The following is a 72,089-nucleotide window of genomic DNA, read 5'->3' as shown; positions in this document are numbered from 1 at the left end:
AGTGGAGGCTTACAGGAAAGAAGTTACATACTAATATAAACTGGAACGTCTAAGTATGACCTGAAATCAAGGATCACAATGCACTTTTTAGTTGTATTTATGTCCAATTAAAGGGACATCGGGAAATGAGATTGGTCAGTCTGCAGGTTGCTCAAAGTCTTCCCTCAGTTCACAGACTTGAACTGGACTCCTTTTGGCTCCCAGCCCCTCCAGTAGTTATTCAATGGATGCCTCTGTGATGACACAATTGGTAGCTTTCCATTACTTGAAGTGGCAATGGCGGGCCACACAGGATAGGCTGGGAACCAGCAGCACAAAAAAACTAAACCCAGTGGGATCTTCAGTGAAAGCGTATCCAACTGACCCTCTCTGATCAACAATGCAGCCACAGATTCAGCTCTTCCAAGAGTACCAACACAGATGTTCAATGGGAAAACTTGCAGGCTGGGTTGTAAAGTGGCACAATAGCACAGCAGGTATTACAGTGTAAAGCCACCACAGCATCAGTAACCTGGGTGCAATTCCAAAGCTGACTTAAGGAGATCACCTGTTCCCTCTGTGACCTTGTGGGTTTCATCTTGGTCCTCTGGTTTCCTCTCAAAGATATGCTGATTATTAAGGATTAGTAAATTGTGAGCATGCTATGTTGGTGCTGAAAACATGGTAACACCTGTGGGCTGCCCCCAGCACATCCTCAGACTGTGTTGGTCGTTGATGTAAGTGTCACTTTTCACTGTATATTTTAATGTTTCATGCGGTAACTAAAGCTTATCTCTTTAGTAAAGAAGGTAACATTATGCTAGCATTAATTTTGACTAGAACATAAAAGTAAGGATGTACTGTTAAAGCCTTATTAGACCACACTTGGAATATTGTGAGCAATTTTGGGCCTTGTATCTAAGGAGAGCGTCCAGAGAAGGTTCACAAAAATGATCCTGGGAATGAAAGGTGAAATGTGTTACATTTGACCGTTCTGGGCTGTATTCGATGGAATTCAGAGAGTTGATGGGTGGGGCGCGGGCGGGCAGATCTTATTGAAACCTTCTGACTACTAAAAAAGCTGGATAGAATGAACAGGGAGAGAATGTTTCCACTAGTCATAGTCATACTTTATTGATCCATGGAAGTCTAGGATACAAAGGTACAACCTTGGAATAAAAGGGCGTCCCCTTTAAACTAAGATGGGGAAGAATTTCTTCAGCCAGAGGGTGGTGAGTCTGTGGAATTCATTGTTTGCTGTTGTCACAGAAATCAAAGTAAAGGAGCTCACCTCCATGCAAATAAGGTGCCTGGAAGACACTGTGCAAATAAAGTGCCTTGGCTGTGGAGGCCAAATCATTGGGTTCATTTAAAGCAGATTGGTAAAGGGGGTAAGGGTTACTGGATAAATGCAGGAGAATGGCATTTGAAAAAATCAGCCATGTTGATGTGCTGGCCCAAATGGTCTAATTCTGCTCCTATATCTTATGGTACTAAAACTTTCTGCTTTAAGAGAAGTTTGGATGAAATCATGGATGGGACGGGTATATGGGGCAATGGTCTAGGTGCGAGTTGGTGGGAATGGGTAGAATTACAACTTGGTACAGACTAGATGGACCAATAGGCCTGCTTCTAGTGTGTAAGGTATGGATCTATTTTTTTTAGAGCAATGACTCTCCCCTTAGCACTGTTTATTGATCTGTTGTCTTTGCATGCACCTTGCCACTGTCGCTCTCACTGCAATGTGAATACACCAGTTGAAGCCAGCTTCTGCGTGTGTGCTTTTATTTAATCAAGATGTAGCTGTGCACAGATACAACAAATTGGCAACGAGTGTCCTGAATGTCAGAAAATATCACCAACTGCACAGACAGTTACTGGACGAAACAGCAAGAGTTAATCAGTACTGAGAAGGCCATCATGGATGCTAACAAAGGCATGAGCCACAGTGAAAGACCATAGACCATAAGACATAGGAGCAGAATTATGCCACTCAGCCCGTTGAGTCTGTTCTAGCATTACATCATGGCTGATCACTGATCCCATTTAACCACATACACCTGCCCTGTCACCATATTTCTTGATGCCCTGACCGATCAGGAAACTATCAACTTCGCTTTCAATGTGGACTTAGCCTCCACCGCAGTCTGTGGCAGAACATTCCACAGATCACTACTCCATGGCTAAAAAAATTCCTCCTTACTTCTGTTCTAAAATGTCACCTCTCAATTTTGAGGCTGTGCCCCATAGTTCTGGATACCCTCATCAGAGGAAAGGTCCTCTTCACATCCACCTTATCTAGTCCTTTCAACATTCGGTAGGTTTGAATGAGATTCCTATGCATTTTTCTAAATTCCAGTGAATACAGGCCCAAAGCTGCCAAATGCTCCTCATATGTTAACCCCTTCATTCCTGGAATCATCTTCATGAACCTCCTCTGGACTCTTTCCGCTGACAACACATCCTTTCTGAGATATGGGGTCAAAAACTATTGACAATCCTCCAAGTACGGCCTGACTAGTATCTTATAAAGCTTTGGCATTATCTTCTTGTTTTTATATTCTATTCCTCTGGAAATAAATGCCAATATTGCATTTTCCTTCTTTATCACGGACCCATTCTGTGAATTAACCTTCTGCGAGTCCTGCATGAGGACTCCTAGTGCCTCCGCACCTTTGATGTTCAATTTTCTCCCCATTTAGATAATAGTCCGCACTATTGCTCCTTTTACCAAAATGCATTATCATACATTTCCCAACACTGTGTTCCATCTGCCACTTTTTTGCCCATTCTTCCAATTTGTCTTAGTCTTGCTATAATTTTATTGGTTCCTCAGCACTACATACCCTTCCACCTACCTTCGTATCATCTGCAAACTTTGCCACAAAGCCATCAATTCCATTATCTAAATCACTGACAAACAATGTGAAAAGAAGCGGTCCCAATGCTGACCCCAAGGAAGACCACTAGTCACCGGCAGCCAACCAGAAAAGGTTCCCTTTATTCCAACTCGCTGCCTCCTGCCTGTCAGCCATTCCTTTATCTATGCCAGTACCTTTCCTGTAACGCCATAGGATTTTATCTCGAGCAGCCTCATGTGAGGCACCTTATCAGATGCCTTCTGAAAATCAAAGTAAATGACATCCACTGCCTTTCCTTTGTCCAAGCTGCTTGTTACTTCCTCAAAGAATTTCATCAGATTTGTCAGGCAAGATCTCCCTTTACAGAAACCATGCTGACTTTCACTTATTTTATCATTATTTCCCAAGTAACCCAAAACCTCATCCTTAATAATGAACTCCAACACTTTCCCAACCACTGAGGTTAGGCTAACTGGCATATACGTAATTTCCTCTCTTTTGCCTTGCTGCCTTCTTAAAGAGTGGAGTGACATTTGCAATATTTCAGTCCTCAGGGACTATGCCAGAATCAAGTGATTCTTGAAAGATCTTGACCAAACCTCTCTCAGGATTCTGGGATGTAGCCCAGCAGTTCCAGGTGACTTATCACCTTACGACCTTCCAGTTTCCCTTGCACTTTTCTTTTGTAATAGCAATGGCACTCACTCTTGCTCTCTGACACTCGCGGACCTCTGGCATACAACTAGTATCTTCCACAGTAAAGGCTGAAGCAAAGTATTCATTAAGTCCACCTACCATTTCTGAGACCCCATTACTATCTCACCAGCATCATTTTCCAGTGGTCCAATATTAAGTCGCACCTCCCTTTTATTCTTTATATATCTGAAAAAAACTTTTAGTATCCTGCTTTATATTATTGGCTAGTTTGCCCTCATAGTTAATCTTTTCCCCTCATATAGCTCTTTTAGTTGTCTTTTGTTGGATTTATAAAATTTCCCAATCCAAATTCCCATTCATTTTTGCAACCCTTACCTCGGCTTTTATGCAGCCCTTAACTTCCCTTGTCAGCCATGGTTACCTGTTCTGCCATTTGAGAACTTCTTCTGTGGGGCATATCTATTCTGCACTTTGTGAACTATTCCCAGAAACTTCAGCCACCTCTATTCTGCCATCATCTCCACCAGTATCCCCCTCCAATCCACTTAGGCAAGCTCCTCTCTCCTGTCTCTGTAAGTCTCTTTATTCCATTGTGATACAGATACATGTGACTAATGCTTCTCCCTCTCAAATTGCAGGATGAATTCAATCATATTATGATTACAGCCTCCTAAGGGTTCCTTTATGTTAAGCTAAGTAATAAAATCTAGGTTATTATGCAACACCCAATCAAAGATAGCCTTACCCTGAGTAGGCTCAAACACAAGCTGGTCTAAAAAGTCATCTTGCTGGCATGCAGCAAATTCCCCCTCTTCCGATTTGACACCAACCTGATTTTCCGAATTTCCTTGCATATTGAAATCCACCATTACAATAGAAGCATGTGTGCTTCTATTTAATGGATATGTAGTTTTGCACAGGCACAACATAGTGTTCTATAACTCTTTTGCTTATTGCCATGCTATGACTGCATTCTCTTGGAAGTCATGGTCACCTTGAATCTTATCACAGCTTCTTTCCAAACAGCCGTGGTAGTACTATGCCATGTTTCCCACTTTGCTGCTTAACCTTGCTTTCTCGGCATTGGATGTGCACCTAACAATGTCACTATACACTACGTGTTGTCCTCTTTAATAATATAAATTGGAACTTCTTAGTATAACCTGTGACAATCAAGTACCCCAACCTTTATCAACAAATAACTTTCTCTTCCTTTCTGTCTTTCTGCCAAGGAGTACGTGAAGTGAAATATTAACTCAGCTTCACTTTCTGAAGTTGCTGGCTGCCAGAATGGGGAATAGAAAATGAGAAAAGGAGAGAGGTGGGAGAGAAATTATTGAAAACTGGACGAATTTATGTTACCATTCTAGCTACCTTCTCACCTCTCCTTGTCTTCTCCTTCTTTTTCTACTATGGTCCACTGTCCTCGCCAATCAAATTTGTTCTTCTTCAGCCTTTACCTCTTCCACCTATCCTTTCCCAGTTACTTAAATCAACCTCCTCCACCAAACACCCACCCATTTTCCTCCTCATCTGGTCTCACCTATCACATACCAGCTTCTACACTTTCTTCTCTCCGGACCTTCAGACTTCTGATGCCTTCCTTTTCAGTCCTGATAAAAGGTTGCACCCTACAATGTCAACTGTTCATTTCCCTCCATGGATACTGCCTGACTTGTTGTGTTCCTGTATTTTGAGATTGTAGCTCTCTTGGCCATTTACTAAGGTGCTAAAAACATATGTGTTCTCCTGCATTCTTCTTGTGCCCTTTCTGGAGAATAGGAACAGATATAGGCAATAAGCACAAGAGATTCTGCAGATGCCAGAAATCCAGAGTAACACACAAAAAATGCTGGAGAAACTCTGCAGGTCGGGCGGCATCAATGGAAATGAATAAATAATCGACATTTCAGGCTGAGACTCTTCATCAGACCCTTCAAGGGAAAGGGGAGTATGGCAGAATTAAAAAGGTAGAGAGAGGGGAAGGAGGATAGCTCAAAGGTCATGGGTAAAGCCAAGTGGTTGGGGTAGGGGAATGAAGTAAGAAGCTGAGAGGTGATAGGTGGAAATGGCAAAGGGTTGGTTGGAGAAGAAGTAATGTGATAGGAGAGCAGAGTAGACAATGGACAAAGGGGAGAAGGAGAGGCATGAGGAGGGGGCGCGATAGGCAAATGAGGAGAAGAGGTACAGTGGAAGGCCAATTGAAGAAGAGTGAAAGGAGAGGGAGAAAAATACTGGGAGAAACACCTGTTTACTGAAAAGGAACGTAAAATATAGAAATAGAAGTCATTCAGGTGAATCTGATTGATTGAACGATATTTTGAGACAATTTATAATGTATAAATTTGTTGAACGACTGAATAAATCTGCAATGGTTTGGTAAACTGCTAAATTCTTCTTTGAGAAGGACTTGTTCATCTTCATGAACGAAACACCTGGACTTGGGACAATAGAGATTCATGGAAACAAAGTGAAAATATAGCTGTACGAAGTGTGTTCGAAATGTGACACAATTTTTTTTAGATTAGATTAGATTATGAGACCACTCAGTCCTCGTTTATTGTCATTTAGAAATGCATGCATGCATTAAGAAATGATACAATGTTCCTTCAGAGTGATATCACAGAAAAACAGGACAAACCAAAGACTGACACTGATAGAACCACATAGTTGTAACATATAGTTACAGCAGTGCAAAACAATACCATAAATTGATCTGCTTTCAGTAGATTGCTGAGCATCGTTTGGCCAAAGCCAATTTTTTACCATTATCTGTGCCACTTTCATAGCCACAATCTTGCACTCAGACTAAAGAACTGATGATGGATTTCAGAATGGGTAACACGAGGGAACACACACCTGTCCTCATAGAGGGATCAGAAGTGGACAGAGTGAGTAATTTCAAGTTCCTTGGCATCAATATCTCTGAGGACCTAACCTGGCCCCAACATATCAATGCAGTTATAAAGAAGGCAAGACAGTGGCTATACTTCATTTGGAATTTGAGGAAATTTGGTATGTCACCTAAAATACTTGCAAATTTCTACAGAAGTACCATGGAGAATATTCTAATTGGCTGCATCACTGTCAGGCATGGGGGGGGGGGCGCGGATGAGGGCTACTGCACGGAATTGTAGTAAGCTGTGGAAAGTTCTAAAATTAGTCAGCTCCATCACGGGCACTGTCCAGGATATCTTCAAGGAGTGGTACCTCAAAATGGCGGTGTCCATCATTAAAGACCCCCACCACCCTGGACATGTCTTCTTCTCATTGTTACCATCAGGAAGGAAATACAGAAGCCTGAAGGCACACACTCAATGATTCAGGAACAACTTCTTCCCCTCTGCCATCCAATTTCTGAATAGACATTGAACCCATGAACACTACCTCACTATTTTTTCTTTCTATACTGTTTGCATTAATTATTTATTTTAACTATTATATGGATATAATTCACAGTTTCTTTCTCTCTATTCTCCTGTATTGCATTGTACTGCTGCCACAAAGTAAACAAATTTCACTTCACATTCCAGTGATATTAAACCTGATTCTGATTTGCTTGCTTTCAACATTTGCTGTTGAATGATATTTGGCTGCACCTCATTGGGCTAAGAGAATCAGCAACACCTCAACCATGAAGAATAAGACTTTAGAATCTCAGAGTTGTACAGAAATGGGCTCCTTGTCCCATTGCATCCATGCGAACTTTTCTATCCGTTTGCACTAATCTCTATCCTTCAATGCCTGGCCTATTTAAGTACCTGTCTAAATGTCGCTTATACATTTGTGATTATATGTGATTTCACACTCTTCTCTGGCAACAAATTCCAGATACGAACCATTTTCTGTGTGAAAAACACCATCCCCTCATAATCTCTTTAAAACTCCTCCCTCCTCTATAAACCAATTCCCTCCTGTTTTGGATAACCCCACCATGGGGAAAATAAAATCTGCAAGACTAGCTTTTCCATGCCTCTTAATTTTATAAACTTCTGTCAAATCACTCCTCAACCTCCACTCTAGGGAAACAAATTGAGCCTATCCAGCCTCTCACCATAACTAAAGTTCTCCAGAACAGGCAACATCCTGCTGAATTTCCTCTGCATTGTTTCCATTTGTACACAACAGTCAAAGTGCCACCTAATCTGTGTTTTGTAAAATTGCAATATAACATTGCAATGCTTATATCTATGCCCCAGCCTATTAAGACAGGAATGTTATGTACCTTCTTCACCATCTTATCTGCTTACATTGCCACTTTCACAGGTCAATGGACTTGAACCCCAGTGCCCCTTTGCTCATCAGCATTCTCTCGATCCTTAGACTTCTCAAATGAATCACTTCACAATTGTTGGAATTAACTTCATTTCCCAATACTCAGCTCAACTTTTCAGTTGATCAATATCCTGCTGAAGGCTTGGATAACCATCCTTGCTAGCTACAATACCACCAATTTTTCTGTCATCTTCAAACGTACTAATCAGACTTCATTCACATCCAAATCGTTTATATCACCATCAACATAGATGCACAATTACTGTGCATAATCATCTACTTGCTCTTTATATCTGCAGAGATGTGTTAAGTAGATTGAAGGCAACAGGAAATAATATATCATATTCTGACAATAATTTTGAATGTAACTAATGTAGTCACTGTTGTTCACCGATTTAGAGAAATCACTCCTTTAAATACATTGTGTAAAGCTGGGCATGCCTAATGGTCATGTTTCTGTACATAGTAAGAATTAGAATTCACAGTACAGAAACAGGGCATTGTGCCAAACTGGACCAAGTCAGTGTTTATACTCCACAGAAGTCTCCTCTCATCTCACTTCATCTATTTACGGGAGCACTCTCACTCCAACAGAAAAATCCTTCGGCTCCTTTCCAGAGATCTGAGCACATAATCCAGGCTGCCATCTCATCACAGTTGTGGGATTTTGGATAAATACTCTAGCTGCACTTCAAAGAAAAAGTAATTTATTGCCTCAAGTTTTTGTGGATTGTTTGAGGATGTGAAAGTACTATTTAAATTCAGTCTATTTTTTTGAGATTTATGATTGCCATGTAATAAACATTATGAATTACAAATTACTTATAACAGTTAAAGCACAGCAACAGGGCATATGCCCTACAGTTGATGTTAGAACTTATAATGCCTCTTCTTCCCTTTCTGAGTCAGATCCCATGAACATTTATTTCTCCCTCTTGAGTTTATTTATCTTCACCTTAGCATCCATGTTCTTCATGCTGACTCCTCTTTGAGCAAATTATAACCATAGCACCTACACTCAGTGGCCACTTTATTAAGTACAGCTGTACACATACTCATTAATGCAGATATCATGCGGCGGCAATTCAACGCATAAAAGCATACGGACATGGTCAAGAGTTTTGATTATTGTTCAGACCACACATTCGAATTGGGAAGAAATGTGTTCTGAATAATTTTGGCCATGGAATGACTATTGGTGCCAGGTGGGGCAGGTTGGTATCTCAGAATTTGCTAATCTCCTGGGGCTTTCACACACTGACAGTCTTTGGAGTTTACAGAGAATGGAGGGAGAATCAAAAAAAAATCCAGTGAGTGGCAGTTCTGTAGGCAAAAATGCCCTGTTAATGAGAAAAATTAGAGGAGAATAGCCAGGCTGATTCATGGAGGATGAATAATAACTCCATTTTACAACAGTAGTGTGCAGAAGAACATCTCTGAACAACACATCAAACCTTGAAGTGAGTGGGCTACAGCAGCAGGCGACCACAAACATGTATTCAGTGGCTTTACAGTAGTACCTAGTAAGATGGCCACTGAGCGTACTTGTGAACTCCTTAAAAGTGAGTTGAAGTTAAAGACTGTCCCGAGCCTTATAGGCTCATTAGGCCAGTGCTTATGCTGGTTTCCATGGTGTGAAGCAACTGAGAGTATGAGACTCCCCCTGCTACCCCCGGATAGGACGCCAGTCTGTCAGGAGGTTAACCCCCAGCATTTTGCCAGTACCCATTTTCACCACTTTCAGATGGGTGGACTGGAGCATTGTGTGGTTAAGTGCCTTGCTTAAGGACACAACATGCTGCCTCAGCTGGGGTTCGAACTCACGACCTTCAGATCACTAGTCCACTGCCTTAACCACTTGGCCCCATGCCACACTCCTAAAAAGTGAACATGTTTTTAATTTGCCCTATCAAACCCTTTCATCTTACATCACTGCTCAGCTATCTCTTCTAAAGGAAAGAGGCTACGCCTGTTCAGCGTTTTCTGAAAATGATAACCTTTGAACACTTGCACCCCTGCAGGCCTTGTTTTCTTTTAGTAATATAGACGTTGGAACCAGGTATTACCAATAAAGATCCCTTTGTTCAGGACTGGACAATTGTGCCAGTTATGATTTACAAGTGATGAAAATGAGTAGAATGCTGTAATTCTCAGGGCTTTAGTAAGTCTTGTTACCCTTGTCTATACTTCAGTCAGGGTTTGTTTTGACTGGAGTTGCTAGTTCCAGATGACATGGGTTTATCCTATCACATTACCCTGTTTGGTCTTTTTTAATTGTGTTATTACAAAGACACTACTTTCTATTCTCCGTTTACACAGTACCCTACTTGTAAGTTACTCAAGTGTGCAGTGATTCCTTTCATGTTCAGAACAGGATATCTCCGATTATGAATATGCATCTTAAACTTTGCAGCATGATATCTAATCTCAGCTCTCCTTTTAAAAATTGAAGTGAAATGACCACATACTAAGGATTATGTCTGTTATGCCATTTCTTTATAATTGCACTAATAAGACACTGAACGCTTTATGCGTTCATTTAAATATAATGTTTTAAGTAGTAACTCTTTGGAACAGTTTATTTTTTTCACTCAAAGGTAAAAACTTTTATTGTACCTAGTTCATCTGCTTAGGCGTATTTCCACTTCACTCAGTCTTTCATTCTAAGGTCCACAATCACAATATGTGGAAGTGGAGCGCCTTCCCAAAGCATCTACCAATTACTGTACACCCTTGGTCAGCTACCCAGTGTGACCAGTTGTTTCAGTGTCTCCACTGCCATCTCCTCCATGATTTCAAGGTTCAAGCTGATCCAAGGATCAATTCTCCACCCTGTGGAAATGCTTTTTGGAGCTTAATTGCTCCATAATGATGCTTTGCTATAGCATCATTAACCATTTGAATGGAGAAGGACAGTTCTCTTCATGCATTTTGCTCCCAATCATGTATTTTACCTTCTTCTCAGTTTAGTAGATAGAATTACTTTATACCAAAGCAAGATACACAAAATGCAGGAGGAACTCAGCAGGTTAGGCAGCATCAATGCTAAATTTGCAGTGTCACATCTCTCTTCATCCATGATCTGTTAACATTATTTATGCTCACGACGAGCTCCGCAAATTCCCAGACTTCCTATGTAATTGGAATTGTGCAGGGAATCCTGCACAAGGACCCCAAGTCTATCTGAAGTAGTCCAATAACATGCATTCATTACATTATTATGATTAAGCAATTACACCAATTCATTCCAAATCTCTAGAATTCACTACACTTCCCTTTCATTTGTCCAAATAGGATACTTTATTTAATGAAATTATCAAGTTAATTGTTCTACTAAATCTTGACTCAAGCAGAGAGGACTTCACTATTACCTGATTTCTTCTGAGGATTAATAATCTCTAGAATGCTGAACATTTCCTTTTTTTGTCAAAGCCGAGGCTCAGAACAGTGATTTCAAACTGCAAAGTTTCCATTAAATGTCTGAAGCTTGTTCAAATGCTGTGCAAATGATTCTCAAGAGGCATTAACTGATTTTAATTAAACCAATTAACATTTGTATCAAAACAATGCACAGGAGGATTTAACGTTCATATATTACTTAAGCTGAGAATTTTACTCTTTTATGTTAAAAACTGTTTGTGCTAATTTTACTTTAATTAAAATGCTCAAGGGATGATTGAATAATCATAATATAAACATTAGGAAATTGTTGTTAACATTAGTAAAAAAAAACCTTGCCATGAGAAATATGCATTTACAAGGATTTTATACAGCATATTCAGCCTGGATGCATTTTAACCTTGCACTACCACCATGTGAGGTAGATTTCACACACTGATCCTGTGTAGTCAAAAAAAGTATGAACATCCCTTAACAAAAAGGGAAATGCCCTTTTGTTTTAGAAATGCTGCATTTATCAGAGGTCAATAAGTTACATTGATCATTGTGCCGATTAATAACCACAACCTCGGGTTATTAACTTCACTAATGAAGTAGAACATGGAAAAATCAGTAAGTGAGACATACGATGTTCAAGTGCAATGATCTGGCATCACTTCTGCTTAGCTGATTTGACACAATTCTGTCTTTGTCTTTAAATGGTTCACTTGCCAATTTAACCCTATTTCATTTTCCAAAAATGTCTTTGTGATTGACAATGGTTCTTCATGGTGAATTCTATTGACCTTATAAATTGCATTCTCATTTATGTTTCAAAACCACTGATGATTCTCAAGGTAGAAATCTGAAATAGAAACAACAAATACAGTAAACGGAAGAAATTCTGCAGATGCTGGAAATCCAATGCAACACAAATAAAATGCTGGGGAAACTCAGCAGGTTAGGCAGCATCCATAGAAATGAACATCTGGTGTTTTGGGCCGATTCCCTTCTTCAGGACTGGAATGGAAGGGTGAAGATGCCAGAATAAAAAGGTTGAAGGAGGGGAAGGAGGATAGCAAGAAGGTGATAGTTGAAGCCAGGATTAGGTGGGAAAGGTAAAGTGCTGGAGATGAAGGAATCTGATAGGAGAAATGAGTGGACCATAAGAGAAAAAGGAGGAGGAGGGGTACCAGAGGGAAGTGATAGGCAAGTGAGAAGATGTAAAATACTAAAGTGAGGAATAGAATAAGAGGGGAGGGGAGCAATTTTTTTACTGGAAGGAGATATCAATATCCCTGCCAGATGGAATATAAGGTGTTACTTCTCCATACTGAGGTGACCTCATCGTGGCACAATAGAAGGCCATGGACTGTCATGTTGGAACAGGAATGGGAGTTGGAATTGGAATTAAAATGTTTGGCCACTGGTATTGGGGAGCAGATATCAGGCAAGTGATTCCAAAGGAGACTGAGATTATTTATTTGGAATAGTGGGGTAATATATTTCTCTTTACCAGCAGTGCTAAGGAAAACAACTGAAAATCTATCTTTCAGGATGCAAATACTAAACACTTCCTGCCTAACCTCTGATCAATACATTTTGTTCAAGTCCTTCAGAGGGGAGATGCAGCCCTCCCACATTCTCACAATAAACAAACCATATACCTTGCAATAATATTATCTTTGACTCTAGATAGAAGAAGGGAAAACCCATAAAGTCTTACTGGTACAGAAAAGATAAACATAGAAAGTTAATTATTTTTTAACGGGATATGATGTTGACATTTTAATGCACAACAAAGGATACAACAGATTCTTCAATATCACTTTTATGGACTATTGTTTCCTGCTATTGTTTGGAGAGGTTTCTATTTGTGAGACCTGTAGGATTTCTGAGAAAACAGTTCACATCTGAAAAGCAGACATGAACAAATTGCATAATTAAAGAACCTGACTGATCAAAGAGCATTCAATTGTCATATTTTCGCTCGTATTTCATGTTTCTTCTTGTGTATTCATATGCAAATCTGCATGTATTCTGCTGTGTGGTTTTTATTCCTTCCTTAACCAAAGCTCCCGTCACTCATTAAAGTTGTTCAAATGAAAACCTCCATAGAAATGCAGTAGTCCCTACAAAGAGAGACACAGATAAATATCTCACTTGGAAAGACAATTTATTTTGCAGTTTTTATTGCAGAACAATTGTTTGATAGACATTGGCAGAATGCCATTCACAAAATAAATATATTTGAATGAAACATTTTGCTATTTATCATTTATATGCCTAGAGATTTTTATCTGTGTATGTACTTAAGCTCCTAAGAAAAGTGTCCATAGTTCAAAAATTGCAAGTCAATTTGGGTTTATTGTTATGTGCACAAGCACAGTGAAATATAGGCACAATGAAAAATTTGCTAACAGAGTAACACAGCAGATAGGTACAGAAAACACAGAGGAAATAAATTATATAGAAATTATGCAAGACATTAAAGACTGAAAGAAATTAAAAGTTTAGTGCAAAATAAAATACACAATTAGAGACAACTTCATGATAGTGCAAGAAATAGGCAATAGTGCTGATGTTGTGTTAAAATTGTACAGGCCCGGTTTAAGAATCTGATGATTGTAAGAAATTTGCTGTTCCAGAACATGGTGGTTTGGGAATTCAAGCTTCTAAACCTCCGGCCTGACAGGTTGGAGAGAGAAAAAGGCATGATCCAGCTGATGCATCTCATGTAGCCGCTGACAGAGATGGGAAGCGCTGTAATGGTAATGGATCAGGCTGTGCCCACTGCTCTCTGCAGACCTTTGAGTTGATGTGCATTGGAATTACTGTACCATGTAATTACTGAATGTCGAATATAGAGTAGTACAGCACAGTACAGGCCCTTCGGCCCACAATGTTGTGCCGACCCTCAAACCCTGTCTCCCATATGTCCCTCCACCTTAAATTCCTCCATATACCTGTCTAGTAGTCTCTTAAATTTCACTAATGTATCTGCCTCCACCACTGACTCAGGCAGTACATTCCACGCCCAACCACTCTCTGAGTAAAAAACCTTCCTCTAATATCCCCCTTGAACTTCCCACCCCTTACCTTAAAGTCATGTCCTATTGTATTGTGCAGTGGTGCCCTGGGGAAGAGGCACTGGCTATCCACTCTATCTATTCCTCTTAATATCTTGTACACCTCTATCATGTCTTCTCTCATCCCCCTTCTCTCCAAAGAGTAAAGTCCCAGCTCCCTTAATCTCTGATCATAATCCATACTCTCTAAACCAGGCAGCATCCTGGTAAATCTCCTCTGTATCTTTTCCAATGCTTCCACATCCTTCCTATAGTGAGGCGACCAGAACTGGACACAGTACGCCAAGTGTGGCCTAACCAGAGTCTTATAGAGCTGCATCATTACCTCGCGACTCCTAAACTCCAGCCCCTGACTTATGAAAGCTAGCACCCCATAAGCTTTCTTAACTACCCTATCTACCTATGAGGCAACTTTCAGAGATTTGTGGACATGTACCCTCGGATCCCTCTGCTCCTCCACACTACCAAGTATCCTGCCATTTACTTTGTACTCTGGCTTGGAGTTTGTCCTTCCAAAGTGTACCACCTCGCACTTCTCCAGGTTGAACTCCATCTGCCACTTCTCAGCCCACTTCTGCATCCTATCAATATCTCTCTGCAATCTTCGACAATCCTCTACACTATCTACAACACCACCAACCTTTGTGTCATCTGCAAACTTGCCAACCCATCCTTCTACCCCCACATCCAGGTCGTTAATAAAAATCACAAAAAGTAGAGGTCCCAGAACTGATCCTTGTGGGACGCCGCTAGTCACAACCCTCCAATCCGAATGTACTCCCTCCATCACGATCCTCTGCCTTCTGCAGGCAAGCCAATTCTGAATCCACCTGGCCAAACTGCCCTGGATCCCATGCCTTCTAACTTTCTGAATAAGCCTACTGTGTCAAATGCCTTACTAAAATCCATGTAGATCACATCCACTGCACTACCCTCATCTATATGCCTGGTCACCTCCTCAAAGAACTCTATCAGGCTTGTCAGACACAATCTGCCCTACACAAAGCCATGCTGACTGTCCCTGATCAGATTATGACACTACCATTCAGGATACTTTCAATAGGCATCTGTAGAAGCTTTTAAATATTTGGCAACATGCCAAATCTCCTTCTGTGAAAGTAGAGGCACTGGTGTGTCTTCCTCATGATTGCATCTACCTGTATGTGCTAGACCCAGGACAGTTCTTTGAATGTATTAACTCCCAGGAATCTGAAGCTACTTCCTCTCTCCACCCCTGACTCACCCATTGTTAAGCTATTTACTTTTTGGCTTTTGAGCCTGGCACTTGAGTGAATTTTACTAATATTGTAGCCTAGAGCCTCTCTCATTTCTCACACCTCATCTGAAGAGTTCTAATGAAATAGGTATTAAATTTTCACTTGTCAAGATGTGGGATCATTAAGATGTGCAGCAATAAGTTATAACTATTCCCTAATATCAACTGGGACCTTCTTAGTGCAAGAGATTTAAATGGGACAGAATTTGTCAGTTTCATCCAGGAGTGTTTCTTAAATCAATATGTTATAGTCCAACAAGAGGAGGGGTTGTACTGGAACTGATGCTGGGTAATGAGCCTGGCCAGGTGATCAACCATTCAGTGAGTGAGCAGTTATGGAACAGTGACAACAACTCCTTAAGTTTTAAAGTGGCAATAGATAAGGGTAAGTATGCACCTTGTGCTGAATTGGAACAGGGCAAATTGTGAGAGCATTAAGCAGAAACTAGGTAAAATGAATTGGGAGACAAGTCCAATTGTTCAGAATATAGAACAGGTATGATCCAGTCAGAAGAAAGAACAAGGATGGTAAGGTAAGAAAACCTTGGATGTTGAGGGAGGTGAAAAATTTAGTCAAAAAGATAAAGGAAAAATATGTAAATCTTTGGAAACTAGAATAAAATAGAGCCCTTGAGGGTTATAAAGAAGCCAGAAAATAACTCAAGAAGGAAATTAGGAAAGCCAGGAGAGATCATGAGAAGTTTCTGCCAAATAGGATTAAAGAGAACTCCAAAGGATTCCATACATCAGAAACAAGAGGATAACTAGGAAGAGGGTAGAACCATTCAAGGATAAAGTGGGAAGGATTTACTTGGATGCCATAGATATGGGTGATGTCCTCAATGAGTACTTTAAATTAGTACTTACCAATGAGAAAGAAGTGGAGGATCAGGAGATTAGTTTTCCATGCATTGATATGCCAGGGCATTTCGAAGTAAAAGAGGAGGTAGTGTTGGGTCACTTAAAAAGTGTTAAGGTGGTAAGTCCCCAAGGCTTGATGGGATAAATATCAGGTTATTGAGAGAGAACAGTGAAAAGATTGCTGTGGCTTTGATCAATATATCTGAACACAGGTAAGGTAGCTAATGTTGTTTCATTATTCAAGAAGGCAACCAGGGATAGTCTTGGAAATTATAGACTGAAGAGTCTTACATTAGTGGTAGGAAAGTTACTGGAGAGAACTCTTAGGCATAGAATTTATGAACATTTGTAAGGTTCTAAATAGGGAGATAGCATGGCTTTGTGTGGGGCAAGTCATGACTTACTAAACTAATAGAGTTTTTTGATGAGATGATGAGGCTGACTGTTGAAGGTAGAGCTGTGGATGTTGTCTACATGAATTTCATTAACATATCTGACGAGGCCCATTGTGGAAGCCTCATCCAGAAGATCGAGATGCAAGGGATCAATGGTAAATTGGTGCTTCAGGTTCAGAACAAGCTTGCCCATAGAAGACAGAGGATACTGGTTGAAGGAACATATTCTAGCTGGAGGTCTGTTCTACAGGGATCTGTACTGGCTCCTCTGCTGTTTGTGATATATCAACACTGAGGTATCTCAGGGTTGTGTGCTTAGCCCGCTGCTCTACTCGCTCTATACCCATCACTGTGTGGCTAGGCATTGCTGAAATACCATCTATAAATTTGCTGATGATACTACCATTGTTGGCAGAATTTCAGATTGTGACGAGAAGGCGTACAGGAGTGAGATATGCCAACTAGTGGAGTGGTGTCGCAGCAACAACCTGGCACTCAACGTCAGTAAGACGAAAGAGCTGATTGTGGACTTCAGGAAGGCTAAGATGAAGGAACACATACCAATCCTCATAGAGGGATCAGAAGTGGAGAGAGTGAGCAGTTTCAAGTTCCTGGGTGTCAAGATCTCTGAGGATCTAACCTGGTCCCAACATATCAATGTAGTTAAAGAGAAGGCAAGGCAGCGACTATACTTCATTGGAAGTTTGAAGAGATTTGGTATGTCAACAAGTACACTTTAAAAATTTCTATAGATGTACCATGGAGAACATTCTGACAGGCTGCATCACTGTCTGGTATGGGGGGTGGAGTTGGGGGTAACTGCACAGGACTGAAAGAAGCTGCAGAAGATTGTAAATTTAGTTGCCTCCATCTTGTGTACTAGCCTACAAAAGTACCCAGGACATCTTCAAGGAGCGGTGTCTCAGAAAGACAGCGTCCATTAATAAGGACCTCCAGCACCCAGGGCATGCCCTTCTCTCACTGTTACCATCAGGTAGGTGGTACAGAAGCCTTGAAGGCACACACTCAGTGATTCAGGAACAGCTCCTTCCCCTCTGCCATCTGATTCTTAAATGGACATTGAACTGTTGAACACTACCTCATGTTTTAAATATATATTATTTCTGTTTTTGCACGATTTTTAATCTCTTCAATATACATTTATTGTAATTTATTTATTTATTATTATTTTTTCTTCTATATTATGTATTGCATTGAACTGCTGCTGCTAAGTTAACACATTTCACGACACATGCCAGTGATAATAAACCTGATTCTGATTCTGATATATAAATAACCTGGATGAAAATGTAGATGAATGGGTTAGTAAGTTTGCAGATGATATGAAAATTGGTGGTATTGTGGCTAGCATAGGAGACTGGCAAAGAATGCAGTGGAATATAGATCAGTTGCAGATATGGGTAGAGATATAGCAAATGGAGTTTTACCTGGCCAGATGTGAAACTTTACACCTTAGTAGGTCATTTGTAAAGAGAGAGTACATTGTTAAGAATTAAAATCAGAATCAGGTTTAATATCTCTGGCATATGTTGTGAAATTTGTTGTTTTGCAGCAGCAGTACATTGCAATACATAATAATAACTACTTAGAGGTTAAAATAAAAATGAAAATTAAATTAAGTAAGCAGTGCAAAAAGAGAGGGAAAATGGTGATCTGGTGTCTATTCAAAGATCTGATGGCAGAGAGGAAGAAGCTGTTCCTGAAATGTTGAATGTGTGTCTTCAGGCTCCTGTACCTCCTCCTTGATGATAGCAATGAGAAGAGGCTGCCTTCTTGAGGTATCATCTTTTTAAGGTTTCCTCAATGCTGGGAGGCTGGTGCCCAAGATGGAGTTGGCTGAGTTTACAACCTTCTGCCGCCTACCAGATGACGATACAAGTTGTAGTGTACATCAGTAGAAATTTGCGAGTGTTTTTGGTGACATACCAATTCTCCTCAAACTCCTAAAGAGTTCTTTGTATTTGCATCAATACGTCGGGGCCAGGATAGAATCTCAGATGTTGACATCCAAGAACTTGAAACTGCTCACCTTTTCCACTGCTGATCCCTCGATGACAACTGATGTGTGTACCTTCTAATTCTCCTTCCTGAAGTCCAAAACCAATTCATTGGAATTCATGATATTGAGTGAAAAGTTGTTGCTATGACATCACTCAACCAGCTGATCTATCTCAGTCCTGCCCAGTTCTTCATCACCATCTGAAATTCTATCAATAATAGTTGTGACATTGGCAAATTTATAAATGGCATTTGAGCTGTGCCTAGCTACACAGTCGTGGGTGTAGAGAGAGTAGAGCAGTGGGTTAAGCATGCACCCTTGAGGTGGGCCGGTGTTGATTGTCAGCAAGGAGGAGATGTTGTTTCTGATCCGCACAGACTGTGGTCTCTTGGTAAGGTAGTCAAAGATTCAGTTGCAGAGGGAAGTACAGAGACCCAGGTATTGGAGCTTGTTGATTTGAACTGGGGGTACGATTATGTTGAACACCGAGCTATAGTCAATAAACAGCAACCTATTTCTGTGACTGGAGGAAATCTTGGCTCGCTGAAAATTGACATCCATATTCTTCTTCATTTCTTCCACCAAGGCCTCCAGTGAATCACTATAAAATCACGAATCTGCCTTCTACAATGCCATGTTGAATCTCAAAAGTTTCAGTCAAATTCCTCCTGATCCTACAACCACAACTGGCAGAATGACTAATGCTCGATGAGAAATAAAGGCATTAAATTGACTAGGTAGCATGAACTTCTGTGAATAAGGCTAACTGGGCAGGGCTGGATATAAGTAACAACACCGAGATTATAACTACGATTATAACACCGAGATTATAACTACGATTATAACACCGAGATTATAACTACGATAATTGGCATTCTCAATCTTATATTGAACATGCCAGCTCAAGCTAAGAACAAATTTCAAAGATTTATTTCTCTTTTGCTATCTTCAATTCTTGCTCTTTGGAGGTAGAAAAAAATCTTTTTTTCAGGTGCGCATTTGTGGGTTTGCTCAACAGCAGATATAAAGTAACCATCGTACAGCCACCAAGCCATTAATGTAATAATGACTTGTAATGCACTCAGGCGGTGGCTCTCATCACTGGCCACAACCTACCTTTAGTTCAAGGCAGAACTGGGTATGATTAGCTTTGATCAGATTCCTGCTCTGCTGCCATTATTGGATGCTGACAAAGGCAAAATTCATTAAACCATCCTGAATACAGCTTTCTCGCAAGATTAACGTGCTCACGTCTTGTGCTTGGAGTAGACTGGTAATGGTTCAATAGGTTTCGATCTTATTCTGAGTTTCACACTTTGGTTCTGTTTTCTGTTTCCACCTTTTTGTTGTTCATTTCACTTGTGGCTCTGGTAGACTGTGACAGCTGCTAGCGTGATAACATACTGGATTTTCCGATGTAATTCCAGAACAGAAGTGATGGGGGGGGGGGGGGGAGCTAGAAAACTGCTGAGTAGGGAATAAAATCCTCTTTATTAAAGCAACAACCAGCTGGAGGAAACCAATGAGCTGAGCTGCATTTGTGCGAGGGATGAAATTATTGTCATTTCGGGTCAATACCCTGCATCAAGATGATTGCTTATAGCTCCAGCTTCCAGCATCTACTGTTTCTTGTATCTCCTAGTTAGTAAAGAGTTACTGGATGGATACCATAATATGTATCACAATCAGGTGCTCACCTTCCATTTTGAAACTATCAAACACGGTGACTGTGAAGAATATTGATGAAGAGTAGCAAAGTAAATAACTTCCAATACTGTAAGACATAGAACATCTCTGATGGAGGGGGGTGGGGGATTTTGAGTTGATTGAGTAAGACAAGCAACATCTGTTGCCAAAAGACAAACTCTGCTCAAAAGAGGAAACTTTAATGATTGATTGGAAAAGATTTTATCACTCAGGACACTTTTGTGGAATATATCTGTAATGAAATGCTGGCTGGGGGGTTGTGAATGATCTCAGAGTTCAAACAACCATTATTGCAGCATAGAGTGGGAGAACATTCAGAAAACAAAGCTTAGAAAATAGATTAGGAAGTCTTTTTTATTGATAAATAGCACACAACATCTGATATTTAACAATTTGCAATGTTTGCACTAAGTTTCATGTGAAATTTCACCTATCAGGAAATTGAAGCAGTTATATTCAATCAACAGGAGCAATTCCATAAGACCTTGGAGCAGAGTTAGGCTATTTGGCCCAAGGAGTCTACTTCACTATTGCATCATGGCTGATTTATTATCCCTTATTACAACCTCTCCAGCATCATTTTCTAGTCATCCAATATCCACTCTCATCTCTCTTTTACTCCCTATATATATCTGAAAAAACTTTGTATCGACTTGGCTAGCTTACCTTTGTATTTCATCTTTTCTTTCTTTACGGCTTTTTAGTTACCTTCTGTTGGTTTTGTAAAGGTTCCCAATCTTCTACCTTCTCACTAAATTTTTCTATATTATATGCCCCCTTTTTTACTTTTATGCTGCATTTGACTTTCATTATCAGCCATAGTTGCCTCATCCTCCCTTTAGAATACTTCTTCACCTTTGGGATGCATCTTTCCTGTCCTTTCCAATCCTTTCCAAACACCAGCCATTGCTGTTCTGCTAGAGTCCCCTTCCAATCAACTTTGGTGAGCTCCTCTCTCATGCATCTGGAAATCCCTTTACTTCATTGTAATACTGATTTTAGTTTCTTCTTCTCAAACTGCAAGATGACTTCTATCACGTTATGATTGCTGTCTCCTGAGATGTTCCTTTCCTACATTTCCTGCTTTTATTTTAAATCTCTAGCACTGCAGATTTTTTTAAATGTTTAAGGAGATTGCTGCTTAGGGCTTTTATCCACTACAGTCTTTCTGGGCTGGAGCAGAAAATGTTATTGACACCTCACATAATTCACGTATGCTCTTTTAAAATGATTCCACCTCATTCTGAATTTTTTTCCAAAGAGCAAGATGTATAATTTCTCATAAATTTAAATGCATTTCTTTATTTTCCTGTAAATGTCTGTAAGAAAATGAATCTCGAGGTAGTATATAATAACATACATGTACTTTGATACTAAATTTGACTTTCACTTTAGACAAGTGGACTCTGATTTCCCACGCCATTTCCCAGAGCATAGCTCTATTGGAATATTACAGGCCCATTTTGAGATGTCCTGTAACCAAGCATCTAGCACATGTATAGCCATTGCAGCTCACTATTTGGTATCCTGATAGTAGATATCAATACTTTTGTTCTGTTGCATTCCAGTGTACCATCTACAGTCAATTCAACACTGCTAATCATAAGTTGATCGCTGGGCTTGAAGGGTACCCTTGAGATGGCGTGCAGGCCTGGTGCACAGTCCTTGAAGATTTTAGGCAGTGTAATGATAATGAATGCAAGCCTGTCACATGGAGAAGACAATTAGTGGTTGTGGCGAAGCATTTTGCAGTATTCAGCTGAACAGGTATCAAGATTTATGATGGTTGATTCAATGCTGATAAAAGTGACAGCATGAGGGCACAATCAGTACCACCAGCTGAAAGGCAAAGAACCAAGAGACAGGAGAAAGGAAACTGCAAGAAAATGAAACAGCACGCCAACTTAGAGCAGAAATAGGTCAAATATAACTTCATATTTCTGCTGACTTTTTTCTTAATTCTTACAGAAAAGGCAAAGACTTTACAAAAGATATTTTAAATCTGCATTAATTGTAGAAAATACTAAATGGTGATGGTGGAAAATCCAAGAAGCAAAAGAAAAGGAAATATAACAGAAAGTGCAACAAATTTTGTTAAAATTAAGATTAAACATTAAACAGTGGTTTTATTTGTCACATCTACTCTGCATTGAACATCAAAACTTATGTTGAAATGCATTGTTTTGAGTCAACAACCAGCAGCCTGAGGATTGTGCTAGGGGCAGTCCACAAGGGTCACCACACTTCCAGAGCCAACATAGCATGCCCGCAAATCATTAACCCAACATAGCATGCTGGCAAATCACTAACCCTAACCGCACATCTTTGGAAAGTGGGATGAAACCGCAGCACCTGGAGGAAATGCGTGTGATCTTGCAGAGAATGTGCAAACTTCTTTCAGGCGGCGGCTGGAAATGATCCCCAATCGGTGATAGCTAGTGCTGTAAAGCAATTGCGCTAACAGCTATGCTACTGTGCCAACTATGTTTTAATCAAGGAATTTAAAGTTATGAAGTGTTATGATCAAGTAAAAGAGAAAATAAGGAGAAATTATTTCCATTACTGGGATGATTTATAGAACTCTTGCCATGTTACAATATTTTTTAGATCAGTGTAGATAGCCCAAAGGATAAAAAAATTAGGACAATTAACAAAAGACCCAGAGAGAAAATGTTAGGATTTGGAATGCAATGTCTGAAATAGTGGTGGCAGCAAGTTCAATGGCAAACTTTCAAATTGGAATTGGATGTTATGTTGAAGTGTGAAAGTAAATGCAGGACATTGGAGAACGTGTAGGACAAATATTTTACATTTTTTGATGTAATCCTGTGTGCAATCAATTCGCATTCCAAGAAGAATTCGTTCTCCAGAAATTGGTTTCCAGTTGCTAATACTAAGCATACCATACTGTAGTTCCAATTGTTATACTCAGTCTCTGAAACTCTGAAATCAATGGAATCAATTTCAGAGGCAGAATACAATCTGGTACAAGACATGCTCACTGCTGCTGATCAGGGATAAATTTAGGTTGTAGTATCTGAATGTTTTTTTTTTTCTGTTGCTCTTCATAAAGAAGTAACCAAGGATAGAATGATTATCAGAATATCACAGAACAGAGAAACCTTTGGCTCACAATGTTTTGTCAACCAATAACCTTGACTGAACATGGTCAACACTTGACAAGCAGCAATATATCAGAAGCCGTGATACATGCAGTTCATGATCTAGCATGTGGAACAATTTCATTGTGTCCTCCATCTCAAACCATCACCCCCAGTCTTTTAACCCTTCTGGCTCATCTTTTTTATCATCCTCCAAAGAACTATCATATTCAGCTATGTTTGTAATCAGTGACATATTGACATATTGGGAAGTATTCTGTGATGTGCCCACAAATGGAGGCATCAGACGACAACCACAATGTGTTTCAGATCACATTGGACCAGAACACATTAATTTACATAATTGATGCTATTGCTTTTCACTACATGTCTAAGGCTTCATTTTACGCAAAAATTTATGAAGGGGATTCATTCCGTGGCCAAGTTCAGTAAAACACTCTAGCAATATTGCAACACGTTATGGAAAGAAATACATGATTGCCGAGCACCATCTATAGTTGCTCCCTTTACATGACAGGCATCTCCTCATTCAAACCAAGTGGACTACTCCAAGTGGCATGAATATACACGTTTCATTTCAACTGTGCGCTATGGTGCTGTAGCTTCCTGAGTACCTTTCCCAATCTTTTCAAATGGCAATGAGACACCCTGGGATCCTTTGAAATCTGTCATTCATTTTGGACTGAAACAGCTGAGGTAAAGGCTTAACTCCATATGGAAATTTGGTGTAAGCAGGTGATCCATTTGTTAGGTGTGTTTGTTGTCAGGTAGATCTGATTCCATGAATTCATAATTTGAGTATAGCCCACTGAAATATTCAAAACCTGTCAGCTCCTACCTGTGGCTTGTTTTCCACTCTCAGACCTCAACACTTCAATCTGGCTCAGTGCTTTACCGGCATGGAGAGGTGGGTCTAAACATATGTTTGCTCTTGGGCCTCATGTTTCAATCTAGTCCAAAGTCCACCTCAGGAATAGCTGACTTTCATCTTCAAGGTGTCGTACCTGCATCTCCAAGGTTCAAGTTTGGTAAATCCTTCAGGAGATCGTAAAATAGCAAGTTTGTTTAGAGAGTGCAAGGGTCTATTTCTTAAAGGGAAATTGCAGGCTGTAGATTGCAGTGCTTCTAGTCCAGAAGAAGTATATCTGGTAGTTTTGTGAGCTGCTCACGTAACATTGTTGTATATCACCAGTGCCATCATGCAGTAGGTGCAGCCTTGTAGCATATGAACTGTGACAGAGAAAAAAACTATTTTGTTTTCATAGCAGAGATGATGAGGGGATTGGAAAAAGATGTATTAATGAGGAGAAGATAAAGACTAGAAAGTATAACCTGTGCAAAAAGAACATGTTACACCTGAAACTGAGGGGACCAATATCATTGCTGGCAGGTTTACTGGAGCAGTTGAGGAGGGTTTAAACTTATAAGGCAGGGGATGTGAACCAGAATGATAGGGCTAAGTATTGGGCATTTAGTGTACGTGTAGATGAAGTGTGTATTGAGACTGTAAGGACAGACTTGCAGATGATAGGGCAAAATTGCAGTCAGTGGGATGAGTTGATGTGTAACATGGTGCCAAAATTGAAAAGGACTGAAGGCATTATATTTGCATGCACACAGTATACAGAATAAGGCAGATGATCTTGAGCACAGTTGGAAATTGGCAGGTACAACATTGTGGACATCACTGAATTGTGGTTGAAAGAAGATCATATTTTGGAGCTTACATTGTACTGAAAGGACAAGCAGGTAGGTGGAGGGGGTAAGTAAGCTCGGTTGGTAAAAAAAAAAATGAAATCAAATCCTTAGAAAGAGGTGACATAAGATTGGAAGATGGTAGAATCCTTGTGGGTAGAGAAAAGAGACTGCAAGTAAGAAGACCCTGATGGGAGTTATATACAGGTCTTTGAATAATAGACAGGGTGTGGGCTACAAATTTACAATGGGAGATAGAAAAGGCATGTAAAAATGGAAATGTTATGAGTGAAGGGGATTTCAATAAGTAGATAGATTGAGAATACCAGGTTGTTACTAGATTCCAAGATTGTGAATGCCTACAAGATGGTCTTTTAGAGCAGCTTGTGTTTGATCCCACTAGGGGAAAGGCAATTCTGGATTGCGTGTTGTGTAATGAACATTTAAGAGACAGATCATGTGATAGAATTCATCCTGCAGCTTGAAGGGAGAGTTAAAATCAGATGTATCAGTATTAGAGTAGAGTAAAGGGAATTAGAGGTATGAGAGAAGAGCTAACCAAGGCAACACACACAACATGCTAGAGGAGTTCGGCAGGTCAGGCAACATCTATGGAAAAGAGTAAATATATGGTCCTGATGAAGAGACTCAGCCCCAACATAGCAGTATGCCGGAATTTCAAGAGTATACAGAGTTAGAAGTTTCTATTACTAAGGAGGAGGTTCTTGGGAAGCTGAAAGGTCTGAAGGTAGATAAGTCACCTGGACCAGATGGACTACACCGCATGGTTCTGAAAGAGGTAGCTGAAGAGATTGTAGAGGTGCTAGCAATGATCTTTCAAGAATCACCTCATTCTGGAACGATTCCAGAGGACTAGAAAATTGAAAATGTCATTCCAATCTTCAAGAAGGGAGAGATACAGAGAAAGGAAACCGTACGCCATTTAACCTGACACCAGTGATTGGAAAGATGTTGAGGTCCATTATTAAGGATAAGGTTTCAGGGTTCTTGGAACCACATGACTAAATAAACCAATGTCAGCATAGTTTCCTTAAGTTGAGAGCTTGCCTGACAAATCTGTTGGAATTCTTTGAGCAAGTAACAGACAAGCTAGACAAAGGAGAGTTAGTTGATGTTTATTTGGATTTTCAGATGGCCTTTGACATGGTGCCACACATAAGTCTGCTTAACAAGATAAGAACCATGGTATTACTGTAAAGATACTAGCATGGATGGAAGATTGGCTGACTGCAGGAGGGAAAAAGAGTGTGGAAGGGGAAGGGAGCGTTTTCTGGTTGGCTGCTGGTGACTAGTGGAGTTTTGCAGGGGTCCGTGTTGGGACTGCTTCTTTTCATATTATATGACAATGATTTGGATGATGGAATTGATAAGTTTGCTGATGATATGAAAATAGGTGGAGGGGAAGACTGTCTGCAGAAGGACTTGGCAGATTGGGAGAAGGGGCAAACAAGTACCAGATCAAAAATATATACAGAAAGTGTAAGATTTGGCAGAAGGAGTAAAAATTTAGACTATTTTCTAAATGGAGAGATAATTTAAAAATCAGAGATACAAAGGGAATTGGCAATCTTTGTGCAGGTTTCCCTGAAGGTTAACTTGTAGATTGAGTCAGTGGTAAGGAAGGCAAATGCAATGTTAGCATTTAATCTAATAGTACTGGAATATAAGAGCAAGGATGTAATACTGAGTCTTTATAAGGCATTGGTCGGACTGCACGTGGAGTACTGTACATAGTTTTGCAACCCTTATCTAAGAGAAGATGTGCTGGTATTGGAAAGGGTCCAGAGGAGGCTGACATGAATAATTCCGAGAATGAAAGCATTAACAAATGAGGAGTGTTTGCTGGCTCCGAGTCTGCACTCGGAATTTAGAAGAATGAGGGAGAATCTCATTGAAATCTGTTGAATATTTAGAAGCATAGATAGCGAATGTGAAGAGGATGTGTCCTGTTGTTGAGGAGTCTAGGACCACAGGGCACAGAAACAGAATGGAGGGATGTCCATTTAGAACAGGGTTGAAGAGAAATTTCTTCAGCCAGAAGGTAGTGAATCTATGGATTTATTACCTTACACAGCTGTGAAAGCCAAGTCATTGGATATATTTGAAGGAATTGTTGAGAGTTGGGTCAGGCTGCTGCTGAAACTATTGTTTCATTTTTTTCCCAGTTCTGACAATGAGTCCACAATCTGAACTGTTAACTGATTCCTCTTTGCACATTCCTCCTTCAGTTGTAAAGTACGTCCAACATTTCCTATTTTCTGTTTCATTCCAGATTTCCAGCATCTGCCGGACTTTTTTGTTATTACCTTTGATATGTTTCACTGTCCACTGTCCTCTCCTCAGGCTTTATTGATGTTATTAACGCAAGGGTATATAACAATTTTTTCTTTGTACAGGACAAAAGAACTTTATTTCTCAGGCTCACTGACAAATCTACCACATCTACCATATGCTATAACTCCTGTGCTCCCTTCCTTGCCTATTTCTTCACCTCAGTGTATAGCCCTGCTATGGCAACATCCTGGACTATCTCCAGTGTACGGTCCATCAAGTGTACGCTTGGACAGGTAACTAAAAAATAATTACAAGAAAACAACTACATAGTATGTGCAGTATTTCAAGGTATACTCAAATGTATATGTTATTCAAAAACTAACACACATATTTTCTTTAATTGTTTAACTTCTAAGCATCTGAATTTATCAATAATACTACAACTTCCATTTGCAAATGTCAATTTTATGCTGTTCATTGTTACTGCACTGTTTTGCCTTATTTTAAATCTGATGCTCTGATATTCCCTCGTCAGCTAGCAATTTCAGGCTCTCCAACTTCCTATAACTTTCCAATTATGTAGATGTTCAACTAGGATTCATAATAGTTTTATATTTATTCCTCACTTTAGCAAGGGTTTCATGCTGATGTAATCAGTACACCTTGCTCAGTTGCTATTACCTGATGGTATATAGTCACAATGCCTTTAAATATCTAAATTGGTTGGGGATTTGATGGATCTGGTACATTTGAAGTCCTTTTATACTCTGTGTAGCTTAATCTATCTGAAATTTGTCAATTTAATCTGATCTATAATGTATTTGGTGGTCTGATAGTTATACATTTGCTTGTCTCATGTAACTACTCCAGTGCTTGCAAATGTCTGTCTGACTTCTTCATTGTCTTATTAGCTATTGATTTATTCATCCAAGTTTTCAGGTTATCATGTGGCTCCACAATGTCTGAATTACTTGACAGCCTACTGGTTTTGACGATCCAGGATTCATGCACAAGTGTGAATAATACATACCGGTAGAAGGAAAATCTGAAACCGGACATAATGTATCATGTCCAAAGAATTTTGTTCTGGGATCGGTAGACATACTTAAAGGGGAAAATATGTTGCTTTAACAAATCCCATGCACATTTCAATAATATCTTTAACAGAGAATATTTCAGTTTATGAAAGCTAGACAGTGTTTTAGAAAGTTAAGCACAAAAAAAGCAATTGTCATTTTGGGAGTTGTCCAGAATGTGGAGAATGATACGGAGATACAAAGGATTTGTGAGGATTTCATACTCCGTATCTGAAGGCACCTCACAAGGAACAAAGAAGTGTGAGGTTTACATAGAACGTAGGCATGTATTCCTGCAGAACCTTGTGGTATGTTTTATAACTCCAAAACATAAAGCTAATTGAAAGAAAAACATGGGAGTCATAGATAACTCCTGTACGTTTAGTTTTCCTTTAGTGAGGCACACACATATGACTTGGTGGTGTAATGACGTTCATGTACTTTTACATGTAACTCAAAATGCATTATTTAAACAACCAAAGAATGCTTAAATCAAACAATATAGTTACAATATTACTCAAATATTAAATATGCAACACTCTTCCCTGCTTAGCTATAAACCAACTCAATATAGACATCCACAGCATAGTAAATTTTAAATTGTCTCATTCAGGCCTAAAGATTTAGTTGCTATGGAGGATTCCTTACTCTTGTGGGATAATGTTTTCCTGACTAAGAGGTGTCAATTTGCTTGACAGGTGAGAGTTCTGGCTGGGAAACAATCTCAGGTTCTGGGGCCTCCATCATGGTGGTTGGAGGAGTTAACTCTGGGACTGCAGGAAGCGGTTCTCTCAGCTCTGGACACCTTTCTTATGGACATGTTGTCATCCTGTAGTCAAGGGCAAGTTCATCTTGGCACTGGTAAAAATGGGGAAAAATGGGACTTCTACTGCACATTCCAGACATTTTGGGTGGTCATGTAGACATGAGACATTGTGGGGCCTTTCCTTGTTTCCCTTTAGATCATCTCTGCGGTAGTAGGGAGGCTTCAAATTTAAATAGGGAGAATAAATCAAGTGGATTCCCCTCTTCTGTAAATTTTTCAGGTATTTTCTTTTCCAAGATTAAATGGGACAGTCCATCAGCATTTTCATGATTAGTCATCCTCTTGAATTCAATCTTGTAATTGTGTCCTCCAACAAAGCGAGCCATTTGGATTTGAAATGGACAATGGTGGTTGACGATCAGTAATGAGGGTAAACTCTCTCCCATACCAAGTAGAGATTGAAATGTTTTACACCCCAAACCAGGCTCAAGGCCTCTCTGTCAATCTGTGCATAATTTTTTTCTCTGCATCAGTAAGAGAACGATGCAAAGGTTTTGGGGTGTCCACTTCCATCACTCAAAACGTGGGATGTCTTTCCATATACCATCAGACAAGATAGCACCGGCGAGCTTCACTGGACTATATGTGTCATAATATGTGAGTACAGTGTCTGACATCACCGCTTCCTTTGTCTTTCGGAAAGCTACCTCACATTGCTTTGTCCATTGCCATTTCTTCCCGATCTGTAGTAAAGTTCAAGGGATGGAGCACAGTAGCCACATTTGGCAGGAGCCTGTTGTAATAACTGACAAGTCCTAAAAAGGACCACAGTCGTGACACGTCCTTTGGCCTTGGAGCATCCAGCACTACTTGAATTTTCTCAGCACACTTGTGCAATTCCTATGAGTCGATGGTATGACCACAGTAAATGACACTTGGTTTAAGTAAGTCACAATTGTTAAGTTATACTCTGACCCCATTGTCTTCCAATCTTTTTAACACTGTCTTGAGATTTTGGAGGTGTTCCTTGCCATCCTTATTGGTAACAATGATGTATGTCTTCTAGGTTACACTGAGTGCCCAGGCAGCCTTACAACACTTGGTCCATAGTTTTTTGCCAGGGTACAAGTGCAAATGCTAGTCCAAAATAAGCCTAATATAGGCTTATTGTGAGTGCTTATGGTAAGAAACACTTTGGACTCCTCTTACATCTCCATCTGTAGGTAGGCCTCAGCTAAGTCCACTTTGAAACGTTTGCAAAGATAGCATCTATCCTGGGAAGAGGGTATTGACCTACTTTCAGTACCAGGTTGATGATGATAAAACTACCACACATCCTGACAGACCCATTCTTCCTAGCTACTACAACCACTGGTGTTGCCCATGTGTTCCACTCAATCTTTGAAAGATTGCTTCAGCCTCCATGCAATCTAGCTCTCTGGCTGCTTCATCGCGAATGATGTAAAGAACTGGGTGGGCTTTGCAAGACTTTGGCAATGCATTTTCATTTAACACTATTTTACCCTTGACATGTTTGAGTTTTCCAATGCCATCCTGCTGTGGCATCATCCAATACCCTTAGTTCACTTTCAATTGACTCTATTGCAGGGGATGTGGCATGCAAATGGTGGATGGATCTCCAATAAATTTGCAGTTGTTTCAGCCAAGCACATTCCCACAATGCTGATCTCCCTGTTTTTAACACATACAAGCTCAATGTGGCTTGTTTTTTGTTGTATTTCGCTGTTACAAATATCATTGACAGAGGACTTATTTCTCCATTATAAGATTTTAGTTAGATATGTGCAATATCTTTGAAATGCCATTCAAACTCATTTTGTGGAATGACTGAAACAGCTGAGCCAGTGTTCAATGCCACTTTAATTAATTTGCCTTTGATTTCTGGTGCAAGCCATATTGTCTATTTCTTTTCACTTTTGTATCTCCAGGCTACCAGTCCTGTGTCACTCTCACCATTATCAGATTTTTCATCAACAGCATGCATATTAGTGCTCTTTTTGAAACTGCAACTTGACTTTTTATCTTTTTTCTCTGCCATTTATTTTTGTCTCCCTGACATACTCTGTGTGTGTCCTGCTTTGATGCAGTTTCTTCAGGTTTTGCCTTTAAGTCTGTGTTGGACATCTCCTGCCACAATGGTAACATGATTTGTTCAGCCAGGAGGTTTCTTTTATACTCACTTTCATTCTTGACTGCAACTCAATTGCATCTTTGTCTGCTGTTTCCAATACACAGTAATTTCAACTGCGTCTTTAAATGTCAGCTGTGCTTCAGTTAGGAGCTGTTTTTAAATGCTTTCTTGTAAGATTCCAAAAACTAAATGATCTCTCAGTGTATCAGGCCCATCACTGAACTGATAACACAACCACATAAGCTGAAATGGACTCCCTTTCCTTTTGCTTATGCTTACAAAACCTAAAGCATTCTGCAATCAACAACAGTTTTTATCCTGCATTCCTTTCATGGTATCAGAAAGCTCATTCTGGCCAGTTTGGTTGGAGCAGTCAATTATCTAAGCAAATTGTGTTTTCCCATCCAAAGCACTCAGCAAAACTGGAACTCTTTATTCATTGGCTATTTCACTTGCTTCAAAATACAGCTCAATTTGTTCTGTATACAATATCCAGTTATCTCTTGTGTAATTGAACACATCTATCTTTCCAATGTAGCCAGCCATTTCTTCTCTTTTTTCAAAAAATTTATGATAATTACCTGGTACTGTTTCTGAACCCAACAATTTCATCTGTTTTCTGCCTTTTTTTTTAACGATTTCTTCCCTTCGGAAGAACATACACTGTGACAGGTAGTCATCTCGGGTTCATTTCAAATCTTCCTCATCACCACTGTGATATTTTGTAGCTCCAAAACAAAAAAAAAACACGAATTGAAAGAAAAACGCAGGAGATATGCATCGTGGTTTTGTTTTTACTTTTAGCAAGACGGTAGTGTAATGGTGTATGCTATTCAAATACTTTTACATATAACCTGTAATTAATTATTTAAACAAATAAAACTTAAACAATACAGTTACAATATTACTCAAATATTACTGAAGTGTTAATTCCACAGCATCTTGTACTTATTTATTACAAAAGATTGATGTTTAGCATTTGACGTCAGACAAGAATATATTTTCAGAATGCATCTGCTTACTATCAGTGGGATTAGCTTTTTTTCAGAATCAGATTTATTATCACCAGCATGTGTCATGAAATTCATTTAGTAGCAGCAGCGGTTCAATGAAGCAAAAAGTATAAATAAATAAGTAAATCAATCAACAGTATATGTATATTGAATAGATTAAAAATCATGCAAGAACACAAATAATATATATCAAAAAAGTGAGGTAGTGTTCATGGGTTCAATGTCCATTTAGGAATCGGATGGCAGAGGGGAAGAAGCTGTTCCTGAATCACTGAGTGTGTGCCTTCAGGCTTCTGCACCTCCTACCTGATGGTAACAATGAGAAAAGGGCACGCCCTGGGTGCTGGGGGTCTTTAAGACCAGATGCTGCCTTTCTGAGACGCCACTCCTTGAAGTTGTCCTGGGTACTTTGTAGGTTAGTACACAAGATGGAGCTGATTAAATTTACAAACCTCCGCAGATTCTTTTGGTCCTGTGCCATAGAGCCCCCCCCTCCCCCCTGCATACCAGCCAGTGATACAGCCAGCCAGAATGTTCTTCATTGTACATCTACTGCAGTTTTTGAGTGTATTTGTTGACATACCAAATCTCTTCAAACTCCTAATGAAGTATAGCTGCTGTCTTGCCTTCTTTACAACTACATCAATATGTTTGGACCAGGTTAGGTCCTCAGAGATCTTGACACCCAGGAACTTGAAACTGCTCACTCTCTCCACTTCTGATCCCTCTAAGAGGATTGGAATGTGTTCCTTCATCTTACCCTTCCTGAAGTCCACAATCATATCTTTCGTCTTACTGACATCGAATGCAAGGTTGCTGCTGTGACACCACTCCACTAGTTGGCGTATCTCACTCCTGTACACCCTCTTGTCACAATCTGAAATTCTACCAACAATAGTTGTGTCATCAGCAAATTTATAGATGGTATTTGAGCCATGCCTAGTCACTCAGTCATAGGTATAGAGAGAGTAGAGCAGTGGGCTAAGCACACACCCCTGAGGTGCACAGGTGTTGATCGTCAGAGAGGAGGAGATATTATCACCAATCCACACAGACTGTGGTCTTCTGCTTAGGAATCTGAGGATTGAATTGCAGAGGGAGGCACAGAGGCCCAGGTTATGTAACTTCTCAATCATGATTGTGGGAATAATGGTGTTAAATGCTGAACTATATTTGATTAACAGAATCCTGATATAGGTGTTTGTGTTGTCCAGGTGGTCTAAGGCCATGTGAAGAGCTATTGAGATTGCATCTACCACTGACCTATTGTGGCGATAGGCAAATTGAAATGGGTCCAGTTCCTTGCTGAGGCAGGAGTTCAGTCTCGTCATGACCAACCTCTCAAAGCATTTCATCACTGTAGATGTGAGTGCTACCGGGTGATAGTCATTAAGGCAGCTCACATTATTCTTCTTTGGCGTTGGTATAATTGTTGCTTTTTTGAAGCAAGTGGGAACTTCTGCCTGTAGCAGTGAGAGGTTGAAAATATCCTTGAATGGTCCTGCCAATGGGTTGGCCCAAGTTTTCAGAGCCTTACCAGGTACTCCGTCGGGGCCTTCTGTCTTGCGAGGTTCACCCTCTTTAAACACAGCCTAACAATGGCCTCTGATACAGAGATCACAGGGTCACCGGGTGCAGCAGGGATCTTCACAGCTGCAGTTACATACCATCTTTCAAAGCGGGCATAAAAGACACTGAGTTCATCTGGTAGTGAGGCACCGCTGCCATTCATTCTATTGTAGGAAGTAATGTCTTGCAGATCCTGCCAGAGTTGCCGTGCATCTGATGTCGCTTCTAACCTCGTTTGAAATTGTCTCTCCACCCTTGAAATAGTGCTCTGCAAATCATACCTGGTTTCCTGGTACAGACTTGAGTCACCAGACTTGAATGCCACAGATCTAGCCTTCAGCAGACGACATTGTTCATCCACGGCTTTTGGTTTGGGAATGCACAGCAAGTCTTACTAGGCACATTCATCCACACAGGTTTTAATGAAGTCAGTAACAACTACAACATACTCATCCAGAGTTGAAGATGAATCCCTGAATACAGTCCAGACCACTGATTCAAAGCATTTTTTTCCCTTGATTTCAGTATCCAACTAGAATTTGATAAAATGCTACGAAGAAAGTAGATCTGGAAATGAAAAAAAGAGTCTGGATCACATTATTCTTTATCTTGCAGTTCTGAAGAGAACCAATAACTATTTGTAGCGTGTGTGTCATTTACTTTTGCCAGTCATTATGGCACAATATTCAGGGATAAACTTTGTGTTCTGTTATCACTGACCTTGACAGTAAAAGAAAGTACAAGTAAATGGTTTGTATATCATATGTAGATTATTTTTCTTAGTTGTGGAAAGTTACGCCTCGGAAACAGATCCTTTGTCCCACTGAGTCTGTCCTATCATCAACCATTGATTACACTAATCATATATTAATCCCATTTTATTATTCTGCCCACATTCTCATCAGCTCCATGAGATTCCACCATTCACCCACAGACTAGTGGCAGCTTGTATTGTCAAGTAACTACCACTCTGCAAGGCTTGGGGATATAGTAGGCAATCAGAGCACCTGGGGAATTCCCTCCTGGAGGCTGCAGGGAAAACATGTATACTCCATGTGGAAATCAATCCCGATGAAGGGACTTGACCCGAAACAACGATTATTTATTCCTCTCCATGGATGCTCCCTGCCTTCCTGAGTTCTTCCAGCATTTTAGATATGTTGCTCTGGATTTCCAGCATCTGCAGAATTTCTTGAGTTTATGATTTACTTCATCTTCATGTGTTTACTTAATTTCTAACATCTATGTCTTAAATGACCATATTATGTTTTAATAGATTATTCTCTTTAATTTTGTAAAAACTTTGTAACGGCCTCTGATTATTTAAAAACTTCACAGCAGAAAGCTGTGAAAGGCCAACAGGTCAGACTAGCATGTGGCTTCTGATTTGCCTACCTGGTGTCCGGTGACTTAAAGCTCACTTAAAGCAGGGTAGCTACAACAGTGAGTGTTCAGGGAGGGACTCAGTACAAAGTAATGACAGCAGCAGGAGAAGTCTGGATAGTAAGCTTGGGAACAAGTTGGATCAAGTATTGTTCAGCCCACTGAATACGAGGGACATAGAGACTGCATTTTGAACCTTTGTAAGCTTAGTATGTATATTTTGCGTAACAACTGGTATTTACTTTAATTCACTTTAATTAGAACAAATACTGTGGGAGATATTAGTACAAGTTGCCAAGTTGTTATTACTGATGGTACATCGTCTCACACAGATCTAATTCATGAAGGAACATATATCAGTCTTTTCAATGTTTGCAAAGCACAAACATTTTAAAATCTTTGTTTCAATTCACTTGGAGCCTGTCCACTCAAAGGGACAAGGGCTCCCCTTATAAAAGGCTAATAAAATTGATCATTTATCAAGGATCCCCACCATTCATGTTGTGCTCTTTTCTTGCTGCTGCCATCAGGAAGGAGGTTCAGGAGCCTGAAGTCCTAAACTATCAGGTTCAAGAGCAGTTATTACCCCTCAGCCATCAGGCTCTTTTGCACCAGAGTGGGAACTACATTCATCCCATCACTGAACTGATTCCATAACCTATGGGCTCACTTTTAAGGACGCTACAGCTCATATTCTTGAAATTTATTGCTTATTTAGCTACTCTTAGTGTTATTGCATTTTTTTTCTCTTTTGTCGTATTTGCAGTTTGTTGCCTTTTGCACTTTGGTTGTTTATCCATATCTGTTGTGTATGATTTCATTGATTCCAGTGGCATCCATGAGGTGGAGCAGTAACTGTAATGCAGACCAGCCTTGTGCATCAGATCCTGTGTTCCTACCTCTGGAACACTCGGATGGTGTCAACATCTCCTCAGTGTCAAAGAACTTTCAAAGAGCTTTTCAACATCTCTGCCTGCGGGAGGTGCTTAAAAGCTGTGCAAATTGATTGAATAATTCAGGAAAAGTAAAAATACATTAAGCATTAACTGTATGCTTTCAACTGAACATCTTAAAATTACCGTAAATGTTTTTTTAAAAGTAACAGAGTACGTAAACCTCTAAACTTCACTTCTCTTTTTCATAGGATTAGCAAATCCATTGGGCTGCACTGCTTATGCCAGCCTATTCTGGTGAAAAGCTTAATGAGCAGAGCCTCCAGCCCCTCTGCTTATCGCACCAAGGCACTTCACTTTGTAATCTATACTAGCTACAGGTAATTTCCATCCATTCTGGGCCACAATACCCCTGTAGAAGAATTGTAACTGAGAATATTCTCCTCGCCAGCTGTGGTGACCCGGTATATATGTAGCTGATACTAAAGTTATTAACTGAACTTTGTTAATGCATTTTCTTCCTTATCTATCTGGTCAATTTTATTGCTGGAATAAAATTAGTTTTGCAAATGAACCAAAGATGCGAACCCCTCTCATTTCAGGATTATTTCAGTCTGGTTTAATTAGGTAACCCTTGTGGTACAAGTACCCTAGATGACACATCTGAGAAGAAGAATTAAAATCTAGTGCAATTAAGCTCATGATATGACAGAGAAAAGAATGATTTTAAATAACTTCAAGATTCCATTTTTAAACATTTGTGATTTTTGCTTTATTAAATATCATGGAAAATATGGGAAAGGATGGAGAACAATAGTAACTTTTCAACCTAGTTACCATCATTATTTTAGTCAATTATTTAGCCCACAAACCACAAAGCTTTAGTGTATGTAACATAACTCAATAATATACAGAACCTGACAGGCCAGAAGTGGTTTTGCCATCAATACAATGTAAGCTAACCCATTTCACTAAATAGAGGCTGACGAAAATGTAAACATAATTGGATCAAACACTAGCACTAACTACACACACAAGGATGGTGGTGGAGTAAGGAAATCTACTTGTCAAGGCTTTGTGGCTCAAAGTATTAATCATGTGTCTCATTTCAAGAAAGAAGTAGAAAATCCCCTCTCCAGTCATTAAGGTACAATTTATTAAGTTACAATTTATCTGAGCGCCAGAAATAGGGACCAGTCTTTTGACATAAATCAAAGTGATAAACATAAATGTACTTAGCACTGGTAAATGTAAAATGTGTAAGAAAAACAAATTAACATTGTTTATTATGAAAATATAAGGAATGCAATACCAAACTCGAACAACCACAAGGAGCTATCATGAGATTACATGAGATTTCCCTTTCTGAAATGTCTGCAATATTGATGATAAACTATGTACCAGTTTTGGGCTCCTTCTATTCTTGACCCGGTAACATCTGGTCCCAACATACAATATCAAATGGAAAATATAAATCAGCAGAATGTCTACTCCGTCTTAATGACAGTCAAAATGTTACAGATTAAATGGGAAACTAGTTGATACATTACAAGATAAAATGTACACCTAGCATGTAAGCACAAGATTAAAAGGTACACTGTGTGTCAAAGGATTAATATTACAAATAGCTGAACTGTTGAAAGAAATGATAGCATCCAGATCACATGTGGCACTGAAGAGTAATGAGCATACAATTGCATTAGTTTAAATGATCTCATCAAATTTATGAGCTTGGACATTACTGAGAACTCCTTAAGCCTCTAATATTGACTCTAGTATTTGCCTTTGTTGGTAACTTTTAATAGTTCTGGTAGATTTACAAATTCACGTGGAAAATATTTAAGTTTTTAAAAAAGTGAAGGGTTATTAGCAGTTCATTGATCTTACTGGCCAAGTAATCTATGTATGCAGTATAACATCTTAACATTATCAGGCAGGGCAGGAAATTCCTTGAACTTCCTTGAAGAATAATAACCAATAGCTATGTATGATGAATGCCTCTCCCACCACCATACTAATTATGCAAAAAAAAGTGCTCCTGATTTTTGCATGAGCTGTACTTTTTTTTTGGTATGGATTTTCACTGGTTTGAGGCCAAGTCTTTGGGTATAATTAAAGTGGGAAGCAGATTTAAAATGTTGGATACCAAGTACAAGGATGTATATGAGGAAAATTAAGTTTTGCTCAGAGTTGGGACCTGGAATTCATTCCTACAGGAGTGAGTAGGTTCTTGATCAGTAAAGGGATTAACAGTTATGGGGAGAAGACAGGAGAATGAGGTGACAAGGGAAACTAATTCGGGCATGATCAAGTCCTGGAGCAGTCTTGATGGGACAAATAACCTCATTCTTATGGTCTATTATCTTAACCAAAAAATTGCATGCAAGTAGATGAAGTCTAGCTCAGTTGCTGGATAGCATTATGTGGACAGCATAGTTATATGTAGAATGAATAGAAATAAACTAACCACAGTAGCATATTTGTGAAAGACCATGGAACACAAATTCAAAATTTTAGGTAATACGTATAAGGATGTAAGTGAAAAAAAAACTGCTCAGATTTATGAAGTGGAATTTATTGCATAAAAGGAATGAGTGAGTGACTTCAAAAGAGAAGTGAATGGATGCAACAGAGAATAACTGGATGAATTGTGAGGAAAAAACATACAGATTAATGTGACTGGAGGAATTGCTCTACTAGGATCCAACTTAGACCAATGAACAGAATGGTTTCCTTTTGTGCTGTAGCAATGTTATGAATCTATGATTATCAGTTTGCCTGACTTATTTGCAGACACAGATATACTTATTTTGTAAAAAATGTGACAGATTTTCATCCAGCCAAGCTCCAATTTATTTCGCAATACTTAAATCGCTCCTGCTAGGTGGAAAATTTGCAATTAAGTATTAATGACAAGAAAACTAAATTGATAATGCATTATGAGACAAAAATAAAAAGTGTTGGGAACAGCAGCTGTGGTACAGTTACATTAGTTCAACAATGCATTAGTTATATTCAAAAAGGGAGGAAAAATACTTATAACGACAGTAACTAGAATCAAGAGCGGCTGCAACCTTTTTGGCAACACATTATTGTGAAAAGCTTTTTATATCAAAGAATAGAATCTCCACAACTACCGGAAGCGATTTAAATAATTAAATAAAAATTAAGATCTGTCTCCCACAATTTAGTTCTCATGGGGGATTAAAAGGTTTCAAATTGTTTCGCACAAGAACATAGTATATGAAAAAGGAAGAAGTCTGGTTAGTTGGAGTTTCTGTCTACTGCTCTGCGTTTTGTCAGAATTCTATTTTACCCCTCATCTGAGTGAAAGCCCTCCCTCTCGATACAGTAAGAGCAACTCGTGCCTTGTTAGTTCAGGGTAGAACTAGCATGTGTTATGGCAGGTACAATGAGGGATGCTCCCCTATGTCAGATAAAATAATGAATGATGACGATCTTTGTAAACAGTTGGACATTGTTTGATTGTGTGGCTGGTGGTCCCACCTTACGATAGCCCATACATATGTTTTATTTCTTTCCACCTTTCAAATGAGCCTGAAAAAAACATTCAACATCATGGAATGTGTGGATGCTTGTGAAATAAATGTGTACTTTAACTCTATTGCTTGTCATCAAAATATGCTGTGCCAAAAAAGATCAACAGTATTTTGCAATCAGAGCTGCTTTCTGCTAACTTTATGTTTGCAATAGCCATTAAAATTTATACTTATTATTTTTCATGGGGAAAATAACAAGTTATGAATTTGGAAAAATGAAGGGATTAATCCCAGGCTGAAAGCATACTTGAACTTTTGTGGCAAAGTCATGATATCAGACAGAGGGCATGCATGCAGTTGTTCCTTATTTGACTAAGGTTGGTGAGAGGTCAGCACTATTTGGATCATTTAACTTGTTACTCATTGGCCTAGCAATAAGACAAGTACGAGTGATGTTGTTTAAGATCTGCCAGGACAGGATTTTCAATATTCTTCAGGGCTTTGATTAAGTTGTCCATTAACAGTTCAGACTGCTCTAATTTTGACTGTGGGGTTTCAATACATTACCTCAAATCGCTACTGCAATGTGTTCTCACCATGTTATGCCCATAAGAGACCTGATTGAGGGAAAGACAGGAAAGGGTGCTTAATGTTCCAGGGTTTTGAAGCTTTAGAAAAGATTGAGAAAGAGGTAAGAGAGGTGGAGGTGGAGAAGTTACACTATTAATCAGGGGCATTATCATAGGTGACATTATGGAGGGCTCATTCATTGAGTCTCTAAGGATAGAACTCAAAAAACAAAGTGCAACACTCTGATGGAATTATACTTCAGACTCCTTATGAGCCACTGGGACATTGAGGAACATATATGCAGGCAGATTAAGGAAAGATGTAAAATCAATAGTGTTGTCTTGACAACAACCAACTCCATCTCATCATTTCTTCCAAATGTCTCCAAATTGGCAGATTTCTTTTCCGGGATCCAGTGCTAGAGGAGCAGAAAGTTCCTTCAAATACCTGTATTCCTCAATATATAATTTTTTGCTGTAAATCCATTGACTCTTTGGCAAGATATGTTTTGGATTTAAAAGCTTTTTCCTCTATAATAAATAGAAAATAACTTTCCATGCAGAGAAATACATTACATCAAAATTCCAATAATGCATTTTGTCTGGCCTTTTAAGTTTGTAATATTTTATTTGTTATAATATTTTTTAAGAAATGCATTCTTCTGTACATAAGGAAATGGCATACACTGCATACTCTGTTTGTTAATCCTCATCTCTCTAGCTTCCACCGGCAAATGCCTAAGGCTGAAACACTGTTCAGGACCTTTGGGCTTCATATTTTAAGCACAAAAAGCAAATAAGAGGGAAAAGACTGTTCAAAGTGATATAATTATTGCTTTCAGGTCCTCTCTTTGCAATTTTGACTCTGTAACTGAATGGTTGAGCTTGTTGCCAGTACTGTGCTGTGTGCTATTCTGGTCACCTACAGGAAATGTATCATTAAGATTGAAAAGGTACAGAGAAAATTTACAAGGATGTTTCCAGGACTTGTGGGCCTGAGTTATAGTTAAAGGCTGAATAGGTTAGCACTTCTTTCCTCTGGAGTGTAGGAGAATGAGGGGAGATTTGATCGAGGTATACAAAATTATAAGGGGATTAGATAGGGTAAATGTAAGCAGGCTTTTTCCAATGAGGTCATAGGTTAAGGGAGAAAGGCAAAATATTTAAGGGAACCTGAATGGGAACTTCTTTACTCAGAAGGTGGTGCGAATATGGAATGTGCTGCCAAATGGTGGATGTGATTTGATTTCAATAATTAAGAGAAGTTTTAAAAAATGCATAGTTGGAAGGGGTATGGAGGGTTATAGTTCCAGTGTGGGTCGATGGGACAGGGCAGAACAACAGTTTAACATGAACTAGATGGGCTGAAGGGCATGTTTCTGTGTTGTAGTGCTCTATAACTCCACTGTTCAAAGTGCGTTGAGTGTAAGGTGCTGCCTTCCTTCTAACACTGCCAGCTGAGCCCATAACCAGTGAACTCCACTGTTCTCAATTGCTAAGTTTCAGACTTCCATTGAATGAGAAAGCCAGACAGTGACCCTTTCTCTCCCATATATTAAAAGCACAAACAGAAACATTTCCAAGATATACCTACACATCAGCAAACCTGTCAATTCCTAAAGTATTGTCTTGGAATTTCACTCAGCATCTGCCAAATGTACCATTTCTGCCTCCAACATTTTCTTCCAAAGAGGAAGGATCTTTAAAAAGCAGTGTGGATAATTCCATCTCATTGAAGACTGGAAATTTTGTAGTTGTTAAGATGCACTGAACTTTCTGAGTGACTAGATATCTTAAGATGCAACAATAAAAATATATTCTTGATTTTGAGTATGACATTTAGGAGCTTGGCCTGTAGGAAATCACTGGGGAGAGCTCAGAAGTTACCATTGAGCTACACAATGGAAATGGTGGCACAATCTAAAGGTCAGCTTATTTATTTTTATTGGTTACTCTGGTACATTTATATACATGTGTTACTGTCAACAGCATCACAAGGATTAAGAAACATGATTAGATTTTATTTGCCATATGTACATTGAAACACCAAAACATACAGTGAAATGCTTCGCTTTCCCTTCAATGACCAACACAGCTTGAGTTCTGTGCTGGGAAAGTAAGTCCACAGCTGACACTACTGTGGTGTTTGCAAACTCCAAGACAGCCTGCAAGTTGATAAACTTAAAGGTGCACAGTTTGAATTTTTACAACTGTTTCAATTAAATGTCAAATCAATTATAGGCTAAACACCAACAATTTTCTGAGGTTACCTCACTCCAAAAGGTAGTTCCTTCCTGCAGAACTGCTTTGAAGAATTAACCATTTACATATGTTGTTATGTTTAACTTTGATATATAGTTTTTGGCTTCTATTTTTAAAGCAGAAACAATAGTATATTTTCAGGCTCCTAGCAAAGTAACCCAAAAAGGCATTAACTACATGGAATATGCTACTGAAAGGTTAAACCTATCTGAAGAAAACTGTTGCTTTGGAGCAAAATGGGCATTAATATAGTCCATGATTTTCACTTTCAGGACAATGCTACAGTCATTTGACCAACAGCTTCAATGAATTGTTTCCATTGATGAAAACACTTCTATTGATAAAGGTTTAAACACTATGGGTTAGTTTAGTTGCGTGGATATCGGAAGATTACAAGAGTCACAAATGGGTATACTTATTCAACAAGCTATACTGACATTTTTTTGAGTAAATTGTTATGGGTTAATCTTATCTTAGATTTAATTTTCAATTGGACGCAAAGAAAAATAGTCTGCCTATGTCCTATTACCATTTATCCATACTGCACTGGTTTCAAACAAACATTTGAGGGCATAAGAACATGGGACACAAAATTTTGTTACCCGCAGTCTTTGAATGTTCTGAAGAATTAAATGACCCCAACATTTCTTGTGTAGTTTTCCAATTCCAAATTGAAAGAAACAAATAGATAAAATAACAAATTTTCTTTTTCTTTGGAAAACTAAAGGGATGCGGAAGTAGAGGTTAGATTAGCTAGTGATAACAGCAAACTTAACCATGAAAACAGAAGGGAAATGGAGAAGAAAATGGGCTGAAAATAAAAACGAGACCTAATGCAAGACATATGATTGTAGGAATGCTTTTTATGCTTTTGTGTTACCTGTTTGGAGTTGATGTTCTCTCCATCTATTTGAAGCCCATTGAAAACATAAATAGAACATTTAATGTATATTTTAAGATTGATTACAGTCTCTTTTTATGATCTGCAATTTAATATTGGAAACTATTTTTAGAATGTAAAGTTGACAGAAAAGAAAAAAGAGAAAGATATATATGTTGGGAGAACTTAAAAGAGATAGCATACTTAAGCAACAATTCAAGACAGCTGTAGAAGAACATCTCAATGAAAACGTAATGACACCTATTTGGGACAGATCTAAATATGCTATACAGCAATCAGCAGAGGAGATAATCCCAGTACAAGAAATCCAACACACCAACAAGGGGTGGATAACCCAAGAAATTCTAGATCTGATGGAACAAAGAAGGATAGTGAAGAATAATGAAGCCCAATACAGAGATCTAGACAGACAGACCAGACAATTGTGCAATATTGCAAAGGAAGAATGGCTGAATCAAAAATGCAATGAAGTAGAAGGCCACATTAACAACAGCAAAGAAATGCACAAGAAAATTAAGGAAATTACTGGAATTAAGAAAACCTCCTCTGCAGGATGCATAAGATCAACAGATGGATCCATACTAACAAATCCAGATAAAGTATGTGAGAGATGGATGTATGTGAGCAGCTGTTTGAGGGTAATAGAGGGGAACCTCCAGATATTAAACACCCTAATTCTGGCCCACCTATTACCAAAGAAGAAATAACTAAAGCAATGAAAAGCATGAAACATGATAAAGCCACTGGACCTGATGACATTTCAGTGGAAATAATACAAGCCCTAGAAGATCTGGGCATAAATATTCTTTTTGAACTGTTTAATGGCATATATGAGTTTGGTGTATTGCCTGACGATCTCTTGAAATCAGTATTTATAACTCAGCCAAAAATTCCTGGAACTATTGACTGCGAAAATTATAGAACAATTAGTCTTATGAGTCACGTAATAAAGATTTTGTTGAGAATTGTTCTGAGTCGAATTAAAAACAAGTTAAGACCAGAAACTTCTAAACTGCAATATGGGTTTATTGAGGATAGAGGAACTAGGAATGCAATTTTCATACTACGAATGCTTTCAGAAAGGGCAATTGAATATCAAAATGATGTCTTTTTATGTTTTATTGATTTCACTAAAGCATTTGACAAAGTGCAACATGAAAAATTATTTCAAATTCTCGCTAAACTAAACATTGATGGAAGGGACCAACAACTGCTTCAAAATTTATGTCAAAGAGGAGTTAAACAGGGATGCATTGCCTTACCGGAATTATTTAATATCTATAGTGAAATGATTCTCAGAGAAATAGAAGACCTAGATGGGATAAAATCGGAGGTGTTAACATCAACAATAAAAGATATGCAAACAATACCACCCTAATAGCAAGTGCTGCAGAAGACCTACAAATCCTCCTAGACAAAGTAGTACAAACAAGTGTAGATTTTAGTCTAAACATCAACTGTAAAAACACCAAATGGATGATAATATCAAAACAGCAGGATACCCCCAACTGCCAATTGTACATCGGTAACCAAGAGATTGAACAAAAGACCAGCTTTAAATACCTTGGTAGCTTTATATCACAAGATGCTAGAAGTAAAGTAGAAATAAAAAGAAGAATGGCCATCACCAAAACCAACTTCCAAAAAATGAAACCCATTTTTACCAACAGACACATTTCTATAACAAAAAGGCTTAGGCTACTGAAATGTTACATCTGGTCAATCTTGCTGTATGCTTCCGAAACATGGACTATAACACCAGAACTCCAAAGAAACTTAGAAGCAACAGAAATGTGGTTTCTTAGAAGAATGCTGAAAATATCATACAGAGATAGGGTAACTAATGAGACAGTACTCCAACGTGCCCATACAAAATGATCTTTAATGAGAACATTAAATGAGAGGAAACTTAAATTCCTGGGCCATGTCATCAGAAGGGAGAAATAGAATGCCCTACATTACAAGGCCGTATGCCTGGGAAACACGGAAGAGGAAGGCAAAGAAGAAAATATATGGACACTGTGAAAGAAGTAACAGATCTAAGTGTGCGAGATATCATTGACGCTGTGTGGGATCGTTCGATGTGGAAAGCCATGATTGCCCAAGCGTGTAACGTGCAAGGCACATGAAGAAGAAGAAGAAGAAGAAGAAGAAAGTTGACAGTATCACACTATGACAAGGGAAAACTACTTTGGGATATTGTCATAAAGCAAGGACAGAATAACATAATTGGCAATGTAGAGAGCGTAGCATAAGTGCAAAGAGACCATGTGTTGCATATTAACAAGGTTGTGCTTAAAGCGAGGATACAGTAGCTATGTTCTCAAGATCTAATGCTATTTCTACTCTATTTTGTTGCTATTTATTCTCTACTCTAGATTCTCGTGTCTCTCATATTTATTTTGTATTTGTAATGCCACAGAAGGAGATTACTTAGACCATTGTTCCTGTGCCAGCTACCAGAGAGCAATTCCATTAGTCTCTTTCTCCCTCTGCATATTTTCTGATACCCTTGAATCACTTGTATATGCTTCGAAGCTCCCCTCTGATTCTTTTATTTTGCCTTCAACCTGCTCTAAAGGGTAATGTACAGTAGCAAAATAACCTGCCAGCACATGTCTGCAATGTGGGAGGGAACAGGAACATCCAGTGCAAAGTAACACGTTCACAAGAAGGATGAGCTGACTTTGCTCAGCCAGCTTCCAAGCTCAGCAATGCCAATTGTTCTGCCACTGTACCACCCTACGAAAGTGATTTCCATAATTACTGTGAGCTAGCTCCAACGTTGTTTATGAGTTAGTAATATGAGGTAATTCTCTTTTATCACCAGTGAGATGCTTATGCATTTTTATGATACCAGTTGAGCTATATGCGGGGAATGTAAGCACATTAAGCATCTGAATTTACACATTTGAATCTATAATGGACTACTTGCGTGATTTACATAAACACACACTATTAGGGTCATGTGGTTGTCAGAATATTTAATAAGTTCAATTATTTTCTTTTTGAGAAAATTGGTCATTTCTGCCTCTGATTTTTGTTTCTTTGCTGAAGGCTTGAATTGAAGAAATGTACAAACCGTCAACACCAATGCTAATTTTGGATTTGAATTGTATATTAGTTTATTATGGTTCTGTGTACAAAGCTAGGCACCATCCAAGGTCAGGAATCAGTCTTTGGAGCTGTAAGACAGCAATGCCAATTGATTGGCCTCTGTACCACCCTAGAACATATTCAATGGAAATGAGCTATACCAGCTAGCCAAGTGGTGTCATGTAAACCTCGCACTCAATTCAGAAAAGGTAAGATGAGCGAACACACACAAGTCCTCAGAGGGATCAGAAGTGGAAAGAGTGAACAATTTTGAGCTCCTGGGTGTCAATATCTCTGTGCACCTAATCCGGACCCAACATATCAATGCAGCTATAATTAAGAAACAACAGCGGCTATATTTCATTAGGAGTTTGTGGGGATTTGGTATGACACCAAAAACACTTGCAAATTTCTACTAATGTGCTATGGAGAGCATTCTAACTGTCTGCATCACCTGCTGGTAAGGTGGGTGGGGGCTACTGCACAGGACTGAAGTAAGTTACAGAGAGTTGTAACATTAGGTAGCTCCATCATGGGCAGTAGCCTCTATAAGATCCAGGACATCTTCAAGGAGCAGTGCCTCAAAAAGGCAGTGTCCATCATTAAGGACCCCCATCACCCAGGACATGTTCTCTTCTCATTGCTACCATCAGAAAGAAGGTACAGAAGCCTAAAGTCATACACTCGGCGATTCAGGAACAGCTTCTTCCCCTCTGCTATCCGATTCCTAAATTGACATTGAACCCATGAACACTACCTCACTACTTTTTTATTTCTGTTTTTTGCACTGCTTATTTAATTGAACTATTTAATATATACTGTACTTACTTACAGTAGTTTAGGTTTTTCTATATTTATCGTGTATTGCATTACTGCTGCTGGAAAGTTAACAAATTTTATGACATCGGCTGGTGATATTAAACCTGATTCTGAATCTGAAGATGCAGTAAAAAGCTTGAGTGAAGAGCCAATGAAATGGCATCTGCCATTGACCTGCTGTGACAGTAGGCAAACTGGAGCAGATCCAAGTTGCTCCTCAGGCAACTGTTGATATGACTCAACACCAATCTCTCCAAGCACTTCATCACAGTGGATGTCAGTGCTACTGCACCATAGTCATTAAGGCAGGTTGCCTTGACACCATCTCACTTGCAAAATGGCAATTCCAGACCAAATGGGAGTCACAGAAGGATACTCAACAGATGCGGCTGGGCTTGAATGCTATCATCCTTACAAAGTAAAACCAAGTGACATATGTGACAACAAAGTTTCACTTCAAGATGAGCCTCCTGTGCTCGTTTTTACTGGCAAAACATGGAGGTACCTTCATGAAATCCCACACTTCCAGGTGACTCTATGATTTCCATCGCTGAGCCCGATGTGAAGACATATTTCAAGAGGGTGAATCCACAGAAAGCACCTGGTCCAGACAGGGTAGCTGGCTGAGTATTGAAGACCTGTAATTCTTGCTTTGACAGTCTGAGGTACCCACCTGCTTCAAGTGGGTTTCAATCATACCAGTGTCCAAGAAGACTGTGGTAACCTGCCTCAATGATTCTCATCCAGTAATACTTGCATCCACTGTGATGAAATGCTTTGAGAGGTTGGAGATGAAACATATCAATGTTCACCCGAGAAGTGACTTGGATCCGCTCCATTTTGCGTACCGTCACAACAGATCACCAGCAGATACCATTTCATTGGCTCTTCACTCAACCCCAGAATATCTAGACCGTGATGTTGTTCATTGACTACAGCTTGGCATTCAATACCATCATCCCCTCGAAACTAATCAATAATCTCCAAGATCTAGGCCTCAAAACCACCTTGTGAAACTCGATCCTCGATTTTCTCACTTGCACACTCCAGTCAGTTCGGATTGGCAACAACATCTTCTCTACAATCACCACCAGCAAGGTTGTGTGCTTTGCCCCTGCTCTACTCCCTTTACACCTAAGACTGTGTGGCTAAACACAGCTCCAACACCATAATTAAGTTTGCCGATGACACCACTGTCGTGGGCCAAATCAAAGGTGGTGATGAATCAGCATATAGGAGAAAGATTGAAAATCTGGCTGAGTGGTACCAGAACAACAATCTCTCACTCAATATCAGCAAGACCAAGGAGCTGATTATTGAATACAGAGGGGGAAACCAGAGGTCCTTGAGCCGGTCCTCATCAGGGAATCAGAGGAGGAGAGGGTCAGAAACTTTAAATTCTTTGGCATTATTATTTCAGAGGATCTGCCCCAGGTCCAGCATGCAAGTGCCATTACAAAAAAAGAACAGCAGTGTCTCTACTTTCTTTGAAGTTTGAGAAGATTCGGCATGTCATCTAAAACTTTGCGAACTTCTGTAGATGTGCGGGGAAGAGTATATTGGTTACTTGCTTCACAGTTGTCTGGTTTGGAAACACCAATGCTCTTGAATGGAAAAGCCTAAAGAAAGTAGTAATACAGCCCCGTCCATCACGGGTAAAGTCCTTCCCACCATTGAACATATCTACAAGCAGTGCCTTTGCAGGAAAGCATCATCCATTTCTCTGCTGCCATCAGAAAGGAGGTAACTGAGCCTCAGGGCCCACACTAACAGGTTCAGGAACAATAAACTCTTCTCGGGCTTCCAGCTGGCTGCAGATATTGATTTAAACTGATGCTTCAATGACAAATTCTGCCATCTTCATCAGGGATGATGCCTGAGTGGAGTTTATTCATCATATATGCTGGGAAAGCACTAGATCCTTTTTCAGGTTTGGGAACAGTTATTACCACTCAACTGTCAGGCTTTTGAACCAGAGGGGATAGCTTAACTCAGCTTCAATCACCCCAACATTAAACTCTTCCCACAACCTATAGACTGACTTTGAAGGACTCCTTATCTCATACTCTTGATATTTTTTTGGAATAGAATAGGCATCCGTTAGTCTTGTGAGACCATGGATTTGTGCCTTGGAAGGTTTCCAGGACGCAGGCCTGGGCATGGTTGTATGGAAGACCAGCAGTTGCCCATACTGCAAGTCTCCTCTCTCCACGCCACCGATGTTGTCCAAGGGAAGGGCACTAGGACCCATACAGCTTGGCACCAGTGTCGTCACAGAGCAATGTGTGGTTAAGTGCCTTAAGGACACAACATGCTGCCTCAGCTGAGGCTCAAACTAGCGACCTTCAGATCGCTAGACCAATGCCTTAACCACTTGGCCATGCACCACACATCTGCCGATATTTATTGCTTATTTATTTATTTATTTATTTATTTATTTATTGATTTATTTATTTATTTATTTATTTATTTATGTTTTCTTAGCTCGAGCTGGTAACACTTGAGGTGTGGGCATAGGCAAGAACACTCATTTGTCAATTGCTAGGAGCTTTTGGACTATTCTAGTGGTGTTTAGTGTTGTGGTTTTCTGAAGATCTACAAAGATATTGCTGTGTAGCCCTAATTGTTTAACGCTATTGTGTAGTGCCTTTGGGATGATACCAGTTGTAGATATTACTATTGGGACAACGTATACTTTGTTCATGTCCCAAATTCTTTCAATTTCCTTTTTTAATTCAGCATATTCCTGGTGCTTTTCACTTGTTGATTTCTGTATATTACGTATGTTTGGAGTAGGGTTAATAAGCTGTTCTTGCTTGTTCATCCTGCATTATTATATCAGGAAAGTTATTACGGATTGTCCTATCTGTAATAACTGATCAGTCACAATATAATTTGTGGTATCCTGATTCTAAAACTGGACCAGGCTTGTATTTAGAATAAGTCGTGATTTCATTCATGAGTTTGTATTTTGATGAAAACTTTTGATGAATGATGTTTGCCACTTCATTGTGTCTGTGTAAATAATCAAATTGAGTTAAACTGCTGCAGGATCCTGTAATGTGTTGAATTGTTTGTTCTTTTTCTCAGCAAAAAGTACAGTGCAGGTAAACAAAAAATGAAAGATCATAACAAGTCAGATTGTGAGGTGAAGAGTCCATCGTATCATACGGGAGTCTGATAACAGCAGGACAGACGTTGTTCCTGAGGCTGGCGAAACATGCTTTCTGGTTATTGCATCTTCAGTTTGATGTGAGAGTGGAGAAGAGAAAATATCTGGGAAGTGTTGAGCTTTTGATTATGCTGGATGCTTTACTGAAGCAGTGAATGGTATAGACAAAGTCCATAGAGGGGAGGCTGGTTTCTGTGATATGTTGAGTTCTGTCCACAATTCTCTGCAGTTTCTTGTGGTCACTTGCAAGCATACTAATCAGGTACGTATCCCGAAAGAATGCTGTCAATGATGCCTCAATATAAAATTTTAAGCGTGTATGTGGATATGCCAAATTTTGTTCGCCTTTTGAGGAAGCAGAAACATTGGTGAGCTTTCTTGGCCGTGACATCAAAGTGGTTGTAACAGGACAGGCTATTGGTGATGTTCACACATATGAACGTGAAGCTCTCAATGCTCTGAACCTCAATGCTGTTGATATAGATTGTGTGCATGCACCGCCCCCACCTCCTGAAATCAACTACCTTGAATGTGCCCAGCTCATTTTTTGGAAGTTTTTTCATGTCTCCCAAGCACCTATGGCAAACATCCAGCCTCAGTGCTCAGTCCAAGGGAATTTCCTTCAACTTGTTTCTTCCCAACAGATTTGGTTTGGAGCTGCGATGGTATCTAGTTATAATGTTTTAATCTTTCCCTAGTATTTCATTGCCAGATCAACAACTCCAACCATTTCAATGCCTTCATTTGTATAGGTGTTTAGATTTCTCTGTGATGTTTGAAGTTCAAGTGCGGAGTTTTCTTGCTAATTCACTGCATATTCGATGTAGTACATCAGTGCAATATTCAACACTGTGTTAAGTTCAAATCTTATGACTATCGTTCATTAGATGATAATCAGAAGTGTTACGTCAGCCCCTTTCTCATGAAACCCCGTGAACACTTCTGCATTACAGTCTTCACTTTTTTCCTTTATGTAGAGAGAATGGTGAAAATTTCAGAATTTTTGAATGCCTGCCTTTAAATTTCTTTTTGTTTGTTTTATTTGCTTAACTTCCTGCTTGAGGAAACTGGCTGCTCTGGTAATGCGGCTGTTTGAACCATATTAATGATAATTTTCTTGCCTGAAGGAGCGTTCAGATGGCATATTTTTCCTTCTGTTGTGATCCACTTTGCTTCCAGTTTAAGATGGCGCTGGTGAATCTCAGCACCTAATACCTGGTGGCAAATAAAACAAAGGAAACAACTAAATACTTCATTAATCACACATTTTGCTGGTAAACTATGACTGCAAACAATAACTTGTAGCTTCCCTCTCGGAGTTCAGGTATTGAACTGCCTCCTCTGAGGGAGGAGGAGAGGATAGCGGCGCGACACAGCGCGCGCATCCTCTCCGGTGAAGGATATCTGTATTTGTCAAGTAGGATGCCGTGCGCAATTCTGATTTGATGGAGACAGACGTGAGAAGCACGGAGAAACATCTGGAGAAACTTCTGAAATGCCAGCTTTGCTGCCGCTGCTACCGTGCGATCAAGAATCTCTGGAAGGGAAGGCCCCGAATCCTTGGCTTTGTCTGGTGCTTGGCGGCCAGGGTCGGGGTCGAAGCGCTCAGCAGAGATGGTGCTCGGTACTCAGTGTCAGAGGGCTGGTCGGAGGCTCGAAGTTTTCGGACGGACTCAAGAGTCGGCTGTGGTCGGGTGCTTCCAGGGTTCTGCATCGGCAAGTTTGCGGCGCTGGAGGTTCATGGCAGGGAGAGTTTTCTTCCTTCTACTGTCTGCGTGAGTTGATAGCTTTTTCGAGAGACTTTGAGACTTTTTTTTTTACCGTGCCCATGGTCAAATTACGGTATTGCTTTGCCCTTTTGTAACTATATGTTATAATTATGTGTTTTTTGTCAGTATTTTTTTAGTCTTGGTCTGTCCTGTGTTCTGTGATATCATATTGGAGGAACGTTGTATCGTTTCTTAATGCATGCATTACTAAATCACAATAAACGAGGACTGCCTGTCCTCATAATCTAATCTAATCTAATCTAATCTAATCTCAATCCTGGCATTTTTGTGGTGGGAACTGAAGTCCCGAAGGTGCAGGACAGTTGTGGCGAAGTATATTCAGGCCTGGATCAAGGCGAGTGGAGGCAAGGCAGAGTTGAGGAGGATCCTGGGCCTGAGAGCAAGATATGACCTGATGTTTGGATGATTTAAGCAATGGGTCAGGATATCGAGGCCAGAGGCCAGAGGCAAGCATCAAGCCTGTGTTCATCTCACTACTTGTCTCTGCATTGACCAGCTCGCTGCTCTGGGAAGTTTACTTGTCTCTGCACTGAACTGAGGCTGTGGCCTGCAACTAACTCACTTTCGTGAACTTCAGTTCTGAATGCTATTTGCTTACTTTTACTGTTTGTATGATTTTTTTTGTCTCTATGCACATTTGTTGTTCTACAGTCTTCCTTTGTCTTAATGGGTTCTATTGCATTTCTTCTTTTGTGTCTGCCTGAAAGGAGACAAATCTCAAAGTTGTATGCATATTTTGATAATAAATGTACATTGAACTTTGAACAGATTGTGTTTATCTTTTGAAAATGATGTTTGGTTTGCTATGGAACATTACATTATAACACATCTTCACTCTGCATTATATTAAGTGAAACGTTTGGTCTCATTTGCAAGTACTACATACTTGTACATGTGATTCCATTGTTTGAACAATTTTTAAAGGGCATTTCATTAATTCATCTCATGAATCTACCCCTTAGTATCTGAAAGCATTGCAATGCTTAGATTTTTACATGTGTACCTTAAAGAGCATTCTAACTGGCTGCATCACTGTCTGGTATGGGTGGTGGGGGAGAGGTGGGGACTGCACAGGATCAAAATAAGCTGCAGAGACTTGGAAACTTAGTCAGCTCCCTGGGCACTAGCTTCCATATTATCCGGGACACCTTCAAAGAGCAATGCCTCAAAAAGGTGGCATCCCTCGTTCAGGATCCCATCATCTCAGACATGCCCTCTTCTCATTGTTACCATCAGCAAGGAGGTACAGGATTCTGAAGGCACAAACTCAATGATTCAGGAACATCTTCCTCTCATCTGCCATTTGGTTTCTGAATGGACATTGAACCCACAACCTCTACCTCACTACTTTTTATTTTTATTTTTGCACTTCTTATTTAATGTAACTATTTAATATATATACTTACTGTAACCCATATTTTTCTCTATTATTATGTATTGCATTGTACTGCTACTGCAAAGACAACATGTTTCATGACATACGCCAGTGATATTAAACCTGATTCTGAATCTCACTTTTGTGATAAATTCCTTAATTCAGAAATAAATCCAGTCACTGTTTTTCCAGAATCCTTTAGCAATAAATTAAATGTCAACCCTCACATGGTCTCTCTTGGCTTGGTTTAAAGTGATCCTTCAACAAATTCACCAAGTCCTTACTTTTAAATCACTGTGTTCTCTCGCCTCAGCAGGTTCCTCATTGAATCACACCACAGTAATTAAAATCAACCTCTGTTTATGTTTATTATCAACAATGTTGTCAACAAAGAATGTGCAACATTCTCACATTGTTGTTCTCATGTATTGGTTTGACTTTTAATGCTGCAAATGCACCTATTACATCATAATGTGAATTCCATCTATCTAAAGGCTTTGTCAAAATGAGCTTCCTCTTATGACAGCTTAAAAAATAAGGGAGTAAAAACAGATACTGTATACATCCTTTTCCAACCACACAAAACTCCAACAGTCAGCAGGGACTGTGCATACTCCCTGAACTTCATCTGCCCACAGACATCCTGCTCCATCTTATTTGGCAGGATACTTGGAAGTGTGGAGGAGCAGAGGGATCTGGGGGTACACGTCCACAGATCCCTGAAAGTTGCCTCACAGGTGGATAGGGTAGTTAAGTAAGCTTATGGAGTGTTAGCTTTCATAAGTCGAGGGATAGAGTTTACGAGTTGCGGGGTAATGATGCAGCTCTATAAAACTCTAATTAGGCCACACTTGGAGTACTGTGTCCAGTTCTGGTCGCCTCAATATAGGAAGGACATGGAAGCATTGGAAAGGGTACAGAGGAGATTTACCAAGATGCTGCCTGGTTTAGAGAGTATGAATAATGATCAGAGATTAAGGGAGTTAGGGCTTTACTCTTTGGAGAGAAGGAGGATGAGAGGAGACATGATAGAGATATACAAGATATTAAGAGGAATAGATAGAGTGGACAGCCAGCACCTCTTCCCCAGGGCACCACTGCTCAATACAAGAGGACATAGCTTTAAGGTAAGGGGTGGGAAGTTGAAGGGGGATATTAGAGGAAGGTTTTCTACTCAGAGAGTGGTTGGTGCGTGGAATGCATGTGCGAGTCAGTGGTGGAGGCAGATACACTAGTGAAATTTAGAGACTACTAGACAGGTATATGGAGGAATTTAAGGTGGGGGGGTTATATTGGAGGCAGGGTTTAAGGGTCGGCACAACATTGTGGGCCAAAGGGCCTGTACTGTGCTGTATGTTCTATCTTCCAATTGCTGCAAGATAGCATTTAACCTATATTGCTATTTCTATGCATAACCAAAGCCTTCTGCTAATCTTCCCCTACTGCACCTCACTGCCTTTTGACAAGAAAGAGTCTTTACAATTTCCTGAAAAATGGCTGACCATATCCAGACGTTGGGAGGCACCTGTCATTAAAGGTACTCTTAGCATTGATGTAGAAATTCCCTACATCCTTCAATGCACTCACAGTTTTGAGGAAACAAAAGTTTGAAGTTTATTTTCAATTCAAGTTTATTGTCATCTGACTTTGTGTGTGTCTGTTATATATACAACCAAACCAAACATTCCTCCAGACCACTGTGCACCCACAATACATATATCACCCACCGCACATAAACTAACATATTACTATAAATAAGTTATTAAAATATAATTCAAAATGCATGGATAAACAGTAAACCACTCGCTTTCCTAGTGATGTAAACTCAGTGGTAGCAGGGTATTCGATAGTCTCAGAGCATGAGGAAAGAAACTGTTATGCCAGTCTGGCAGTCTTGGTCCTGATTCTTCTGTACCTCCATCCTGATGGTACTGGGTCAAAGAGATTGAGGGATGGGTGGCAGGTATTCTCAATAATGCTTCAAGCCCTTCGTCTGCAATGCGTGTGCCTTCTTGACTAAGGAGGAATTGTGGGTCCAGGTTAGCTCATTCATTATGTGCACATCAAGGAGCTTTGTACTCTCCACAGCAGAGTGATTGATATGCAATGGAAAAATTTCGACCTGTGCCCTCCTGATGTCCACAATCATCTCTTTTGTTTTGTCCACATTGAGATTTAGATTGTTCTTCTCATACCATTTGACAGGCCTCTCTACCTCCTCTCTGTATGCCGACTCATCATTGTTGCTGATGAGGCTTGCCACTGTGGTACCATCAGGGAAGCTGATGATGTGGTTTAAGCTGGATCTGGAAGTGCAGTCATGAGTCAGCAGTGTAAACAGCAATGCGGCAATGGGCTGACTACACAGTCCTATGGGGCACCCAGTACTTAGCACAATGGAGCTTCAGATGTTGCAGCCAGCTCAGACTGACTGGACTCTTTCCATCAAGAAGGCCAAGATCCAGTAACAGAGAGAAGGGTGTTGAGTTCCAGCGAGGATAGCTGACTCACCAGCCTCTGAAGGATTGTCATTTTACACACTGAGCTGAAACTGATGAACAACATCCCGGCACCTGAGGCATTATTTTCTAAGTGGAACAGGATGAAGTGGAGGGCATGATCGGTGGACCAGTTTGAGTGGTAGGTGAACCTGAAAGTGTCCAATGTAGATAGGTGGTGGGATTTAATATGTTCCATTACCAGCACAAAACATTTAATAGTTGTTGTGGTCAGTGGCACTAGGCGGTAATTGTTTAGGGCAGTAACTGTCGCTCTCTTGGGCACTGGAATGATGGAGGCTGCCTTGAAGGGACAGTGGACGTTTTGAAGAGATATTAAAGATGTCTGTTAAGACCTCTGTGAGCTGGGCTGCATGGACCCTCAGTACACGACCGGTCATGTCATCTGGACCCGCAGTTTTGCATGGGTTTACCCTGGCTAGGATCTTCCTCACCTAGGCTGTGTCCAGACAGGGTTTTTGTTCCTTCGGGACAGAGGGGGCTTTGCTCAATGTCACGTCATTCAATGATCTTTGTCAAATCATCAATAGAAGGCATTCATCCTATCAGGAAGGGAGACATCGCTATCACTGACGTGCGGGAGGACGTGTACTTGGTTATCGTATGTTGTCCTTTGTGTCACAAAGGTATCTGTAGATTTTCAAAGTATACTCATACTTAGCCGTCCTGATGGCTTTTGAGACAAATCTCTTGCTGACCTTTGCGTTGTCCTGTCCTATGATCTGTAGGCTGCGTCCCGATCCCTAAGCTGTGCACGAACCTATGCAGTCAGCCATGGTCTCTGGTTTGCCGTGGCAATGTAGTGTTTAGACAATAGACAATAGGTGCAGTAGGCCATCCAGCCCTTCGAGTCAGCACCACCATTCACTGTGATCATGGCTGATCATCCACAATCAGTACCCTTTTCCTGCCTTCTTCCCATATCCCTTCACTCCACTATCTTTAAGAGCTCTATCTAACTTTTTCTTGAAAGAATCCAGAGAATTGACCTCCACTGCCTTCTGAGGCAGAGCATTCCACAGAACCACAACCCTCTGTGTGAAAAAGTTTTTCCTTAACTCCATTCTAAATTGTCTACCCCTTATTCTTAAACTGTGGCCTCTGGTTCTGGACTCCCCCAACATCAGGAACATGTTTCCTGCCTCTAGCGTGTCCAATCCCTTAATAATCTTATATGTTTCAATCAGATCCCCTCTCATCCTTCTAAATTCCAGTGTATACAACCCCAGTCGCCCCAATCTTTCAACATATGACAGTCCCGCCATCCCAGGAATTAACCTCGTGAACCTACGCTGCACTCCCTGAATAGCTAGAATGTCCTTGCTCAAATTTGGAGATCAAAACTGTACACAATACTCCAGGTGTGGTCTCACTTGGGCCCTGTACAACTGCAAGGAACTCTTTGCTCCTATACTCAACTCCCCTTGTTATGAAGGCCATCCTGCCATTAGCTTTCTTCACTGCCTGCTGTACCTGCATGCTACTTTCAGTGACTGATGAACAAGAACACCTAGATCTCGTTGTACTTCCCTTTTTCCTAAATTGACACCATTCAGATAGTAATTTGTCTTCCTGTTCTTGCCACCAAAGTGGATAACCTCACATTTATCCACATTAATCTGCATCTGCCATGCATCTGCCCACTTACCCAACCTGTCCAAGTCACCCTGCATTCTCATAACATCTTCCTCACATTTCACACTGTCACCCAGCTTTGTGTCTTCTGCAAATTTGCTAATGTTACTTTTAATTCCCTCATCTAGATCATTAATGTATACTGTAAATAGCTGCGGTCCCAGCAGCCTGCCATTCTGAAAAGGACCCGTTAATCCCTACTCTTTGTTTCCTGTCTGCCAACCAATTTTCTATCCATGTCAGTACCCTACCCGCAATATCATTTGCTCTAATTTTGCACACTAACCTCCTATGTGGGACCTTATCAAAGGCTTTCTGAAGGTCCAGGTACATTACAACCACTGACTTTCCCATGTCCATTTTCATAGTTACATTCTCAAAAAATTCCAGAAGATTAGTCAAGCATGATTTTCCCTTCGTAAATCCATTCTGACTCAGACCTATCCTGCCACTGCTATCCAAATATGCTGCTATTTCATCTTTTATAATTGATTCCAGCATCTTCCCCACCACTGATGTGAGACTAACTGGTCTTTAATTGCCTGTTTTCTCTTTTCCTCCTTTCTTAAAAAGTGGATAACATTAGCTACCCTCCAATCCGCAGGAACTGATCCTGAATCTATAGAACATTCGAAAATGATTACCAATGCGTCCACGATTTCTAGAGCCACCTCCTTAAGTATCCTGGGATGCAGACCATCAGGCACGTCACAGTAATGTCATAAAAGCAGCTTCCCATGTCGTCGGTCACTTATCCTGCATCTTCATCAATGTTGACATGATAATGGTAGGTAGTTGCCTCCCCGAATACACTCTCATCTTTGCTTTCAAAGCAGACCTGCAGCACTGAGGTGGCACCTTCCTGCCAGGCCCTGTTCTCCTTGTAAACTGGTTTGACTTGTTTAACCAGCAGTGTGTACGTAGGTATTAGCAAATTGGATATGCGGTCTGAATATCCGAGATGAGAGCAGAGGGCAGTCTTGTGGTCTCCACAAACATTGATGTAAAGCAGGTCTTATAAATTTTCTCCTCTGATTGTGAAGTTGACTTGCTGGAAGAACTTTGGCAGGACTGCTTTTAAGTTGGTGTGATTGAAATGACCAGCAACAATAAAGACCCCACCTTCAGGTTGAGTGGCTTCAAGGTCGCAGATGGTGTCGTGGAACTCCTGCAGTGCTTCCCCAGCAAAACACAAGGGAGGGTGTAAACAGCAATAATCCCAATTGCAGTTATTTCCCTCAGTGTGTAAAAAGGCCTGCACTTCACCATTGCATGGTATAGCATGCAGTACTCATCTTTGCTTCCCATAAGTATCAGAGAGCAGGACTACCTGCAGCTGGCATCTCAAGGTACTAGAGAAAGGCCATTAATTCTGCCCCTAATATTTAACCAAACTTGATAGAAAGAGAAATGAAATAATATCAGAATCCTCACTGTAAGCCAATATCCAGGACTTAGTTCATAGTTATTGCAACTCTACCCACTCTGCAAGCTACCTTCCCCAAAAGCACCAATGTGGAAAGCGCTATTGAGTTATTAAAATGAAAACTTCATGCCTTCTTAAAAGTTTCTGCCAGACCATTAATCTGATCAACCATTCTAGTTGGCCCATCACTGCACTGTAAATACTTTAAAACTCTATTTATAATGCTCTTTACATTACTTTCCGACAAAAGTGGAAATTGAGTACAATAAAGTTGGACTTCACCTAAAAGCTAAAAAGACAGAGTACATGGTGTTTAACTGCGACAAAGGAACTCTCAAGACCGTGAAAAATGATACCATTAAGAAAGTCTTTGACTTCAAGTACCTCAGGTCAAGAATGATAGATATAAGTATATAAAGATATGGAAGGTGCTGGCGTGGAGGGCTATGAACGACATGAAGGAAATCTGGAAGTCGAACCTGACCAGACGGCTTAAAAAGAGGATCTTCATAGCAGTCATAGAGTCCATTCTCACGTACGGATGCGAGACGTGGACACTCACCAAGACAATGCAAAAGTCTCTAGATGGTTGCTATACACGAATGCTGTGGATGGCTCTTGACGTGAGTTGGCAACAGTGCATGACGAACGTCGAGCTCTATGAAGACCTACCGATGCTCTCCACTAAAATCAAGGCGAGAAGACTGAAACTAGCAGGGCACTGTCTACGCCACTCCGAGCTACCTGCCAGCCTACTCATCATTTGGGAGCCCAAGCATAGAAGGATGAATCCTGGATGCCCTCCCAAGACTATGGTCAACACGCTCCTAGAAGACAGCGGCGCGGCTAATGTAGATGAACTGAACACACTGATGAGGGAGAAGTGGAGAGTCCATCATAGTGCCTGACGCCGGCCCCCTAGGCCTGAGTCGATGTAGTAATAGTAGTAGTACTTTACATTGTAAATAAAAGCTGGTATTCTTGGATTTATGCACATTGTATCCTTTAACCTTTATTTTTAATATGCCTGCTGAATGTTGCTTTTTGTTACATGTTTCACCTTGCCTGACACACCACAGCAAATTCCCAATCTATGTGGTGAATAAGGTTGATCTTTAATTAATACTTGATCCTTGATATATAGTCCTCTCCATTATTCACTTGTCTAACCCCAAGCTCCCAGTACACACATTACTTTGAGCTAGGTCTTGGCAGGCGGAGGTCACTGAGGAGACAGAGGATGACTATCAAGGATAAGTTGAAAACTCTTTTTAGAAATGCACCATCCTAACTGACTCCTAGGAGTCTGTGTCCTTTGACAGAACAAAATGAGAAGGAGCATTTAAGGAGAATCTGCAAATTCTAAGACCATGGTTCTGGACCACATAGAAAGCTTGCATAAATGGAAATTCTGCACCAGCTTGCCAACTGTCATCTGCCTGCCCTGTCAGCCATCACCTCCCTGATTATGGGAAGAGTCTGTAGTTCCCATGACCCTCCTCAGAACTCACATAACCAGAATGATCCATGATCCGAAAGTTGAGAAAAAGACAGAAATATCTTTTTCCACCATATTGTCCACTACTGATAAGAACTTGTATAACCCTGCCATAGTTGATTTGGCATTCTTATAGTTTATCAGAAGGGATATACTTGTTGTTGACAGATGAACTTTGATAGTTTATAATGCATGCATAAATTATACGTAAGTTTATGTTTCCAATGCTTGTATAAATAACAAAGCCCACAGCAATACACTGCTCTTGTAAACTGATTACTACTTCAGCCACAGTTTGTGTAAAATAATGTTAATTCTGTTTGAGACATTTAAAGTGTTTTCATGGACTGAAAACTCACTTTATTAGTGGCATGAGTGGTAGCTCACAAAGTGCTCTGCTGAGAATGAACTGTTTTAATATGGCATGTCTTCATTCTAATTGCAGCTTTTAGGTATTTCTATTTTTTATCTTCTAAAGAATACCCTTAGGCAAATGTAAAATTTAAGTGTGTACACCGTTTTCCTTAAAAAAAAAAATGATAGCTTTTATTTAGATAATTATAAGTCATATTAACATAAGACATGAGAGCAAACTTAGGCCATTCAGACCATGCACGAAACATGCTGGTCAACTTGTAGTTGTCATGTTACCAAGTCAGGGGTCAATTGGGTCTCAATGATATACAGCATTTTGCTTTTGGTTCCAGGCACAATTTAACTGCATTAGTGTACAATCAATACTGTGGGAATAGCGTACATGGAAACACCATCTTTTGAATGATATATTAAGATTTGTTTTAATTGATTGTGTGGATGTGAAATGATCATAGCATTATCGCACCAACAAAGATAAAGCGTATACTTCAAACCAACTCCAGGAACAGGCTGTGTCATTTTTTTTCCCATTCCTCTTTATAGGAGCTTGCTGTAAGCTAGGTTTCCTAGGTTACAACAGTAGTGCACTGCACTTCAAACATTTTTCAATGACTTCAAAGTGTTTTGGATTTGATCTGAGCTTGTACGAAGGTGTATATTATTACAGCAACTTTAAGAATTGATTTATTCATTTATTAAGATACAATGTGGAATGGGCCCTTCCAGCCCTTGGAGCTATGCAGTTTAGCAATCCCCCGATTTAATCCCGGCCTAATCACAGGATAATTTACAATGACCAATTAACCTACCAGCAAATATGTCTTTCGACTGTAGGTGGAAACCAGAGCACCTGGAGAAAACCCTTGCAGTCATGGTGAGAATGTACAAGCAGCAGTGGGAATTGAAAAGTCTTGTTGAATTGACAAGTACTGAAAAGTCTTGTGCTAACCATTGTGCCTCTGTGCTTTTGCTATAAATATTCATTTTATGTATATCTGCAAGAATTATTACCATTAATAGGTGCTGGAAGTTCTTTTCTTGTTTTACGCACTACAAGCTAGCCATTGCTAAGAGACATTTTGAAATTAAAGTCCCATCAAGTCTCTTTTTATACAGCAGGTGCCAATCAGGTACTGAAGAGAAGTCAGTATTATATGTTTCTCAACAATTGTTCATGGATTCTTTAAGAATTAAAGTAGAGCTAGAAATTTACTTGAATGGACATGTGCTTAATGAGCCATGTGGTTGAATAGCAATTATTCAAACTTCAAAGTTCAGAGTAAAATTTATTATCAAAGTGCATACATGTCACCACATACAATCCAGAGATCCTTTTTCCTGTGGGCATACTTAGCAAATCTATAGAACAGTAACTGTAAAAAGGATCATGGACAACAAACTGTGCAAATACAAGTATAAACAAATAGGGCTAAATAAGGAGAGCATTGTGAGTTCAGCTTTAACTATGCGTAGAACATAAAGAAACTTTTGATCACATGATCAAAAGTTTGGTCTCATAAGCCTCCTCAGAATCCACATAATCAGAACAGAAGCACGTAGTAAAAAGTAATAGTGCATCAGTCAGGAATGTATGTAATTATGGACAACACGGCAAAATTTTGGAGTGAGTTTCATTGGCCAGTCAGCACGTTCAGTACTTAAAATGGTTCACCATGTCTTTGCAAGTTTGAATTAAATTTAAGGGAAGTTCATTGCTTGAGCAGATCTGAGGACAGGAAGGAACTTTTGGTGAATAAGGAGTTCAATACTGGCTTTTCTTGCTACAAATATGGGGATCTTTGCAGTGTTCCTGTGGGGTCTATAGAGCAAACAGGAACAGGAGCGGATGGACACAGGACAAAGCTCTCTTGCTGAGGAAGTTAAAAGAAAAGGAGAAGAAAGATAAACACATCCTGTCTGTAGAGGAAGTGGTCATCAACATCCTGAAATCATTTTCTGTAAAACTACATTAAAACTGAAATTAAAATATAAATTGTATAATAAAAATTTAATAACACACTTACGTTGTTCTTCTGCGGTGGTGAGCATCAGTGACATCCAAAATGTTCTGAGGATTACTGTAAAATGTAACTATACCAGGAATTGCTATCTATAATGTTCCACAAGTTAAGTAGCTCGGGATGATAGTGGCTACCACTTCTACTGATGTATTAATTAAAATAAAGTGAAAGAACAAATTATTTACCTTCATTTTCATTTTCAGTGAACAGAGTTAAAATGAAAGGAACAGATCAGTGGCCAGAATAAAGCTGGGGTGTTTGATATAAAGGATATCTCACCCTCAATAGTGAGTCCAGTGGTGGTGCCATTGTAAAGAGCACTGACATCATAGAGAGTATCCTCACATCAGCCATTACTGTCTGGCCTGGTACCACACCCTCTCACAATATACGGAAACTACAGCAAACTGTCAGGTCAGCAGAAAACGTCATTGGCTGCAGTCTACCATCTCTACAGGACTTGTATATTTCCAAGACATGGAACCAGGCAGGAAAAATCATTGTGTTTACTTCCCACCCTGCACTCAACCTTTTACAACAGCTCCCTTCCGAAAAGCACTGTAGGACTATTAAAACATGAACTTCACACCATCTTAAAAACTTCTTCCCCCAGGCAGTTAATCTGATCAACTATTTTAGTTAGCCACCCCCCTATCTACCCATCTATTACTCTCATCACTGCCCTGCACAGTAGGCTCTTTAAAATTCTTTTTATAATGATGTTTACATTGTAAATATATTTTGGTATTTATGTATTTATGCAGATTTTATTCCAGATCCATACTTTCTATTTTTATATAATTCTTTATAATTGTTGAATGTTGTTTTTTGATACATATCAGATGCTGACCAACACATCACAGCACATTCCTAATACTGTACATACATGGTGAATAAACCAATACTTGTTCCTTGATCCTTAACTGTCCAGATACACCCACATTCATTCAATCCAGTGCAAACTGTTGATAGAGTGGGGCTTCTCAATTTGTCTCTTTTCATTCCACTGAATGCAACTGCTCCCTAGAACAAGACAGTTCCTTTATTCTTCTAAGCAGCACCTACCCTTTATCAAAATATTTAAAATAGATGTGATCATTTATCTCATGCCTATTTACAAAATCTTTCCATATGCATAATACCTAATGCTTTTCTTACTTTACAATCATGATAAATTATGGCACTGACAATAATTAGCACAAGGACCAGGATCAATATGAAGACATGATATGATGTCTATGAAAAAGTCAATGCAAATGCAATATCGTTTCTTTAGCTTTCTTATTGTATAATTCAAGCCTCCTACAAGAGTTTGATTTTAAGTAGTTAGCACTAACTGGGTTAATTATTTTCTGAGGAAACATACATTCATTTTCAGGATTTCAATGCTTACAATCCAGATGATGTGAGGTATTTTTGTAAGTTATCATCATCTTGTAAGAGCATGTAAAATATTAACCAGAAAAAGCAAGTTGAACTCATCTCCTCTTTAGATAAGAATGGACCCCTGCATGAGGGAAATAGCGGGAACCCACTGGCAAAGTTGGTATCAAAACCTGAAACAGGTTATTTGACAGCATTCAAGCAATCACCAGTTTTTGTCCTGAAGACAGCCCTTTGGGACTTGATCATACTGAAAACCCATAAATATTCCTACAAGAAACCATGTTGCAATTCAGCAAAGATTCGGACATTTCCTTTTTTATGCATCAGTTCCTAAAGCCATATTTACATGCATTTGTTTCACTGTGGGTTAGACCAGGCCACATTACTGAAAACATGTAAAATAAAACAATATTTATATTTGCCCAAACACATGTGGCTTCATGTCTATTTGCAATCTTTTCACTTTGTAAGTAAGCACAAAGAGCAGCAGATAACTACCTGCTTGCATCAATGCCCAGTTATGAAGCTAAAGCAAACACATCTAAAAACCATTACAGTATAGTCTACCTCATATCTTATTCTTGATTTACTAATGTGCATTTGTTCGAGCAATGTAATTTGTTCCTGTGTGGTTGTCATGATGATCTCTGTGTGTTTTATTGCAAACATTAGAGTGTAAACACTTGTTATTGGTTTTTTCATGCTAAGTAGAATCAAGTGGTAGCTTGTACTATTGGTGATCACTGTAGTATTACGCAATTCTTTGGCAAAGCAAATGATGGTGGTCAGGACTGTAAACACTGCTGAGACTGAAAAGGCAATGGCTAAAGTTGACAGCACACCTTCTGGCCCTGGCAGAGAATCCTGGGACATTTCAACTGGGAATGATTATACAGACTGAGGATGGTTTCTGGTTATCTGTGTGTGACTTGATGAAAAAATCTGGATACTTTCTTTGAGAAGTTGATTCAGGATCCACTGCTTTTGTAGAGGTATCTCCCTCACCTATCTCTAAGAGCAGGAAGCAATCAGGAATTAATTACTGCTCTAATATTAATTGCCATTCTGTTTATTTTTGTTGGAAGGACAAAGTTAAAATCAGGTCTTGTATATCTGAACAGATTTGATCTGCTTTCATTACCAATCAACTTCATTTACAAATCTTGAATGAGTTTGTTTCTTGGTGATACTAAAGTATGTACACTCCTTCTTTATTATTTGAACCTGAATTGTTCCTATCTTTAATCTGTATAGAACCAAGTGCCTTTCACCATTTTGTTGAAAATCAGTCATAAACCTTAGTGACTGTTGCACCATTCTTCACCTTTAAGTTCATTACAGAAATTAATGAGCCCAGTCATTTGGAATTCTATAGTTTTGTGTCATAGCACACATACAGCACAGAAACAGACCCTTCAGCCCATCTAGTCCATGCTAAACTATGATTCTGTCTAATCCCATTGACCTGTACCCAGACCCTAGCTCTCCCCATATCCATGCACTTATCCAAATTTCCCTTAAATGCTGAAATCGAACCCGCATCTGCCACTTCCATTGGCAATTAATTCCACATGCTCACTGCCTATGAGTGAAGAACCTTCCCCTCGTATTTCCCCCTCAATTTTGCTGAATTATTTCACAAGGGTAGGGGTATAAACGTTTCTTTCATCAGTAGGACTAAAGGCCTATGTCATATAAAAATGCGATTTGTTAATTTAGTTGCATAGTATTAACCTTCTAAGATTAGCTGGAATAAAACCCCCAATATGGGATGCATAAAGGATTTTTCATATCCAGCAACAGGAAAGAAAATGACATTGATGGTTCAGTCTCAAAGCATATTCCTTATTCTTTCATGAAAGACAGAAAAAACATGATGGATAATACACGGAGCTGAAAGAGATTTGCATTTGTATTAAAATAACATAGAATATATTAATAGGACTAAAAGGGGAGAAACCAATATAAATGAGGACGCTTCCCACCCCAGTCATTCTCTCTTTCCCACTTCCATTGGATAGAAGCTACAAAAGATTGAAAACACACACCGCAAGGTTCAAGAATAGCTTCAAGCACTGCACCTCCTCTACAACTCTAAATCTATGTTCTGCATCCTGATATATTTTTTCCTATTGTACAACCTTGATGCACTCAGGTTTGCTATGAACTGACTGCAAGGCACATAAACAAAGCTTTTCACTGCTTCTCAGTACACTGACAATAATAAAGCAGCTCCCGGTTATCTTCAGGACCTGGTGAACTGTGTAACAAGGTTTTGAAAGACAAAGCAATGGAGATAATGTTTGGATTGGTTGTCACTTTCTACAATTCCATGGAGTCAAAGGTTCCTAACCTGGGGGTCTGTGGACCCCTAGCCATGGCATAAAAAGGTTGGAAACCCCTGCGCAGAGTCAAGAATTATGTCCCATGACTGAATGGCAGCAAATGATTAGCCTGGGATCAACAGTAAGGAAGTTGCCTGAGGGGGAAAAATGCACTTCAACAGAATCAACATTGGTAAGGAAATCATGTTTTATAATTCTTTCGGTGTTGTTTTGTAAGTTGTAATCAATGGAAAAGATAAGGAGGAACTGAGGTGTATTTGGACTTGCAGGAGCCCTTCAAAAAGGTGCCAAATAGAAGGTTATTGAACTAAATTAGAGTGAACAGGACCAGGGTTATATGATGTTGATTGAGTATTAATTAATGGATGAAAAATGGAGAAGTAAGAAGCAGATTATTTTTGGGTTGGAAGGTTGTGACTCACAGGAATTATTGCTGAGGCTCTAGCTTTTAGGAATCTTGACCAATAATGTGGATGAGGGATCAAATCTACAATATATCCAGAAACAAATAAGAAAAATCAGATGTTAAAACTGTAAAGTTAAATCAGAATATTTAGCAAGTCAAGCAACTTCTGTAGAAAGAGAAGTAGAGCTAATGTTTTGCTTTGCTGATCTGTTCTGATGAGTGGATATCAACGTGAAACATTAACACAGTTTCTCTCTTCATAGATGCAGTTTGCTGGATACTATATTGTTCCTGAATCGCAAAGCTGTGAAGCACTGCTTTTCCAGTTTCTTACAGCAGTATGGTTAGTGGGTAAGTTAGTCAGTCTGCTCAATTCACTTTGCTCATGAAAGTCTGGGGGCCAAAAAAGAACATCTAATAATAGAATGTTTTTTTTTCTGATTAAATAGTTCACATTCTTGCCTCTATTACAATGAATTGGCTTAGGAAATGTATCATAGTTAGGTCATACTAAATTGAATTGTTCTTTAAAGCATTGCCTTGTTATCCATTTCTGGTTCATTCTGATCAAGAGTTCATTCATAAGTTAAAACAATGAACGTGGAAAAATGAATGAGTTTTGAATGTCCTGAGTTTGATTTTCCTTATAGACAATTTAACTGTCATGCTTCAAGACTATTAACAGGAAAATACTTTCTCAGAATTATTACAAATAAAAATATGTTATTTTCTGTTTTATGTTGATTTCATGAAACCTCTAAAGAATTCCAGCAATGTTTGAAAAGAAAATCAAAGGAGAAATCGTTGTTTTATTTGCTATTGCTAGGAATGTTTCTTTGTAGGCAGTGCACAGTAATGAAGACTATTTGTTTAAGATTTTCACTGGAAATGGTTCCTGGCATCAACAACGTATTTTAGAAACATCAGTATCTGGGAGGTTCTGTCAAAAATGTGCCTCATGTACTACTTCATTCGCAGCTTTTCAAAATCTATGTTTATTTTGTAGTACCATTTTGGAGAAAAAGCTTCCAAAGAATTATCAAACACATTGCAACATACCTTGCATTAACTTCCCCTCAATCTCAAACCCAATTCTCACACAGTATGTACTTCTACACTTCTGTTTGAGCTGCGTTTCTAAATATTTATAATTGAGTTTAGCTAACTAAAACCATGAATTATAAAGATTTGTCAAAACAATTTCTTAATAAATCTAACTTGCATTTGCCTGATCCTATATTATTTTCTCAGTGTCTTATTCCTGCTTCCTTAGCTAGCAGTAGAACTGCTCCCATCTAACTTATCTATTACTCCCTATTAACTCTTTCCTTAAGAAGTGAATTTACATCGAGTGCATTCTATTATGTGGGAGTTATTCAGAAATCTATTCTGAAAAACAACAGTATCTCAATATCCCTACCCTTCAGAATGTCACAAGGTAGGTCATCGGGTTCTGGGAAATTACCTACTGGAGAGAGAATCTAGATGCTCTTCACATCTGGTCCCTCAATATCATAATCAGGTACAGTACAATGATTGCTGCAAAATGGGTGATGAATGCAAATGCAGCAAATAATCAGTAGGTCAGGAAGCGTTTGACAAAAGATAAACAAGGAATTATTTCAAATCAAAGACTCTTCATCAGGTTGGCAGGATCTACAGATGTTGAATACAGTCAGTAGGTCTGATACAGAGTAATCCACTGCAATGGCCTACTTTGCAAGAAATTACTTGAAGAAAGCCATTCCTTTTTTGAGCCAATCATTATTGAAGGCCATCAACTTCCAAATAAATTAATATAACTATGTTACAATTGATTTAGCTACTCACAAAATGGACCATTGGCAACTTATTTTGATATGTGTATGGTCTGAAACAGAGTTTTATGACAGTGTCATTATAACATGACAAGTATTAATTGAGAAACATTTACATTGAATTGCAGTTAATAGATCTAATATACAGCCACATAACAGAACTGAAATATAATCCTTTTACTTTTTCTTCAAATATCACCTTCAGCACTGAAATTAAAAGAAAACTAAGTTAAACAAAAGAAGTTTTGTACAAATGTTTTCTATCTCTTTTGTAAATTTCAAGCTTAGTCAATAACACGGCACTGGCCCATTAATTTAAAATGAAGATGTCCAGACAAACTGAAATAGCCTGGGTAGGAGGTGATGGCAAACATTAAGGGATGCTATGAATCAACCTGCAAGACAACGTGACTGCACTTACTTAATCCATCTCAGTCAGTGTTGTGCAAGTTATGCCTTTATCTCAGTCGGCTAAATTAATACAACATAGGTAATGCGATGTCACCTGAAGTAACATTTAACTGAAAATATGAGACAGTGTATCATCTTGTCCTTTTACCTGCTTTGTAAATCACTTTGCTGAGAGTTGATAGAGGGACCGTAAAACTAGGCAGCTTCCATTGAACATGAATGAAAAGAATCACCAAAATTATGGCATCCGCAAAAGGAGCCCCAATACAAGAGGTGCAGTTGGTCAACCTGAAACTTATTAAAAACAATACCAGAACTAGCCCAGTTAATGTAGCACTTGTGTGAAACTGTAAAATTAATCAGATTATAATGAACAGAAATTGTCCTTTTTGTGTTATTATTGATGGCAGGAGACATAGAGACACAGAAAACCTATAGCGCAATACAGACCCTTCAGCCCACAAAGTTGTGGCAAACATGTCATACTTTAGAAATTACCAGGCTTACCTATAGCCCTCTATTTTTCTAAACTCCACGTACCTATCCAAAAGTCTCTTAAAAGACCCTATCTTATCCGCCTCCACCACCATTGCTGGCAGCCCATTCCACGCACTCACCAATCTCTGAGTAAAAAACTTACCCCTATCATCTCCTCTGTACCTACTCCCCAGCACCTTAAGCCTATGTCCTCTTGTGGCAACCATTTCAGCCCTGCAAAAAAGCCTCTGACTATCAACATGATCAATACCTCTCATCATCTTATACACCTCTATTAGGTCACCTCTCATCCTCCGTTGCTCCAAGGAGAAAAGGTCGAGTTCACTCAGCCTATTGTCATAAGGCATGCTCCCCAATCCAGGCAACATCCTTGTAAATTTCCTCTGCACCCTTTCTATGGCTTTCACATCCTTCCTGTAGTGAGGCGACCAGAACTGAGCACAGTACTCCAACTGGGGTCTGACCAGAGTCCTATATAGCTGCCACATTACCTCCTGGCTCCTAAATTCAATTCCACGATTGATAAAGGCCAATACACCGTATGCCTTCTTAACCACAGAGTCAACCTGCGCAGCTGCATTGAGCGTCCTATGGACTCGGACCCCAAGATCCCTCTGATCCTCCACACTGCCAAGAGTCTTACCATTAATACTATATTCTGCCATCATATTTGACCCACCAAAATGAACCACTTCACACTTATCTGGGTTGAACTCCATCTGCCACTTCTCAGCCCAGTTTTGCATCCTATCAATGTCCCGCTGCAACCTCTGACAGCCCTCCACACTATCCACAACACCCCCAACCTCTGTGTCATCAGCAAACTTACTAACCCATCCCTCCACTTCCTCATCCAGATCATTTATAAAAATCACGAAGAGCAAGGTTCTCAGAACAGATCCCTGAGGCACTCCACTGGTGACCGACCTCCATGCAGAATATGACCCATCTGCAACCACTCTTTGCCTTCTGTAGGCAAGCCAGTCCTGGATCCACAAAGCAATGTCTCCTTGGATCCCATGCCTCCTTACTTTCTCAATAAGCTTCGCATGGGGTACCTTATCATATGCCTTGCTGAAATCCATATACACTACATCTACTGCTCTTCCTTCATCGCTGTGTTTAGTCACATCCTCAAAAAATTCAATCAGGCTTGTAAGGCATGACCTGCCCTTGTCAAAGCCATGCTGACTATTCCTAATCACATTATACCACTCCAAATGTTCATAAATCCTGCCTCTCAGGATCTTCTCCATCAACTTACCAACCACTGAGATAAGACTGACTAGTCTATAATTTCCTGGGATATCTCTACTCCCTGACTTGTCACAGCATAGTTAAAAAAAAAGAATAATATTCAACATGGGAGTTTTTATAATAATGGCCTGGTTTTTCTTTATGGACCTGCTCTTGTGGAAGTTCTCACTATAACTGAAGACTTTGCCTTTGTACATCAATTTGGCTTCTGGAGATCTGTACTCGACAGTTATGGTTGGGTGCATTAGAAAATGGTGAGCACACCAACCTAATGCTTCATTGTTTGCAGATATAATTTTAAGATTAGTTTAAGGTTTGAAAATTTGCATTTGCTGACTGCCAGCATTCACAGCAGACCTCTTATAAATATCTGTACTTACCTTTTCAGGGCTCCTGAGACCAACTTGTGTTTCTTCTATTCTGAATTATTAATAAGCACAGATCTTAAAGAAAATCATCAACTAAATAACAATTATATTAAAAGTTAGGGATGTTTAAATAAACAAATGCAATTAAAAATGTAAATTGACTAAAACGAAGATTGTCCAG

The sequence above is a fragment of the Mobula birostris genome, chromosome 3 (assembly GCF_030028105.1).
Source record: "Mobula birostris isolate sMobBir1 chromosome 3, sMobBir1.hap1, whole genome shotgun sequence".
NCBI classification, from domain to species: Eukaryota; Metazoa; Chordata; class Chondrichthyes; order Myliobatiformes; family Myliobatidae; genus Mobula; species Mobula birostris.
The sequence above is the reverse complement of the archived record's forward strand: the minus strand, read 5'-3'. Positions refer to the sequence as shown.